The sequence below is a fragment of the Colobus angolensis genome, unplaced genomic scaffold (assembly GCF_000951035.1).
Source record: "Colobus angolensis palliatus isolate OR3802 unplaced genomic scaffold, Cang.pa_1.0 Scaffold117, whole genome shotgun sequence".
In the NCBI taxonomy this organism is placed as follows: Eukaryota; Metazoa; Chordata; class Mammalia; order Primates; family Cercopithecidae; genus Colobus; species Colobus angolensis.
Window position 1 is genome coordinate 8109218 of NW_012112808.1, and position 63005 is coordinate 8172222.

The window sequence follows — 63005 nt, forward strand, 5'->3', positions numbered from 1 at the left end:
TGCCGACCTTGCAGAGCTTGCTGCACGGCCCCATATTTTGGAAACTAGCTTTCTCCCAAGTTGCAGGAACTTTTGTTAATCCAGCACAATGGCAGGGGCTGCTCATGGCATGGAGAGTGACTCCAACAACGAGGAATGTGACTGGGTAAGTGTGGTAGCCTCCTGATCTGCGAATGAGGAACACGGAGGATGCAGGGGCTGGTTCTGCAAAGTGCCTCAGGGTGACTGCTCCCCGATCAGATGAACTAAATCATCAATGCGCCCTTTATCTACTCTTTTCCACCACTCTTGCTTCCTGCCACCCCCTCACAGGTGAGCTGCCTGTCCTGAGCATAGGAACCGCATCTGAGGGGAACCCAAGCTAAGCAAGGAGGTAAGCGCCCGTTGCCTAACTGTCTAGCTCTGTCCTGTTCAGCCAACTGTGGCTGTGCAGGAAGGTGGGCCCAGGAGTGCTAGATTTTTTTTTTTTTTAGGATGAGGTGCAGTGGTCAAGTTTACTGAGGTCTGATTTATTGTTAGCACAATTCATTCTTTAGTGTGCAGTTCTATGAGTTTTCAGCAAATAAATACAATAGTTGTGTAGCTACCACCAAGATCAAGATACAGAGCAGTTCTGGCACTCCCCACAAAATTCCTTCATGCTCATTTCAAGCAATACCCTCCCCAACCCAGCCCCTGGTGGCCACTGACCTACAGTTTAGTAAGTCATGGAAATGGAATCAGTAAGTGGACAGTAAGTCATGGAAATGGAATCAGATAGTGGACAGTCTTTGGAGTTTGGCTTCTTTTCCATTGCATGAGGCATTTGAGATTCACTCATGTTGGTCGTACCAGTCATGTGTTCCTTTTCTTACTGAGTGGTTTTCCAGGACACGGACGGACAAGTGCTTCTCTCCATTTACCTGTTGAAGAACATTTGCATTATTTTGGGATAATTACGAATAAACCTGCTATAGACATTTGGGTGTGTATTTTTGTGGGAAGATAATTTTTCATTTCTCTAGGGTACATACCCAGGGGAGGACATGTGGTAAGTGCATGTTTAACTTTGTAAGAAGTTTCCAGGCTGCTTATGGACGCAGGTTCCAGTTGTTCTGTGCCTTTGTCAGCACTTGGTATTGTCAGCTTTACTGATTAAGTCATTCCAAGTGTTATCTCATTGTGATTTTTTTTTTTTTTTGAGATGGACTCTCACTCTGTCGCCCAGGCTGGAGTGCGGTGGCACGATCTCGGCTCACTGCAGCCTCTGCCTCCCGGGTTCAAGTGATTCTCCTGCCTCAACCTCCTGAGTAGCTGGGATTACAGGCGCGTGCCACCAAGCCCGGATAATTTTTGTATTTTTAGTAGAGACGGGGTTTCATCATGTTGTTCAGGCTGGTCTCGACCTCCTGACCTCATGATCCACCCTCCTCAGCCCCCTAAAGTACTGGGATTACAGGCGTGAGCCACGTTACCTGGCCTATCTCACTGTGATTTTAATTTGCATTTCCCTGATGACTAATGACGTTGAGCATCTTTGTTTAGGCATATTGGCTTCTTGTATATCTTTCTTTGGTAAAGTGCCTAGCTGAGGTTTTTGGACATTAAAAAAAATGGGTGCTTGTTTTGATTTTTGATTTTTTTCAAGAAAGTCCAGAAATTGAGATTTTTACATGAAATCTTCTGATTTTTAAAAATAAAAACCAGACCAGGCTCAATGGCTCACACCTGTAATCCCAGCACTTTGGGAGGCCAAAGCGGGCAGATTGCTTGAGGTCAGGGGTTTGAGCCAAGCCTGGCCAACATGGTGAAACCCAATTTCTACTGGAAATACAAAAATTATCAGGGTGTGGTGGCACATGCCTGTAATCCCAGCTACTCAGGAGGCTGAAGCAGGAGAATCTCTTGAACTCGGGAGGCGGAGGTTGCAGTGAGCCGAGATCGCGCCACTGCACTCCAGCCTAGCGATAGTGCGAGACTCTGTCTCAGAAAAAAATAAATAAATAAAATTAAAATTAAAATTAAAATGAGAACCAATCTAAGAGATTTGGAGAGAGGAGGTGGCTTCTCCAAGATAATGAAGCATTGGGTTTTCAATCCCAATTCTTCTGAATCTAAATCCAATGTGCCTATTGCTACCCAAGGGATGTTCACATAAACAAATCCAGAGCAAAATACTGAACAGAAAATCCCCACTTATGGCCACATTCTGTGAGTTCTGCTTTATGGTCATACTGAGTATCCCAGAGATGCCTGAATCCAAAACTTGCTCGCTGAGGGGCTGAGACAATTTTACTCACATTAGGATTTACCCAGTAACGAGTCAGGTAAAGGTCTCACTCAGAAATAGACTATGGTCAAATCCAGAGAGACGGAAGGTAGAACGGTGGTTGCCAGGGGCTGGGGGAGGGAGAAACGGGGAGTTGTTTCACTCATAGAGTTTCAGTTTTGCAAAATGAAAGGAGCTGTGGAGGTGGATGGTGGTGATGACTGCACAACAATGTGTGTTAACGCCTGCATGGTTAAGAATGGTTCAGATGGTCGCTTTTATGTTATATGTATTTTATCCCAATTAAAAAAATCGAAAATAACAACAAAAAGAAATAGACTACAAAGAAACAAAATGCTGTTTTTCATCATTCTCACACCAGGTAATCCCTGGAGCTGTCTTCTGATTTAAGACCACCACTGTGTCTTCATTTCAGGGACAGATGAACCCCGTCTTGAGACAGCACCTCTGGATTTTATGCCATTCTCATGAGTGACCAAGGTTTCTTTAGAGCTTTTATGCTCATGAGTTACATTTTGCATTTGGAACCGAGGGTACACACAGTGCTGTGCTAGAAAGACATTAAATGTGAGACTGCTATCTTCTGAATGTCAGAGAATCCCACATAAACATGGTTAAAGAAATATACGAACCCTTTAGGAAAGGGGTCTCAACAAAGCACTCTGCTCACCTATTCAGTGGGGAGGTGGGTCCAACGGTGGCGACAATGATTTTCATGGATGTGGTTCAAGGCTGTTGTGAACAGATGCGTCAGATTCACGAGGGATTGCAGCCCCTGGTGGGGCTGGGTTCAAGCATTCTGAGGGCCCCGCCTGAAATCCATGCTCTCATTATCAACGAAACCACGTGCATCCCTGGTCCTTCTTAAGAATCTGCGTTCAAGGTCATTATGGATGCTCTGTGATTGTGAAGGCTCTTTCAGGCCCACCCTTCCCACGTGACGGGATGGTTGCACTGGGTCTCATGTGTTCAAGGTGAGCTGGGTTTGTATAACCAGCAGTGACTGTTATTCACTGGGAAATGTTCAAAGCCTTAGGGCCAAAACCTGTTTCTTTATCTGTAACAAAGGGAAAGTCCCCAAGTCATCTGGGTAGATCATCTTAAGAGAGGACTCTTCTATTTTATAGTTTTCCAAATAGTGAGGGATAAATGGTCGGAGTTGAACAGGTAAACTCTCTGTCCCTCAGCAAAACAACAAACAAACAAGTGACAAAGCCCCCCTTGCCAGCATAGGGGGACTCTTGCAGTGTTTGGGGGTGGGTTTAATCTCCCTGGGTTGGGGTAGACCTTCCTTCCTTTGCACTCCTAGAGGCTTCAGTGTTATAGGATGGCACTTCTTCATATTTAGTCACTTCTATATAGCTTCCTACATTTTTGCTATATTCACAAATCATTTACATTTACTCTGTAATTTTCATTAAATAGACTTTAAACCCATTTAAAAAATTTACTTAGCCATAGCCAGTGGCTTTCAAAGTTGAACATGTATCAGAATCACTTGGAGGTCTTGTTCAATGATATATGGCTGGATCTCCCTCTCAGGGTGCAGTAGGTCTGGGGAGGGGCTGATAATTTGCATTTTATCGATTTCTCAGGTGATTCTGATATTGCTAATTAGAGGGCTACAGTTTGACAACTACTTTTCTAAGCAATAGTATCCCAGGAATCATGGATTTGATATGGCTTTTTAAAAAGTTGTGTGTTGGCTGGGGGCGGTGACTCACACCTGTAATTCCAGCCTTTGGGAGGCCAAGGTGAATGGATCACCTGAGGTCAGGAGTTCAAGACCAGCCTGGCCAACATGGCAAAACCCCATCTCTACTAAAAATACAAAAATTAGCCAGGCATGGTTGTGGGAGCCTGTAATCCCAGCTACTTAGGAGACTGAGGCAGGAGAATCGCTTGAACCTGGGAGGTGGAGGTTGCAGTGAGCCGAGAGTGCACCACTGCACTCCAGCCTGGGCGACAGAGTGAGACCCTGTTTCAAAAAAAAAAAAAAAAAAAAAGTGTGTGTTTGTTAGATTGTGATTAGAAACATTGAGACATTGAGAAGTGGGCAATAATAAAGCCATTTTTCATGAAGCAGTGAGACCCTCTCCCTACAGTGTGTGTCCTTGCGAAGGAGACCTGAGCAACATGGTGGCACTGCCTGCTGGCTGTCACCCGCCCCCTAGTGTGGGTGTGCCTACTGATAGAGCCAAGGTCTGAAATCCTAGCTGGCTTTGTTGAAGGCACAACTTGGGGCAATTCCTCACCCCTCTTTGTCCCCCAGTCTTCCCAACAAGCAGGGAGGTGATGACACTGACTGACATCTAAGGGTTCTGTTGCTCCATCCTGGGGCCTTTTTGAAGATGGTTGCCTGATGGAGGCAGCCTCCCGAAGAGAGGCTGGAAGCCCCCTCTGTGGAGTGGCAGGTGCACTGTGATGTTTCATGTATCAGCACTTTCTGAACTGCACTTGACAAAAATCCACCTCAAACTGGCTTGAGCAAGAAAGGAAACTTATTAGCTCATGCCACTGAAAAACGTATGTCTGGATTCAGGTTTGGCTGGATCCAGGGAGTAAAAGGGTGCCATCTACTTGGTCTGTCAGTCTCCTTTGCTTTCACCTGCTTGCTCCACCCTCAGGCAGGTTCCTCCCAGGCAAAGGCAAAACGGTCAACAGCAGCTCCAGGCCTATGTCTTGCCAACTTAGCACCTCTTCTCAAGGGTTTCAGCAAAATTCCCAGCACTGACTCTCACTGGACTGTATTAAGCACCCATCACTGAACCCATTACTCACTGGAGCAGATACAGATTCTGGGCATTGGCCAGACTTGGGTGTGGTTCCTGCTCCTGAGTGGTGAGGTATCAGCTACACCTAAGAGTTGACGAGGCGTGGCTCTCCAAAGCATGTTGTCAGGAGCTATTACTAGAGAACAAAAGTATGCTGGGAAGGAAGAAACCCACAGTGGTCCTCCCAGCTTCATCTGCATCATTGGGGATCAAAGTGTGTTCCCTGGATTGAATGGGAAGCATCAACATCACACGGGAGCGTTTAGAAATGCAATTCATGGCTGGGTGGGGTGGCTCATGCCTGTAATCCCAAAACTTTGGGAGGCCAAGGTGGGAAGATAGCTTGAGGCCAGAAGTTTGAGACCAGCTTGGGCAGCATAGCAAGACCCCATCTCTACAAACAATTTAAAAATTAGCTGATGTGGTGGCCTGCATCTGTGGTCCCAGCTACTTGGGAGGTGGAGGGAGGAGGATTGCTTGAGCAGTGACCCATGATTGTGCCATTACACTCTAGCCTGGGAGACAGAGTGAGACGTTATCTCTAAGGAAAAAAAAAAAAAAAAAAAGGAACAAGAAATGCAATCCTCAGGCCCAGATGTGCAGTCACTGACGTAAACCAGAAGATCTCAACCCTGATTTCAATTTGAATCACCTGGGGTATTTTACATCATCTAGACTCTACTCCCAACCAGTTTTACCAAGGCAGGGAGGGGAAGGGGATCCAGTCATCGGTGTTTTAAAAAAATGTTTCTCCAAATAATTCTCATGGCAGCCAAGGTTGACAGAACCATTAGCTTAAACAAACTCTTGTTCTTTGCTACTTCTCATTTATGAAATGGCAGTAAACAAGACTGTGGACAGTTTTTCTGTTGAGAATGGTGGTGCATTAGAGGAGCTATTACTAGACTTGGGAGGTGGCAACTTGAGCCGAGGATGTGATGGTTTTTTGTTTTCTAATACACATTAAAATCAATATAGAATTGATAAAAATTTCTTCTGAGTACCAGCTAAAGTTACCTTGTATGCTTAAGTATTCCTGGTGTAGGGGAAGGAACACTGGATTTGAATCCAGAAGACTAGAAGTTGAAAGCCAAGTTCTATGATAGCTTGGAGAAGCCATGCAGTCTCTCTTTATTTGCATGATGGGAAAGATCTCAGGCACCTTTAAACCCCAAACAGAGAGACGGGTGATGGCTTCAGGGGAGACGATGAGCGGGGTGAAGACAGCCATTAAAGATAAGCACGAAACCCAAAAATACAAACAAGCAGTGGATGGTTAGAATAGAATTACAGAATGTCTGTTGCTTTCTTTTCTTTTTTTTTCTGGAGATGGGGTTTCATTCTATTGCCCAGGCTGGAGTACAGTGGCATGATCTCAGCTCACTGCAACCTCAGCCTCCCAGGTTCAAGCGATCCTCCTGCCTTCTGAATAGCAGGGACTACAGGTGCATGCAACCTCAGCCTCCTGGGTTCAAGCAATCCCCCTGCCTCAGCCTCCTGAATAGCTGGGACTACAGGTGCACGCCAACATGCCCAGCTAATTTTTGTATTTTTAGTAAAGATAGGGTTTCACCATGTTGGCCAGGCTGATCTCGAGCTCCTGACATCAAGTGATCTGCCTGCCTCAGCCTCACAAAGTGCTGGGATTATAGGCATGAGCCACTGTGCCTGACCCACCAGAATGTCTATTGCTTTGGATGGGCTCAGTTTTGTGGAGAATTGCGAAAGTCTTTGTGGAGGAAGGATCTCAGGTGGAAAAGAGGAAGAAATGAGACTGGCGAGCTGGCGGGGACTGAGGGTGCAGGATGGAGAGAATATGCAGGAGTTGACTGAATCCAGAATAAAGTTTTGGATTTGGCTTAATTCAGGCAGGAAGTCAGCTCCTGAAGCAGACGTGTGACAGACAAAGTGTGAAATGCAGGAGAGGCTCAGAGCAGAGATGACATAGGGAACCCAAGAAAGGGGCTGGAGAGCCCAGATGGCAGGCAGTGGAGGCCTTTCCTGGGTGTTTACACTGGGAAAAAAAGGAAGGAAAAAAGAGACTCAAGCGACTTTGAGGAGAGAGCGACTGTTTTAGCGTGGAGATGCTGAAGACCAGCATTTCAAGCTCAGGGAGCTGGATGGGTGGGCGGTGGCAGGGTCAATAGAGGGGAACCTGTGGAATGGGATGATCTGGGGGAAACACCTGTGCGAATGACAGGGGATAATGTGTAAGAAGGACAGGGTGCTTGTCCCCCAGGGACTCTGGTTTAATGGAGTCTTTCCAGGGCTGAGTGCCAGAAAACACCCAGGCTCTGCCCCAGGTTTCCAGTCGACTGCACTTCACCATGTGCCCTGTTGGACTCTGACCTCCTGTTCTCACACCGAGGCATTTTAGCCATGGTCAGTGTTTATTTAAGTTACTTCCCCTTGAGTTCACTGGCACAAAACACTGCCCGGTAGGCAAGTATGCCTGTGCCCCACGGGGTCTGGGACAGTGCCCGCGGGTGTGTGTTCAGGGGCATCAGGAGTGCAATGTCCAGGCTCTCTGCTCTGTGCAGAGGCTACTGCAGGGCCAGAGTGCTACGAGGGGGAAGGAGAATGCCTGGTTTACATTGTAATTTTAAAGATATTATTCAAATGCAGTACCATTTTTTCAGATACAAACTCAGTTTTGCCCATTTCATATTAAATTAGTCATCTCATAGTTTGCATTCTGTTTCATCGTTTGGAATTTTAAACACAAAACTCCAAGAGGTCTCATGGAGACAGAACTCAAATAACTCAAAGTTTGCATCTTCGCCTCTCTAGGTATCCTGCTATCATTGTTTTTCAGGAATCCACCGTTCATGGTGAATCTGCGGCATCCCAGGGCTTGTCTTGTGATTGCACCTGAAGAAAAGGCAGCTCAGACAGCCATAGAAACCCACTTTTGAAACAGCCTGAGTCCACATGGGTCAGGCGCCGGCTGTAGAACTGAGAATTCTCTGAATTAACTTCTGGGTAGGATGCAATGTTAATCTGTAATAAAAATATGCTAGTTTGAAACTTACATTTATTTGTATAAAATTATAACTCATCAGTAATCATCATGAATTATTTAGACCTTTGATCAACAAAATACTTTTTTTTTTAGGGAGGAGGATTTTATTCCTGATCTCTTTAAGAATTGCTGGACCATGATAATAAAAAGCAGAAAACTTTTATCAGGATTTTCTACAGACAATGCCCCCAAGTACCTGCCCTTGGTAGATCACTGACTCGCAAGGTGGTTATGAGGATTAAATGAATTAAAACAATTAAAGCATTAGAAGAGGGCTTGATATTAGCTATTACTGGTTTTTCTACAACACATAAATCCCACTGCTAAAAGAGTCCACGGGTATTTGATGAGGGCTGCTGATGAACCTCAAAAATCCTTATATTAAGAAGGTGGAAATAGGCCAGGCACAGTGGCTCATGCCTGTAATCCCAGCACTTTAGGAGGCTGAGGTGGGTGGATCACTTGAAGTCAGGAGTTCAAGTCCAGCCTGACCAACATGGTGAAACTCCTTCTCTACTAAAAATACAAAATTAGCCAGGCGTGGTGGTGCACTCCTGTAATCCCAGCTACTCAGGCATGAGCCACCGTGCCTGGGAAGTTTATTTATTTTTATTGTTTGTATGGTATTGTATTATATGACTATACCTCAATTTATTTATCCATTCTACAGTTCATGAACACTGGAGTTGTTCCAGATTTGGGCTAATAGGAACATTATGTTAGTTGCATTTCCTTGGTTACTAACAGGGTTGGGCATCCTTCATATGTCTGTTGGCTATTTGGATTCCCTTTTCTGAAACGCATATCAGGGTTTTTGGGGGCCCAGTTTTCTATGTTTGTTTATTCCTTACTGATTTATAGACATTCTTTATGTAGTTTGAGCTCTCTGTCAGTTTTATGTGCCCCTACTGTTTTCTTCCACTCTGTGGCTTGCCTTCTCGCTCTCTTAATGCTGTCTTTTGATGAACAAAATTCTTATATTTAATGTACTCAAATTTATCAGTTTTGTTTAACCTTCTAAAAGCCTTTTTCTTTTTCTTGATCATTTCAACTTGCTTTTCACATATACTCCGCCTGGAATTGAATTTTGTATATGGTTTGCGGTAGGGGCCTCATTTCATGTTTTCCTTGTGGATACTCAGTTGTCCCAGCCACATACATTTTTAAAATAGTTTTCTCTCTATCCTCCTTCAATTTTATGTTTGTCATGAATCAAGTGTCCATATATATCTGGGTCTCTTTAAGAACACTCTATCCTATTCCATTAATCTATTATCTGTCCGTGAACAAATACTAGGCTGCTTTAATTAATGTAGTGTTATTTTAAGTCTTGATACTGGGCAGAGCAAATCCACTCTCTTCTTTGTTCTTCAGGAATAGCTTAACTACTTTTGGTCTTTTCATTTCCATATACATTTTAGAATCTGCTTGTTGGGATTTCAGTTGGGACAATAGTAAATCTATACACCAAGTTCATGTAGGATTGGTATTTTTATGACATTGAATCTTTCAGTGCATGAATATGGTGTTGTTTCTCTTTTATTTAGGTCTTCCTTAAGAAAAATTTACAGTTTTCTGCATACAGGTCTTGAAATGTTTTGTTAGATTTATTCCTAGGTACTTGATATTCCTTTCAACACAAATGTAAATGATATGTTTTTCTTTTAAATTAATATTCTAGCTGTTTGTTACTAACAGAGAAATGTAGTTGATTGTTGTATATTGAGTAGCCTTGTAAAACTCATAATTTCTAATATCTTATTCTGTTTTCTATGTAGTCAATCATTATCTTCAAAATAACAATAGTTTTGCTCTTTCCTTTTTAAATTTTTATGCTTTTTAGTATATTTTTCTTGTCTTACTCTATTGGCTGAAACTTCTACTCTAAATGTTGAAGGGAAGTGGTTATTATGGGCATCTTTGTCCCTATCATGATTTCCAGAGGAAAGTATTTAATATTTCATTATTAAGTTTGATGTTTGCTGAAGATTTATTGTAGGTAAACAATATCACATTAATAAGTCCCCTTCTTTTTCCTAGTTTGTTGACAGTGTTTATTTTAAATAATAAATGAGTGTTATGCCTTATAATTGCTTTTTTGCATCTGTGAAACAATCACGTTTTTGCTTTATATTCTCAGTGTGATGAATTACACTGATTGATTTTTTTAACATTAAGCCAGCTTTGTGTCTTTGAGATAAACTAAATTTAGTAATGAAGTATCCTCCTATTTCATATCCCCGGATTCAGACTGCTGTTGTTTTGAATTTTTGCATCTACAGTCATACATAATATTCATCTTTCATCTCCCTTCTACTATGAATTAAGGTTTCAAGTCTATGTTAGTCTCAAAAATGAGTTGAAGAATATACCTTCTTCCATTTTCTGAGAGTCTAAAAGATTGGCATTATTTCTCACTTAAATATTTTGTGAAATGTATACATGTGCAACTTCATTACCTAAAAAGGGCCATCTTCCAAATTACATTAAAATTTACACAATTACATAAAATTTCAATTGTAATAAATTATAATCATGTAAAATTACAATCACATAATTAAAAAATTTAAAATTACAAATAGAGAAAAATCACATAAATTACAATTTTACAAAAACTACATAATACATTACAAACTTACATGACAAAATCTTCCCTAAAACAAGCTTTGGAGTCAGACTGTCTCTGTATGGATTTTGGCGCTGAGGACAGGCTGTGCAATCCCGTGCCAATCTCTACTCCTCCGAGTTCTCAATGTCCTTATCTACCATGTGGATTTGCTAATGGTCCCTCCACCTCTTTCAGATGTCAGGAGGAGTAAATGAAACAGTGATATGTAAATCAATTCGCCCCGAGCTTGGTCTATAAAAGGTGGTTAATATTTGGTAACAACATTCATGATTATATGCTAATAATTTAATTATTCACTCAAGTGTTTATTGAGCATCTATTGTGGGGCCAGGCACACTGGATACTGGGGAAGCAACGGGAGGCAAAATTGGATGTGGCCTTTCATGCACCTGGAGCAAGGATTCGGCGTTTGTTCCCGCAGATCCATGACCCACCCCCACTGAAATGAAATGGAGGCCGATGTTTACCGTGCCACCTCTGTGTACCTCTTTAGAGCTCTGCGTACTGCTTTTGTGCCAGATGGGCAAGAATAAATGAAAGCAGCCATTTCTGCTAGGGAGCAATCAGAGCCTAATATTGAGCTCTTTGGAAACCGACTCATAGCAGTCATAGGCAAAGGCCACTTCCTTTAGGAAATGAATGAAGACAACTTGCTTTTCCTAAGCTAGGTTCCTCGTTTGTATTTCTTGACAAGGGCCAAATGTGTCATACCAAGGACTGTTTTCATTGTCCCTGTTTTTCACAGTTTCCTCCAGGCCCCACCAGCTTCTCTGCTGCAGAGAGTTTACCAGGAAACAGGCGCACAAAAGGAAGAACTTGCTGAGGCCCTGGCAAACTGGAAACTCAATCCAGGTGGCCGAGGTCTAATCTTCCCCTACACCAGGTAATTTCTCTCCCTTGCATCTGAGCTTGTGAAATAAATGTCAGTAGTTCTCAGGTGGCCCATGGCTCCTCCAGTACTTCTGGAAATCTTTGCACCAGGGCCTTTTTTTTTTTTTTTTTTTTTGCTATACATGGCTTTGATTCTCTGCTACACATTTCTCAAATGGCTTTATGAGGCCTCAGGAGTAATACCTGTTTCTTGGCTTTGTGTGAGGACTCAGTGAGACATGTTAGGAATGCTGTGATGTCTGGTTGGCAGCACGGAATAAGGGCTCATTTATTGGACTGCTTGTTGGGTCAGGTGGGGCAGTCTATCTGTAGATATACAGATACATAGATCAATGAACATATAGATGGAGATACAGCTGTGGATAGACACATACGTACACATACATATAGCATATTCACATACATGTATTAATTCAACATTTTTTCTTTTTTGAGACAGAGTCTCAGTCCATCACCCAGGCTGGAGTGCAGTAGTGCGATCTCGGCTCACTGCAACTGCAACCTCTGCCTCCTGGGTTCAAGCAATTCTTGTGCCTCAGCCTCTCTAGTAGCTGGAATTACAGATGTGTACCACCACCAGGCCTGGCTAGTTTTTTTTTTTTTTTTTTTGTATTTTTAGTAGAGACAGTGTTTCGCCATGTTGGCCAGACTGGTTTCTCCTAACTTAAGTGATCTGCCCTCCTTGGCCTCCCAAAGTGCTGGGATTACAGGTGTGAGCCACTGTGTCTGGCCTAATTCAACATTTTAACAAATAATCTAGTGCCTACTATGTGCAATTCACTGTATTCATATTTACATGAGTGGATCAATTATTAGTCCTATTTGTGAAATCCAAAGAAAGAATGTAACATTTGAGTTTATGTAAAAAGTGTTGGAAAAACTGTTTTCCCAAATGAGCTAAGATGGAGCAATGGGATTTTAGGGGTAGGCTTCACAAGTTACCTGCTAATCATTGATCTCAATGTAGGCTAACCCCAGGCAGTGAGAGATGGCCATTCGAGGGCACCACTGCAGAAGACCTGGCATTCTGCCTCCTTGTGGAGTCAGACTTTGGCCCCCTGCAGTGTTTGCCATTGTGGGGGCATCAGATGCTGATGGGCAGAATGAATGTGGAGGAAGTTGGCTTCACTAGGGCAAGGAATGAATGGCCACCACTGCTTTTGTGCCAAAAGACTGAGCCTCCCTGGGAGAGTGGACAAGAACAGGCTGGAGGAGGGGTGCCCTTCATCATCTTGTGAGCATCTGGGCCAAGTTCAGGGCTGGTGCTCTTGTTCAGATAGATTTAGCTGGTGGTGCAGAGATCCGTGAGCTTGCTTTTGCAGGACTTTAATGATATATAAAAGCAGCATGAAGTGCTCCTGACTGTGGATTAATTTGGAGATGACTTTCTCTGTTGAAGAGTGGCAAGACTCTTGCAAGTTCTTAAAAATGCACTTGTTTGGTATGAGAATGAAAAGCAGTGGCTGAAGAACCAGTCTTCAATGGGCAAGGCTTCTCTGGTAAGTTAAACAAATTCAGGCTGGGATTTAGAGGAATTTGTGCTCGTGTAAGGATTAGGGCATGCCAAAGCAAAAACTCCAGTATGCAAAAGTATTACTGGGAGGTGATTTAGAAATACAGATACTTGCATTTATTTGACAGATCTGGAGCAGTTACTCTCTGCTGCAAAGGCTGCCACTCCAGATGCAAGAGGAAAGGGCTCTCATGATTTCTGTTTGATTGTGGCCACCAAGTTTAAATGCGGGAATGTAGGAATTACAAAAGCATGGAGGAAGGGTGGGAATTTTTGAAACTCACGAATAACCTTGTAAATGGAAGAGCCTGTTTTAACCCCGAAAAAGGAATAAAAGACTTAAGTTTACATGAGAAGTGTTAAAAAAAAATTTCCCCTATACCCTTGCCTTCTGGTTAATTCCATTTTAAAATTGTAATTTAAAGCTAAATTAAAAGTAAGCCAATGTTGTGGCGACATGGAGTGGAATACAGGTACCTGGCCCCCACTTCCCAAGATTTGGATTTAGCTGGTCTGGGATAGGTCCCCAATTCTGAATTTCTAACAAGCTCCCAGGTATGCTGATGCTGCTGGTGTGCACATCATACCTGGGGTGGCACTGAGTAAGAGGTTGTTAGTTTTCCCTTTTGAAGGTATTGAGTAGACAATGATGCTCACATTTGGCTGCATTAGAGTCAACTGGGGAGCTTTAAACAAGCCCTAGTATCCTGACTGCATCCCAGACCAACAACAGCAGAAAGTCACCTAAAAGCAAGCTCGCGGATCTCTGCACCACCAGCTACATCCATCTGAACAAGAGCACCAGCCCTGAACTTGGCCCAGATGCTCACAAGATGATGAAGGCTATGGGGTTCAGGCATCTGTATTTTTAATAGCTTCGCACGTAGTTCAATGTGTAGCTGAGGTGAAGAACTGCTGCTCTGGGAGGAAATTATTTCAGGCAACGGCAACCAAAGGTCTTAGTCATCATGAGGTGTCAGAATCACTTTGGAGACCACGAATATTTTGTAACGCTTCCTGTTCTATCTTGAAATGAAATTCACAGACTGTATAATCTACTTACATGCATCATTAAAAAAAGTTCTTTCTGTAATATAAAGGAGGAACAAAAGAAGTTGAAAAAGGTAACTTTTGGTAAACAGACACACACACACCCACACATACACCCCCCCACCCCAAACACACATATTCCATAGGTGAATGCTTGGGTACAAGTTCTCTAGAAGACATAAGAAAGCATCCAGGTGTTTGTCCTGTAAGAATATGATCCCTACAGCCCCAGAGCCAGGCCAAGCCTGGAGCACAGGGCCAGTGACTCAGACACCACTGGCTTGGTGTCATGGTGCCGTGGTTTTCCATACTGGTGAAACACGCTCAGTAAACTTCTGGACACGACAACACACTTTGACTGACTCTGCGTTCCTGCATATTCCGCTCATACTAAGTACCAGGCAATAATGCTCTATGATTACATGTCAGAGATTTAGGGTCTATGGTAGGTAATTACCAACTGGTTGTTCATCGACATGCATTTCGGGCTGAATTTTGAGCATTTCAGAAATTTTAGCTTCCCTCTTCCTTCCCCCAAATGCGAAGATGTCTTCACTATAATTGAGCAATCACAAACGGCCCCCTCGAATGTCTCAGAGCTCCCTGTTGAACACTCATGTGGAATAAGGAGTGAAGGTGAGCCCACTGAAATGCACCCGACGCCAGGTGCATTCCACCTTCCACACCGCAGCAGCGTCCCACAGGCCAGGGCTGGTGGGCGAAACTGTGGTGGGTGAAACTGTGGTGGGTGAAAATGCGGTGGGCTGGATAAAGGACTCCCACCCCAGATGGCCGCAGGGGTCCATTCAGGGGAGTGGAGAGAGAAGGGCTGCGGGCCTCCAGTCAAGCTTTACCCTCACTGAAAGTTCAGGTTCAGGGCCCAGTCCCCGAGCATGAAAAGGGACCTTTATAGAAGAGGTAAAGGAACCTCTTCAAATCCCCTGCACCCGCGCCCCTCCCTCAAAGAGAATCCTGGGAAATATTTAGCGATCTCCAGTGCCCTCTAGTGGCAGATACTTGTCATGCCAGGCATCAAAAGATGGTTAGTTTAATTTTTATTGTTTAAAAACATCACACAAGCCCATGCAGGTTTATACGGTAACAATCTCAAACTTTCCTGCATTTCCTTTTATCATCCCAATCTTATTACACCCGAGAGAACATTTCCATTCCTTTCCTATGCATTTACAAATGATATATATGTATATTATATATTCGTTTCTATATGTTACACAGAGATGTAGACATGTAGAAACATATATGTGCACATACGCTTATGTACTTATACATAATCATAAAATATATTTTGTATGGCATATATGTATATTTTATATTTACAAGTGTAAAAAATTTTAAAACTTTATATAAATATATAAAAATATAACACATTTAATTATATACTTTACACAATATGTTTATATAAAGTTTATGTTTATAATATATTTTTATGTTCTATATAAAGTCTGAAAATATATTGTATAAGGTTTATTTTTATTTTTATTTATTTATTTTGAGACTCTTTCTGTTGCCCAGGCTGGAGTGCAATGGCACAGTTCACTGAAACCCTGAACTCCTGGGCTCAAGGGATCCTCCCACCTCAGCCTCCAAAGCAGCTAGGACTACAGGTGCAAGTTGCCATGCCTGGCTAATTTTTTGTAGAGACAGGGTCTCCCTGCGATGTTCAGGCTAGTCTTGAACTACTGGGTCCAAGCAATCCTCCTGTCTTGGCCTCCTAAAGTGCTGGAATTATAGGTGTAAGCCACACACCCAGCCTGAGGTTTTTAAACAGCAGTGATCTGACTGTTTCACTGCTGAATGGTGTTGTGCAGTGTGGAAATAACCTGATTGGTTTGATTTTTCTCCCCTACAGATGGACATTTAAATGGCTTTCATTTATCTTCCATTACAAGAGTACTTTGTAAATATATGTGAATTTTTCTATAAGAAACACTTCTAGCTTTTCATTTAAGTCAGAGACTCAAATCTGAAATGCAAAAGCTTGTAAAACTGTGAGGTGTTAGAAATCATCCTGCCAAAGGAGTGAAGTGAAGGGAAGTTTCATAAACTTGGAATGGAAGGAAAAGGCTGGACAGGAGTGGGATGGCACGGCTGAGAGGGAGATAGGAGGCTAGGTGTGGGTGAGGGGTGGGAAGTGTGGGATGGTGTGGCTGAGAGGGAAATAGGAAGCTGGGTATGGGTGAGGGGTGGGAAGTGTGGGATGGCGTGGCTGAGAGGGAGATAGGAGGCTGGGTGTGGGTGAGGGGTGGGAAGTGGGAACGTTGTTTTCACCTAAAGCTGTATTCAGGCCCTGGGGTTTTTGTTTTTATATTTATTTAGAAAATAGATAAAACTTTAATCTGGTTCAAAATTCAACAACAGAAAGGTGTTAGATCTCATTTTCCTCATCCTTCTGTCTTCCAGCCACATCATTCTCCTCCACAGAGCCAACCAAAGTAATCGGTGTCTTCTGCATCCTTCCAGAGATAGTTCATGCATAAGCAAAAAAGCAAAACAACAACAACAACAACAACAAAAAAACTTTCTTTCTCTTTCTTGTTTTCCCTTCAAAAACCACCAATAATAGTACCTGATATACATAGCCTGCCCCCTTTTCTCATTAAATAATGGGAGATTATGTCATTACGAAGAATCAGATTTCTTCATTCCCTTTGCTTGGCATTCCGTTATGTGGATGAGCTGTGATTTATTTCCAGTCCCCACCTGAAGGACACCTTGGTTGGTTCCAATCTTTTCTATGACAACAGTGCCACAATAAGTAGCCTTGTACAGCTGTCATTATGTGCATGTGTGGGGACACATGTAGGATATAGTCCTGGTAGTGGAATTCCTGGCTCAGAGGGTTTTTTGAAAAGAACTACAAGTCGCCGTCTGTGGAAGCCTTGCCAGTTTGTACACTTGTGTGATTCGCTTCACCTCTACCAGCACTGGAATCATTGAGTGTTATGTTATTTGCCAACTGGATAAGTGAAAAATGGTACGTCAGGGCGCGTTATGGGACATGTTAAAATACAAGTGCAGCCAAATATCTTTTCAAACACTGATGAGTTTTAGTGCCTTTCTTTAGAGGAATCTTGGGTGCTGGTCTTACTGACTTAGAGCCTCTTCCTCAATCTGCATTGCCTTAGCTGGCCCCAGTGCACTTTAGGGCATTACATGGATTTGGGTTTTTTTTTTCATCCTGCTCTCCTTCCTTTGGGAGTGGCCTCCGAGGCTGGCATCTTCCCATTCCCCTTGCTTCCCTCCTATCTCTGTCTCAGCCACGCCATCCCACTCCTGTCCACAAGCCGGGTGCACAAGCCATTCCAGAGGGACTTTACCTCACTGGAATGAACGTGGCAAGGGGCCTGGGTGTTGTGCTCCTCCCTCCACGGGCTCTGGTGCTCTGGCTCCCAGTTTATGACTCGTGATCCCCTCTTGTTGCATGTGCATGACCTCTCCGTCCGATAGCACAAGCAATTCTCAAACAGCCACTCCAGCTGGATGCCCCCAGGCAAGCCCTGCACTTTCCCAGCTTTACATTCTGGCCTGTGCTGCCCCCTCCATGTGTGATGCCCTCCTTGAGTCTGGCATGGGTGCATGGCTGCCTGCTCCAGCAGGTCAACCCTCGGGCACATGAACTTACCCTACACATGCTCTTGTGGCACCAGCTGTCTTTGTAGGTGGTGGCCACACCAGGAAACATTTCCTAGCCTCTTGTTTCTCTTGAAAATTGTGTCATCAGATCATAGCACATCGTAAACAGTTAAGAAGAAAATTAACATGCAAAATTCACAGAAGAAAGGGAAGAAAGAGAACATGTAATCTGCCCCAAAGCTCTTCTTGACAGTTTTTTGGAGTGATTTCATATTATTTTAAGTTTTATGAAGAAAGTACAATTTTATTAATATTTGTATCTTGCTATTTCATATTCACTGCAATTCAATGTGTAAAAGTTGCCACAGGGACACTAAGTGGTAAAGAGTTAATGGTCTTGCCATCCACTAAGTGCATGGAACCAGAACAGAACAGGGCCCTGATTCCCACTGCCCGAGGCCAAATTTCCATCCACGCCAAGCATGCTTTTCAGCATCTCCACTTTTAGTTGCTATTATCTCTCTGCCCTTGCTTCTTCCAGCACCCCAGGGAGAAAGCTCCATCACATTTTGGAGGGAAATAAAGAAAGAGAACTAAAAACCTATTTGATTTCAGCTTTTGGTTGGTGGTTAATAACCGAGATAGCTCAGGCATTTTTCCAGGTTGGAGTGCAGTGGTGCCATCATAGCTTACTGCAGCCTCGAATGCCTGGGCTCAAGCGATCCTTTGGCCTCAGCCTCCTGAGTTGCCTGATTAATTAAAAAAATATTTTGTAAAGACAGGTGTCTCACTATGTTGCCCAGGCTGGTCTCGAACTCCTAACCTCAGGAGATCCTCCCGCCTTGGTCTCCCAAAGTGTTAGGATTATAGGCCTGAGCCACTACACCTGGCCCAAGCATTTACTTAAAGAGGTGGGATGACCAAAGAGTTCCTGGAGGGAAGCTAGCTTTCACCTGTCTTCCTGTTACCTGGAAGGTGCTGTTTGTGAATTCAGGATTCATCTGTCCACATTGATGGTTTTCTTAGCTTGTGAGGTTACTGAAACGCAATTATTATAGATCGAAAACTTTCCCCAATGGCCCCTTGAGAACAGTTGAATAATGTCGTTTAATCTCTATAACCTTCCTCTGAAGTAGGCATGGTCACTCTCTCTTTTAATGATGAGAAAAACAGGGAAGAGAAGTCCATAGGAGGATGGAAACTTGGCCTCGGGCAGTGGGAATCAGGGCCCTGTTCTGTTCTGGTTCCATGCACTTAGTGGTTGGGAAGACCACTAGTTCTTTACCACTTAGTGTCACCGTGGCAGCTTTTACACATTGAATTGCAGTGAATATGAAATAGCAAGATAAAAATATTAATAAAATTGTACTTTCTGCATAAAGCTTAAAATAATGTGAAGTCACTCAAAAAATGGTCAAGAACAGCTTTGGGTCAGTTTCCTCCCTCCCTCCATCCCTCCCTCCCTCCCTCCCTTCCTTCCTCCCTTCCTTCCCATGGAGAGATTCTTACAGGGAGGCCTATGGGATCCTGCTTAACTGTAGTTTTGGAGGCAAATGCTATGTGGGGGCTTGTAGGAGGCAGCGCTGTGCTTGCTGGAGTTAAGCTCTAACCTGAGTTGGGTTTGCATCCAGCTACTGGTTGACTCAGGGAGGTCTCCAGCTGCTGCTTGGAAACCAACAAAAAGAGAGTAGCGAGTTCCAGAAACACTGGAGTAAGATGGTGACTTGGTGATAAGAAGTCTTTCTGGAGGAAAGGGAAAACACTCCCATTTTATTTTCTGTGAAATCTGGTGGCCAATGAAACCACTTTCCATTGACTTGGGTGGGGAAGGCAGATACTTAGATTCACGTTCCCAAAGGAGAACATTATGCAGTGGAAGATGTCGCTTCACAGTACGTCCCACTCTGTCAGGACTCTGTGCTGCACATATACTCTGATGTGAATTGGTGTTCTTCCTCCCTGGGGTTGTGCAGTGCCCAGCCTGGGCAGCTGTATACTCCAGCCCTGGATAGGTTGATTTGTTTAAGGAAGGCTGTTTGCTAGCAGGTAGATGAAGATAATGCATTTTATATGTAGAATTAGTGTCTTTTAAAAAGAGAAAGCTCAAAAAGCCTGAAGACATAAAAAGCAATCTATTCACTCCTGCACCTCTCCCTCCTGCAGACACTGAGATCTGCCCCGGCAGCTCTGATCTGGTGGCTCCCTGTAGGTGCAAAGACCTGGTTCTTCAGACTCCATCCATGGAAGGAGGGAACACCAGTCGCAGGGAAGTGGGCTCTGCATGGGGTTCCAGACACAGTAAAACAGGGCCTGGCACAGGTAGAATGGGGGAATAGGGGGCCCTAGTCAAAGGGCAGGGCAGCCTCAAAGTTGACCCCAAGGCTGGGACCAGGGGGGTACTTCTGCTCCCTTCTGTACCCAGAGTCGGAAGAAACAGTTCATTCTTCTTAACCCTTTCTTTGAATCATCCCTGCAACTTGGCATCCCTGAAACCACATAGGGAAATCACTCCTGTTGTAAACCCTTTCTTGGTGGTCCCCTGTGGCAGCAGTGACTTAAGGTCTCATCACTCATGGTAGTTGTGTTCTATAAAGCTGCCATGAACACTGAACTAGTAGACGCTGAATCGTTGCTCCTAAGAGAAGCATAGAGTTAGATTCCTGCTAGCCTCTGGTCACATTTTGTCAACTGATCTGTACATAACCTCGTTCTATGTATGTTTCTGTTGACAGATGCCTTGTTTGAGGTATAGTGTGAATCCATTAGCACTAAACTCAGGACCAGCAACGCTGTGACTCAGGCCTGAAGGAAGCTTTTCTAGCACATGAGTTTCCTCCGTAAGGCACCTCACAGCCTCTCGTGCCTGGGAACTCTAGCCAGCACTGCAACACGATGCCTGGGGCCACTATAAATGTGAAATCACCAAAGAAACCCCACAAAAATGTGAAAATCATGGCACTAAATAGATCACAAAAAGAATGCTTATTTGCAGTATGAGAACCGGAACCAGAAGGTAAGATGTCACTGTGTTCTTCCTCAGCACTGGGTGACTCAAATTTCTCTCCACTCTGCCAGTGTCTTTGAGTGACCAGGAAATTGCTGGGAATATTGATTTTGGGATAACAAATAAATTTTATTGAGTAGCTAAATTTGCAAATATGGAATCCACAAATAATAAGGGTTGTCTGCATCTTGAGTTAATTGCCATTTAAAAACAATGTCCTTTTCCAGTTCGTCCATTCACCATGGTCCAGGTCTCAAAAGTGATTCCTCCCAGGAGTCAGGTGGGCAGTGCAAGGGTCGGGTGGTGACTCAGGTGGAACAGAGGTCACTGGTCTTGTCCAAAGGAGGCAGCAGCTCCTCTCCTCCTGCAAGCTTGGCAGGGGTTGGGGCCCCATGATTTTTACTTGGGAGGGTCCCATGGTGGCATCTGTGTGAGTGTGGCCAGGGATGTCTCTGGAAGAGGAGGTTGCAGACTGAGATTTTCTGTTTATTTGGAGGGTGAATTTGGGGCGTTGAAGGGCACTGGGAGGTCTAGGGCTTCCTATGTCTTCCCTTAGTGCTACCTCTGGGACTCCATTTTGTCAGAGTTCCTGGTATTTCATGAGAAAGCTGGAAATCCAGGTTTTTTTTTTTTTTTTAATTAGAAATGTCAGGATTTAAAAATATAAACAGCTAACTAAAAAATCAAAAATCTCTAACCATTGTGCAAGCAAATGAAACAGGCATAATAAACATGAGCTACTATGTTCCTAGGTGCCTGGTCAGCTGTGATACAGGTGAGAGGCTGACGGCAGGTGCAGGTGAGCCCCTTACCCACTGCCTGTCCATTCTGTGTTGTTGCTTGGACCCATTAACATTGTCTGCCACATATTTCTTTTTTTTTTTTTTGAGACGGAGTCTTGCTCTGTCGCCCGGGCTGGAGTGCAGTGGCCGGATCTCAGCTCACTGCAAGCTCCGCCTCCGGGGTTTACGCCATTCTCCTGCCTCAGCCTCCCAAGTAGCTGGGACTACAAGCGCCCGCCACCTCGCCCGGCTAGTTTTTTGTATTTTTTAGTAGAGACGGGGTTTCACCGTGTTAGCCAGGATGGGGTCTCGATCTCCTGACCTCGTGATCCGCCCGTCTCGGCCTCCCAAAGTGCTGGGATTACAGGCTTGAGCCACCGCGCCCGGTCTGTCTGCCACATATTTCTGTTTGGAGAAAGTTCTGCTACTGTGGGTGAGTCTTGTCTATACTGAAGACAGGGTTGAGCTGCAGTCGGTTACAAAGTCTACCTTCAGTGGGATATTGAAAGGGTTCATATGAATTGAATTAACAATATTTTTATATCCGAAGCTACACAATCCTAAAGGAAATGTGACTTCTATAGAGAGAATGAAGATGTTCCTAGCACTTTCAAGTATATCGAGCGTTCCTCCAATACGTGTATTTTTTTCATCTTGTGCATCTTGTGTGTGAAAGCTTTCTGTGAGGTTATGTCCATGAAAACACATGCCTTTTTTTCTTTTCCTAATAAAAGCAGAATAATGAAAGATAAGGATAAGGTTACACCATGGCTACAGTGGTTGTCAACAAGCCTTTTGAGATTGTCTTTTTCTGTTGAAATCGGTTAATGAATTGGAGTTTTCCACTGAGCTCACACAAGGTAGCTTTTGAGATCTGGGAGCAGATAATCAGAGATACTTTTTCCATGCAGCATGTTGAAGGGCATCCTTTGGTCTTGTGGCTCTACCAACTCGGTCTGGTCCAGGACCAATCTTGCTAATTACCACAGGTGGACCTTTGGCCCAAGGAAACAAACAAGGCTTTGGGGCACTTCTCCGTGGCCGCCTTGGGACCGTTCAGAAGTGATGAGCCGCCAATCTGGAAGCCGCTTGGGTGATAATGATTCTCGAATGGGCTTTTATGTGGATGAGCAACATGACCTAAGGCACCAGGGACACCAGAAAGGACACTTTTTATGCAGCTTGAGATGTGAGTAGAGAGCAAAAGAGATTTCAAAAGATGAGCACCGCCGCTCTCTCAACATTATAAAGTGTCTTCTGAGTGACAACAGTGCATCCTTGTGCACGAATTGCACTTAAGCTTCGTATTTTTGGAAAATGACAATCTGTGTTTTCTGGTTACTGTGGACCCAGTGTGGGCCTAGAGGTTTTATGTGTGCAGGACCTCATTCATGTACCCCTTTCAGTGATTGGGAGAGGCAGGAGTGGTTGTTGCCACCATTTTACAGGGGAGGAGACTGAGGTCCCTGAGCTAGGGAAGGATCCAGCTGGGACTCTCGAGCTCAAGTCTGTGGATCCCAAAGCTTGTGCTTGTTGAGGCTCAAGAGACGATAGAACTCGCAGTGGCTTGGATGTGGCAGGAACTCATTTCACTTGTCTTCTCTCAAGACATGGGTGGTGGGAGTCATCAGGCTGACAGAGCATCTGATGGGAAGTTCAAAGAACTTTAGCCTGTTTAGCAGTGTGTTTGGAATCACCTTGTAGGGTTGACCTTAAATCATGGGGATTTTTGCAAATTCATTATCAATGTAAAAAAAAAAAAAAAAAGCCTGTTAGTGATGCCAGGGGAGGGCCATTGTGGATTACCGCTTCATTAATCATGGCTGAGTAGGGAGAGTTGCTGTCATTTTCCTTTTTCTTTTGTTTCTGTGAAGCTCCTCACCTTCCTATCTCAGCCAGATGTCTTCATCAACCCCATCGCCTTCCAGCTCATTGGGAAACTTACCACATCTGTTTTCTTTTTGCTTTTGAATAGTCTTTTTCTGTCAACTGGACCCTTCTTATTTTCTTTTTCACCAATGTTGTGAAAGTTGAAAGAATTGTACAGAGAACATCACACACTTACCACCCAGATGCCATGATTGGCATTTGCTGTATGTGCCGGATCACACATCTGCTCTTCTGGCCATTCTTCTAACCACCTGCCAAGACTTTAAAAAAATGCATTTCAAAGCAAGTTGCAGACATTTTACACTCACTTCCTAAACACTTCAGCCTGCACACCACTGACCAGATTTCAAGATTCATTTTTGTTTCTTTTCTGTTAAGTAAAAATTTACAGTGAAATGCATAATTCTCACATGTAGCATTGGGCAAGTTTCCCCCATTGGCTTTTAATACATCTGCTAATCTCTTCTATTACAAAATCAAGCCAAATCTGCCCACACCTCAGGCCCGTTCAGCTACTGCCCGGAGTTGCTCCTCCTCATTTCCATTCAGACTTTTTGATAGCACTGTCCCCGTTTCTTCCCTCCAGCCTCTCCCTGCACACATCTGGCCCATTCCCTACCCATCCTGGCATCTTCACTGAGGTTACCAATTCCTTCTGTGTCACCAAATCAAGGGATATTTTCTAGTTGTCACTCTCCTTAGCCCTCGGTGGCACCTCAAGCTGCTTTCCTCCGGACACACTCCCTTGCCTGACTTGCAGGGTGTGACGCTCCCTGGGCTTTCCCCACAGCCCTCTGGCCACATTCTCTCACTGAAGTCTCCTTTGCCATTTTCTCGTCTGCATTAAGTATTGGAATTGCTTAGGGCTCAGCAATTCCATACTTTTTTTCTGACTCCATATTTTCACAGACATTGATCTCATCCTCTTCTGTGGTTTCCATTTCCATCCCCTTACCCACAGCCCTCACATCTGCATGCTGCCTGGCATCTCTCCTGCAGCTCTAAGCCTGTATTCCAGCTCAGTGCTCCTTCCTGGAGGGTCCAAGCACCTAACATGTTCATGTCCAAAACCTGACTCAATCTTTCCTCTTCATACTTGTTCTCTGTCTTAGTCCATTTTGTGTTGCTAGAATGGAATACCTGAGGCTGGGTCATTTATAAAGAAAAAAAGGTTTGTTTGGCTCATGATTCTGATGGTTGGAGAGTTCTTGATTGCGTCTCTGCATCTGGTGAGGGCTTCAGGCTGCTTCCACTCACAGTGAAAGGGGAACCCCGACTCGCAGAGATCACTGGTAAGAGAGGAAGCAAAAGAGAGTGGGGAGCTGCCAGGCTGTTTTTAACAAGCAACTCTTGCTGGAACTAATAGAGTGAGAACTCACTCACTCTCATGGGAGGACATTGCTCTATTCATGGGGGATCTACCCCATGACCCCAACACCTCCCACTAGTCCCCACTTCCCAGCACTGACACACTGGAATCGACTTCGACAGGAGATTTGGTGGAAACAAACCATGTTCAAACCACGGCGTCCTCCTCCATGATTCCCCCAGCACAGGGAGTGGCATTACCATTAACCCAGGGGGCATCACTGGCCCCTCCTCCAGTGCCAAATTGTATTGATTTTGCTTCTCACAATTTTGTCTTGATGCCGACTTCTGCTTCTCTCCACCGCCATAGTCAGGGTTCATATCTAGCTGGGTCTCCCACCCTCTTGACGCCCTCCCAACATGCATTCTCCACCCAGCAGCCAGAGTTCTGTTCTCAAAACACTAGCCTGGTTCTGATGCTCCCCTGCCTACACCAGCCAGTGGATTTCCAGGGCCTTCTGTCTTTGCAGGGATTGCAAGGATCTTCTGGGTCAGGCCCCTGCCCACCTCTTCAGGCCCCTCTCTCTACCCCCGACCCCACCACTCTCTGTTCTCCAACTTTACCAGCCCATCATGGCTTGGTTCCTCTCATGGCTGACCTCTGCCCATGCTCTTCCCTCTTCAGGAAGCTCTTGCCCCTCTCCTTGTCTGCCCAGACCTCCCCGTATGCACAACTTGTCCTGCAAATGCCTCCCTCATGTTATGTGTCTTACGACGCCACATGCCTCTCCTTTCAGATACTTAGGATGGCCACACTTTTACATTTCACTGTGAGCATCTTTGATTAATGTCCTCTTCCTCGTGGAAGCTTCATGACAGTATTTTTTTCCTTTGCCTTTGTTGGATCTTCAACACCTAGTGAAATGCCTGACACATGTTAGACACACAACTGTTTGCTGACTGAATGCATGAAATTTCATTCTTTACATATTCCTAATTTTTTAATGGAAGGCAATTAATGTTAGCCAAGGTACCAAAATTGGAGAATTACTGTAATAGCTGTGGTTCAGATTTTTGAAAATATTTTGATAAATCTGGGACATCTAGTTCCTTGGGCGGGAAACAAAGGCTCACTCATGTCACTTCAGTTTTTAAAAAAATTTGGACAGTGGTCATATGCTCTGTGGCTTACAGAGCAGGGGCAGGAGACCTGGAGCCTGGCTATTAAGGGTGAATGCCTCCTGGTTATGCTGTTATTCTTGTTTGCAGAATGGGACAGTCACATGCCCCTAGGGTCTCCAGGACTTGTGAGAATGGGATAATATTTATGTGTCTCTGCAAAACAGTAAAATCACATTAGTCCACTGCGGAAGGGGCAATCATGTTTAGGATCAAGATTCCACCAAATTTTCCTGTTTTGTCTTGCAAAGGGTAGGACACCACTCCTTGGACCATAGTGGGAGGGGCTGCTCTATTGGGTCATCCTGCTTTGGAGACTTGAGAACTGGGCTGAATCAGGGTCACTCTTATTATTATTAATGTTGCAATGATTGCTATTTCACTAGGACTGGCTCTCTGTAAGCTCTGGCCATCCCATCGGGCTTCAGTGGCCTGCAAGAGCTTGGCCATGCTGCTCCAGCTGAAGGGCGCTTTGGTCCCTGGTCCCAGGGTGACGGGCAGCTCAGTGGGAATGTACCTCCATCCGAAAGCACAGGGAGCCGGTAACCCAGGGGATGGGCTCTCCAGAAGCTTCCAACCCAATACTTCTGGGAATTGGCTTTCTCTTTTCCTTGTTGTGGAAACCTCACCAGCTGCTTCATGGGGGAGGTTAATTAATGCAATTAACAACAAATGCTTAATTGCAGATGTTTAGAGAGACACTTTACTATTATTATTGTTATTATTGTTTTGTGTGCAACTCTCCGCACACTTGGATATCTCTTTATTAAAGCAAATAAAACCATAATTAGGTGCAGCCCAATTCAAACAGCAGCAGCTTGGAGCAGGAAACCATAATTCAAGAACAAGAGGCGTTCTCGACAAATATTATGTTGTCTGCCTAGTAACTGGTTGTGTGCCAGGGTGCTGTGAGCCGCTTCAGAAGAGCTCTTACCTGCTTTCTCTAAAGCCTGGACAGACGGGGGAGGCCGGGTTGAAGGAGACAGGCCGTGGGGAGCCAGGGCCATGCTGGTAGCCCCCTCAGAGAACAGGCCGCTGAACAAGCCCACAGGCCACTGGAGCTTGTATTCCAGGAGGCTTTGATCAGAAGCTGGGAATTACACAGGAGCTGGGAGTTAAGGGAAAAGAAAAGGAAGACAGTTTACTGCTCTTAAATTGTGGTTTTGGAGGATTAGAAGAAAAGGAACCAGACATCAGGTCAGCATTTCAAGGCGAAACAATTGAGAAAACACACATTCCAGGCCTTGACCATGGATCAAGGCCTTGACCGTGAAGTCTTTAGCTGTGTTTCCTGATTGCACAGACGGCTTATAGTGTGAAGTTGTGTGCATCGATATGCTAATGATGGCCTCTTTAAGTGAAATTAATGCCCGGATTGTGTGCTTAGAGCAGCCCTTCATTATTCTCTGTGATATGAAGATGTGTTGGAGATTCTTCCCGGCCTCTCAGTGACACTCTTCATACAAAATTTATCTCTTTTATGGGTTTGAAGCTCTTTCAGATACATATCAAAGACCTTTCCATGCCTCTACCCTGCATAATATATTCTGCAACAGCTTATAATAAATCATCCTCCTTCCCTGACTGGTTAGCCGTTAGCAAACATGGCTATTGCTGGCACCGAAAGGATGTGAGATCCTCATATTTAATGCTTTGCCTCTTGTGTTACTACTGTCTGTCCTTCCATCTTCCCTGGGGAGCCCCACAAAATGGCAAGGGGCTAGAGTCACCTCCAGTGCTGTTCTGATTTTAAAGCCACTGTCTGAGTTGATGACATAGGAAATGTAATATGCTGTTCTTTCATGTTGAAATAATCTTTTCCTCTCTTTTGCCTCATTTTCTGATTTCACAAGGAGACATGGCACAGGTGCCCACTGTATTTCCAAGGGACTGAGGTTGACAAGGGTGACCATATTGGTGGTTGCTTGTGAGCTGGGCATAGATGGGCATTGTTGCATCTGGTTGAGGAGAGAAATCAAATAGAACAAAGGGAAAGATTGTCCAAAATGGTGGTCTCTGGGCTAGGAACTGCACCATGGCTGCTGGCTGTTAACACGGGAGGCGGATCCCACTCTAACATGGGTGACTTGGGAGAAAGCCTCCCTCAGAGAGGTTCCCTGTGTGGGCACAGAGGGATCACGCTTTCCGATGCTAATGAGTCAATGGGGCTCTTCTGTTTGGTGTGAGCGGTGGAGTAGGACAAGTATTTTTTTTTTTTTTAAAGAAACAGAATTTGCTTTTGGTAAGGTTATTCCCAAAGGCCAATGTGTGTTAAAGGAAATGCACCCTGTGATGGATATGGCTAGCTGCGCCCCATTTCCTCACCCAAATCTGCTTGCTTTTTCTTCTGTAGAAATTTATAGCTGGAGAGATGGTTGCATAGAACAAATGGGACATTTTCCAGATTCCCTTGCAGCTAGCTGTGGTCATTGAGGTTGACCAAAGATTAAGTAAAATTCCCAAAGTCATACAGCTAGAAAACCAACAGAGGCAATATTTGAACCCATATCTGTTTGATTCCAAAACCAGTGATCTTTATTGTCTCCTTTCATTCTCTTAGAGGATGGAGAATTTCAATCAGGTAGTTTTTAAAATTTCCAGAGAATAAAGAATACACTTGACAAAATGACTTACCTTATATTTATAGTAGTATTATTAACTACAGACAATCTATTGAATAGGTAACATATATTACTATACATCAACAGATAAAAACATATCATTGGGACAACTACTGAATGGTTTTTCATAAATTATAAAAGTAGTTCAATTAGCTTTATTGGGGTATAATTTACACAGAATAGAATCTGTAGACTTTTGGTGGATAGCTTGATTAGTCTGGCAAATGTACACAGTCATGTAACCATCTTCACAATCAAGACATAGGATATTTCCATTACTCCAAAAGCTCTCCAGGCTGCTATGTATTCAACCCGTCCTTGCAACTCCAGCATCTGGTAAACACTGACCCATTTTCTGGGACTATTGTTTTGCCTTTTCTAGAACTTCATGTATATGAATTAACTCTTGCTTTCCGATTTTTATATTGGTGCCATTTTTGTTAGAAGATTGTTTTGGAGTAGAAAGTTTGGGGTTTTCCTTTATAGCACTGCAGAATGAAGTCATGTAGACCAAGTGGCTATTGCTTTACAGACTCAGTCCAGTGCTGTTTTCCCTATTGCAGAGGGAATGGGATTTACATTGTAAGCAGCCCTAAAAAATGGCCATGCACTTCCTGAGAGCCACTGTACCAGTTACCTAAACTAAGCCACTAGAATTTACTGATGACACTTGTGAGTAGGTGAACTCTTGATGCACTTAAAGAGTAATGTTTAATATTTGTGAAGAATATTGGAAATGTCCGAGTCAGAGCAGGTTAATTGGATGCATGCAGTAGTTGGGAGGTGGGCTGAGGATGCTTCCAAGCTCTGAAGGCTCTTCCGAAAGTCCCATGACTTGCTCAAAGTCTGAGGCCCCTGCTAAGTTAGCAAATGTTTTTTCCAAGTGTAGATGTGAAAAAATTCAGCGTTGTCTGTCTACAGTTCTCACCAGAGCCAGACCTGCAAAGTCAGGCACCTCTGCTGTCAGCTGTGTTAGGTGTTATTCTTGGAGTCCTGTGGACCGCACCAGGGTCTTGACTACAAAAGCCAGTCATGGCTGGACTCCCTCAGACGCTTCCCCACATCTGCCTCACGTTGACTTATAACCCTTTAGTAGGTAGGGCTAAGAAGACGACTTCTATTTCAGGGTATTTTAATTTGGATTTCCCCAGAATCAGATCCTGAGACAAAGATTCGAGTGATGATCTGGATAAACATCCTCAGGGGATGGGGCAGTGTGACAGGGAAGGGAAGCCAGTTACACTGGCAACTGGAGCACAGTTCCTCTAGGAAACTCTGGGAGATGGTGGCGAGCTCACAAGGAAGAGGCCAAGAAGCTGAGGTCCTTGTGCTCCCAATCCCTGTCTGTGGCTGGATGAGGGCTGCGTCCGGAAGCATCGGATTGCCAGGACGCCTGGCTCACCCTGCGGGCTTGTGGTCAGCGCATTCCCGAGTACACAGGAAGCAGCCTTTGGTGTGCAAGGGCAGCACTGAGGAGCTTGGGCAGGGCACCTGTAGGGACTGCTACGCAGACCATAGTAGGTTCCCTTCTTCATGCACTGTCTAAACCATGACTACCTCCCTGCACCAGCCATACACATTGTGTTCCTCATCGGTTTGCACTGGGCCGTGGCTCTTTAGTATCTCACCATTATTGCCTTTTCTAGAAGACTTCTAGGATCTGCCTAGATAACTCCTCCTCAGCCATCAGATCTCATCTAAGCACGCTTTTCTCAGAAAGGCTTGCCCTGGCATCCTGATGAGCACAAGTCCCCCTGCCACATGCTGAGGGGTTGTTGGTGGACAGGCCTGCCCAGTGCTCCTCAAGAGGCTTTTCAGCTGAAAAACACATTTTCCAGACTCTCATGGGACTGGGATTTATGGATTTCTTTCTTTCTTCTTTTTGAGACGTCATTGGAAAGTGTCTCTGTAGCACAGGTGGAGTGGAGCCTGCCTTCTGATTTTTCCACTTTGTGCTTTCTGAATTCCTGTGCATTTCTGGCAAGCAGACCTGGAGATGTGGGGTTATTCTGTGGTTCCTTTCCAGCAGTCAAATTTTGTAGTGTCAAGAGATCAATGGAGGGAAGGTCACTCATGATTTTGCCCTTGTGTATCTGTCTGGTGTGCTGTGGTTTAGACCAATAGTTGAGATGATAATGGTTTCCTTATTGATCTTTGGATCACGGAAAAGGTGGTGTGTTCCCAGAGCCTCTCGATTCTCTGTCTCCCTGATGGTCCCATGGTTTGTGGTTGTCCTTGAGGAACAGGCGCATGGTATTGCTGAGAGTAACTGGAAGTCTAACCTACAATCTGCTCCTCCCACTCTTCCAAAGATTTTGTAAACACTCAGCCCACCAATTAAATACTCTTTGCTAAAAAATAAGATATGATGACTTATGTCTCCTAAAATTGAACTTTAGTGGGTATATCTCATTACATAAATACTTCTTTTTGTTTTGTTTTATTTTGAAAATTAATACATAATAATTGTACATATTTATGGGTACAATATGATGTTTTATTACATGCATACCTTGTGTAATGATCAAATCAGGGTAATTAGCATATCTGTCACTTCATGTATTTATAATTTCTTTGTGGTGAGAACAATCAGAAACCTCTCTTCTAGCTATTTTGAAATATACATTATATTATTGTCAACTACAGTTGCCTTACTCTATCTTTTAAATTTTATTTTTATTTTCCACATACTTCTACTTGGAAGCAGTTTTATAATTATTTGTGGGAGTATATAAAATAGGGGTTGTCTATTGAGAAGGTCCCATGACGATGGAGTTACATCAGCTTTAGCTAGTATAATAACTTAGGGCAATGGTTCTCAAACAGCGGTGACTTTGTCCCCCAGGAGACATTTGGGAATATCTGGAGACTTGGGAAATCAAAATTGAGACCGGTGCTTTTGGCATTGAGTGGGTAAAGGACGGGGACACTGCTCGGCATCCTAGAGTGCACAGCACAGCACCGACAGTAACGAGTCCTCCAGTCCAAACTGTCAATGGTGCTGAGGTTAGGAAACTCGGATTTATGGATTTCTTTCTTTCTTTTTTTGAGACAGGATTTCACTCCCGTAGCTCAGTCTGGAATGCAGTGGCACAATCTTGGCTCACTGTGTTCGGGGGATCCTCCAACTCAGCCTCCCAAGCAGCTGAGACTACAGGTGCACACCATCACACCCAGCTAATTTTTTGTAATTTCAATAGAGAGGAGCTTTAGCCCTGTTGCCCAGGCTGGTCTTGAACTCCTGTGCTCAAGTGATCTGCCTGCCTTGGACTCTCAAAGTGCTAGGTTTGGGTCAGGCGAGGTGGTTCATGCCTGTAATCCCAGCACTTTGGGAAGCCGAGGCAGGTGGATCACCTGAGGTCAGGGGTTCAAAACCAGCCTGGCTAACTTGGTGAAACCCTGTTTCTACTAAAAATACAAAAAATTAGCCAGGTGTGGTGGCAGGTGCCTGTAAGCCAGCTTCTGGGGAGGCTGAGGGAGGAGAATCACTTGAACCTGGGAGGCGGAGGTTGCAGTGGGCCGAGATCACACCATTGCATTCCATCACTCTTGGGAAACAAGAGTGAAACTCCATCTCAAAGAAAAAAGAAAGTGCTAGGATTACAGGCATGAGCCACCATACCTGGCTGGTTTTCTGAAACTATATCCGATAGTGTACAGGATCTTTGGGAAAGCAGAGAGCTTGGTGAAATGCACAAGCACAACCCAGACTGCTCCAGGAATCTTTCTGATGCTGCCATCCCATGCCTTTAAGGACTAGATGCCAGAAGCCCTCCTGGGCAGGGGCATGATTATTGATCCTTACTGTGCAGAGAAGGACATGGAGGTACGCTTGTCTTGACACAAGCTTGGGTCTGTTCTAGTCCATGCTTTCCTGGACTCCCACACTCTTCCTTTTGTAGGACGTCTGTTTGGAAAAAAATCACTAATAACCTGACTGAATAACTTGTAAGTCCTAGCAAGTAATAGAATGGCATTTGTCTCTTTTATCCAAATTGGTAATGTTTTGAAAGATTTTATGACTTTAAGGTAGTCATTTTGTCTAGACATATTTCTGTGTGGGGAGGTGTTATATATTTATGCACATATTGGCTATTTAATTTTTAGATAATTCAAGAATATATTATCATCATAGAAAACATCAGACAATAAAGAATTACAAAGAGAAAAAAGTGAAAATGCCATTTAAACCCCTCTCCCTCTTCACTTTCAACCCCACCGCCCTTCCCAAAGGTACCTGCAGTTACATTCTGGTGTATATTCTAGATATTTGGTGTGCATATATTTTCTATGTGTTTACATGTGCTAACATGCATGTAGAAAAGGCATGGTCTTGTTTTCAGGATTTGTCTACTCCTTGTGATCATATGCATTATTTTGCAACTTCCTTTCTCCATCCCCCTCCCACACTTTCTTTTTCTTTTAGCTTGATGTGTCTTGAAGAACTTTATACCCAGGAATGTCTGGCTTCACCTCATCCTATTGGCTGCTGCGTAGTGTGGCTTGGTACAGATATGCTGTATTCAGGCAGCTACAGAGTGGTGATCACAAGCTCTCAACCTGCTGTCAGCCTGCTGGGGTTGAAATTGTGGCTTCACCCTTTGTAAATACGTGACCTTGGATCCTTTACTTAGCTTCCCTGTTGCCTGTTTTTCTCATTTGTGGCCTGGTTCTTCATCTGTTAAAAAAAATTGTGAGCCTGTTGAAGTCATCCACTTCCGACAGATTAATACGATGTGCTTATACTGTAGACACCATCTACCCATTTTCCCTGGGTCTTGATATGAGAATGGATGCAATTTGAATTTCACTGAAAGCTTATTTCTTCTTTTCTAAAATTTTCTTTTCCCTAGCAAAAGAATTTTAAGAAGATGTAGTTGAAACCCAGGTTTTGAAAATTCCGAGCTTAAAAAATTATATTTTATATAGTTTCCTAGAAAATTTTCCTTTATGACCTGCTGGCTACAGGCAGGATATCAGTTGATTCCAATGATTTTTTATTTCACCTTGGCATGTCTTTTATCAGAAATCATATGGAAACTTTTTAATTTATGGGCTTTTATTGCAATCCTCAATTCACCCTGAGTAGTCTATTATGAAGTGTTCTAGAGGTTCTTATTGTCCCTTATCAGAGAATTGTATCTCGGCGCAATTCATCTGTAGTCATTCTTCACAGAGAAAATCTTTCATATTACCTTTCTTTCATCATATAACGACAACTCTTGAATACATCATTATTCCACAATGAGCTTATAAATTATTATCATTAGGCAATTTTTCATATAATCTGATTTTATAAACTGCTTCTTTTTATTATCGTTGGAGGAGAACCAGTAAATGCATCTATCTGTTTTGATCCACCATGATAACAGTAATAGAAAAACTAAGTAAGGACATCTTACTGAGTCGCAAACATACTGGATTTGTAATGACTTCAGACCAGGATATTCATGTGCAAATAGCCCAGCAGCATGGCCCTCTCTTATGAGTCACAGTGCCACCCATAGTGGCATCTTAATTGGTAATGCTGAGTTACTCAGATGTCTTAAACTGGATTTTTTTTTCCCCACAGAAATGAGTTTTTATTTTTATTTTTTTCTTTTTTGTTTTGAGACAGGGTCTTGTTCTGTCACCCAGTCTGGAGTGCAGTGATATGATCATGGCTTACTTGAACTTCTGGGTTCAAGCTATCTTCCCATCTCAGCCTCCAGAATAGCTGGGACTATAAGCACGCATCATCACACTTGGCTATTTTTTTGATTTTTTATAGGGACGAGGTCTCACCATGTTGCCCAGGCAAGTCTTGATCTCCTGGGCTCAAGCAGTCCTCCCACCTCTGCCTCCCAAAGTGCTGGGATTACAGGATTACAGGCGTAAGCCACTGTGCCTGACTTCCAGATTTGCATCTTAAAGGGCTGTTCCATTGAAGTAAGTTTTAAAAATGTAAAATAAAATATTTTTAAATGAAGAAAAAGCCAAAGTAGATTACTTAGGAATATGTGATTTGCTATGTGTCATGGTAACCCAAGACCCCTCACCTTCAACCTATCTGCCTCCCCAAAACCTACGTACCTGTTCTTAGAGAATGAACATTTTTTTCATATAGAAGTGGGAAGGTACATTTTTCATATATGGCTTTTAGATCAGCATTGTCCAACAGAGCTTACTGTTCTGATGATATGCATATTTATCTTCGGTTCTGTTCAGTATGGTAGTGGTGGCTGCATGTAACATTGAGCTTGTGGAATGTGGCTGGTGCTACTGAGGAACTGAATTTTAAATTTTATTTGACTTTAACACTTAAATAGTTTCATGTGGCTAGTGGCTATTGTCTTGGATAGTGCGGTTTTAGGTTGTCCTTAGTTGTAGTATGTATATTCTGTGTTACTGCTTGTTTCCAATAGTATGGATAATTGAGAATCGACTAGCTTTTTTCCCCCCAATTCAATTAATCCTTTAGGTGATAGGACATGTAGCATTCATGAGGAAGACTTTTTTTTTTTTTTTTTTTTGAGACGGAGTCTCGCTCTGTCGCCCAGGCTGAAGTACAGTGGCGCAAACTCAGCTCACTGCAAGCTCCACCTCCAGGGTTCACGCCATTCTCCTGTCTCAGCCTCCCGAGTAGCTGGGACTACAGGCACCTGCCACCATGCTAGGCTAATTGTTTTGTATTTTTAGTAGAGACGGAGTTTCACTATGTTAGCTAGGATGGTCTCCATCTCCAGACCTTGTGATCCGCCCGCCTTGGCCTCCCAAAGTGCTGGGATTACAAGGCGTGAGCCACCTCGCCTGGCCAGGAAGACAAGTTTTTTTTTGAGACAGGATCTCGCTTTGTCATCCAGGCTGGAGTGCAGTGACGTGATCTCAGCTCATTGCAACCTCTGCCTCCCAGGTTTGAGCAACCCTCTCACCTCAGCCTCCTGAGTAGCTGGGACCCCAGGCAGGCGACACTGTACCTGGCTAATTTTTTTGTAATTTTTGTAGAGATAGAGTCTGATTATGTTGCCCAGGGTGGTCTTGAACTCCTGAGCTCAAGCGATCCACTCGCCTTGGCTTCCCAATGTGCTGGGATTGCAAGTGTGAGCCACCACGCCCGGCCAGGAAGACAACAATATCACCAATAGCCAGCCTTCTCAGAGTTCTGGTTGTGTTCTCACACATTGCCTGGGTTAACTAATCAAATCTTCCCACCAGTTATGAGGGAGGTAGTCCTTTTATCTTCATTTTGCAGTTAGGGAATGAAAGAAGCACAGAGAGGTTAAGTGACTTGCTCAAGGCCACACAGCTAGTGACTGTCCAGCTGTCCTCTTTCATATCCCATCTATGTGTGGGTTGGGCTTTCTATTTTGCTGCATTTACAAATGCGTCTACCCCTGTACTGCTTCCACATAGTTTTATTAATATTTACTAATATTTTATATTAAGTTCTGATAACTGCAGGCAAGTCTCCCTCTGTGTTATTTTTCAAATTAGTCTTTATCCATTCCAGAGCCTTTGCTTGTTTATATTAGGGTCTCCCAACTTTGGTACCATTGGTACTTGGGTCTAGATTATTCTTTGTGGTAGGGTCTGTCCTGTGTGCTCTAGATGATGAACAGCATCTCTGGTCTCTATACCTAGACTTCAGACATTGCCAAATGTCAGCTGGGGCCAAAAATCACCATTGGTTATAAACTATAATTCTGTATAAATTGTAGAGTCAGTGTATCAAATTTCAGAAACAGTTTGGTCTGACTGTTGATTGAAACCCTGTCAAATTTATAAATTAGTTTTGGGAAGAATCACTATCATCATAATATTGAGTCCTCTCAAACGTGGACCCATTTCACCTCAACATCTTCTCAATCTCATTTCATATCTTTTAATAGCATTTTATAATTTTCCTCATGAAAGTTGTGTGCATCTTTTGTTAAATTTATTCCTGGGCGTCTTGTAGTGTTTTGCTATGATAAAGAGAATTTTTTCTTTTCTGATTCCAAGAATAGGTCATTATTGGTATAAAAGAACATTAGTAATTTTTAATGTGTCTTGCATATGAAAATCTTCTTGAACTCTTTTATTAATTCTAATAGTCTGCACATCTTCTAGAATTTTTTTATGTAGATAATTATATTGTCTGCAAAATAATCACAATGTTGACCCATTGTTTAACATTCTTACACCTTTAACTTCTTTTCCTCATCTCATTGCATTGACTAAGACCTCCAAGAAAATGCTGAATTCTCGCAAGGACAGAGGGACACTTTCATTTTACAAGCAAAGAAACAAAGACTTGGGCCTGTCCAAGGTCATTCAGTGAATTAGAACAGAGTCAAGGCTGGATTCTAAGGTTTACAAACTCTTTTTCCCTTATTCCTTCTTGCTGCTTTTGTTTTGGTTAATTTAGTTAACATAAAAACAATTTGCTGTCAGACCCTTTTCATTTTAAACCTGTTAAAGCCCTAAAAGAAAGTTACTTACAGTCTTTTATTACCTGCAGAGTATAATGCATCAGTGCACTGATATTGACACAAAACCTCTGTTATTTTCTCATTATAAAAGCATGTAAACTCTGTAGTATCTACTAGTCTGCAAGTATGTTTCCACTTGGGAAGTGCCTGCAGTAGAGTCTTCCTGCTAGTGAGCGATATTAAGAGGATCTGAGTTCTATAATAACAATAGCTATGTTTGATGGATCACTTAAAATGAAGCAGGTACTATGATAGGTACTTTACAAGTATGCCCTCACTATGTCTTTATAACAATACTCTAAAGTGTCTATTATTATCTCTGTTTTACAGATGAGGACACCGAGCCTCAGGGTATTAGGTAATTTGCCCAAGGCCTCTTGTTTCTAAGTTTGCTGAGCCTGGACTCAGACCTGGGTTGGACACCAAAGTAAATGGCCTACTTGCTATAGATTTTGGTCACCGTTAGGTGTACACACACAAAATTAATATTGGATGAATTCAAATTCAGTTTGACGGGTCTAGGAATTAATTGTTTTCACTGCTTTAGCTTAAGCAAATGAAGTTATCTCCTAGCATTACTTCCACATAAGTACGTACAAAGTAGTAATATATTTGATTTAGTAAATGCCTCCAATATGCTGGGCACATCATGCATATTATCTCTTATATGCATAACAAATCTGAAAGGAAAGCCTTGTTAGTACCACTTTAGGGATCAAGAGACTGGGGTTCATAGAGATTTAGTAACAGCTAGTAAGGAGCACAGCCAGTTTGCACACTGCTTCTTGCACCACATCAGGCCGACCAGTTGGCTTGTGAGCCCAAAGCTGTGTTTTGGTCACACTAGATTCTCAGTTGAAAAAATATAGTCCAGCAGCTGCATTTTAAAGAATCATTTCCATCATTATTCAGTATGTGGAACCCAAGAGGGCTTCTATAAACATGAGTACATGTTCCCAGACAAAGGAGATAATATCGATGACAAACAGCCATTATCTAGAACATCTGTTAGACTGTTTCTCCTGGTTTTAAATAATGCATGGCATGCTCTAATTCAGGTGTACTCTGAAAACCCAGCAGCTTCTCCCGTGATTTCTGTGATCTCTGGGTATGATGAATGAGAATATCTGTTGATCATGGAGTACACCACTTAATCAAGCACTTTGGCTGCAGATCAAATTTTCTATATTTTTAACTATAATTATAGCTATAACCAACATTACTTATCTTGCTTTATAATTTACATAGTGATTCCACATTCAGTGTCTCATAAGCATTTAATCCCCAAAATGGCTCTGTTATATTGTCCTCACAATAGTGTTTTTGAGATTGCCCACATGTATCGACAAAGAGAGACATCCAAGAGATATTGTTCTTTGAGAATAATGGATTTTTGCAATATGGTTTAATGTGATACCATTTTAGTTTAATAGTGTTCAGAAAAGAAGATGAAGGAACATGTATTATGCAGTTAGTTGATATCGCTGGGGGTAAGAGTTTCGCAAAAGCTTCTTCATTCTATTTTACATATGCCTGAATTCCTTTTATTAGTTTTTACATTTAAATTTTACAAATGCAAATGGTTTCTTTAAATATATGTTTTACACAAATACAAAGTCATACAGGTATATTGTTTAAAAAATCGTACAGTCCCATAAGGCTGGTAATAAGAGAGATATTCTACCTTGTCACCTCCCTCACCCTCACCAGTATTAGAAGGCAACAACTCTGAATTCTTATAGAGCGCTGTTTTAGGGATTAGGAGACTGGGATTCATAGAGATTTAGTAACAGCTAATGAAGAGCAGAGCCAGGTTTGATATTTATTACTCCATCTCAAATTGAGTGGTTTTACTGTTATTTGTTATTGTTTGGTTTTAGATATTATATATTGAATTCCTGCTGTGGATGAGGATTCAGACCCCTTCCGTACCTTCCTTCCATCCCTCATCATTCCACTGTGGTCATTTCATTAGTCAATGTGAGATATGCGCAGTATTATGACTCTAGGTCAATACCACTTGCAGCCAAGCCACACCATGTGCTGTGTAGACTTACATTTCCATTCATGTACAACCTCTCCTTCAAAGTTGGCAACAGTCTCTTTTTAAAAAACTTTTGCTTGTTATTAAAAGAAAATCACTCATTCATTTTCAAGCTTTCTGCTGGAATCTTGTTTCTTCTCAAGACGATGCAGGGCAGGGAAGGTTCAAAATTGGGACTTAGCATGGGAGGGTTATTGGCTTCACCCAGGAAAGAATTCAAGGTCAGTGGTGAGAGAAAGCAACTTTTAAAAAGCAGTGCTTGGCTCATAGGCAGTGTACCCAGCATCAGCAGTGTACACTGGCAACTGTATTTATACACACTTTGAATCACATGCTAATTAACAGGTGGGTTATTGAGAAGTTTCTGGAAAAGAGGCGGGAAGTTTCAGGAACCATTTAAGTTAACTTGCAGGCTGTTGCCATGACCTGTTGCCATGGCGTTTACAGGCTGTCATGGCACTAGTGGAAGTGTCTTCATGGTAATGAGCAGTGAGGCCAACTGGAGGTTGCTTTCATTGCTGCCTGTTGGTTTTGGGTGGCTTCTTCCCTGCATCCTGTTCTGGCTAGATCCTGCTTCCGTCAGTGGGGTTGTGACTCGAAAATAAGTCCTGCCAGTCTCCTACCTCAAGGATATTCAAGTATTTTGGGAGCAGCTTTATCATCTTGATGACACCCCTCCTGGGTGTCCCCATCCTCTTGTCCCAAGATTGCAGGCCTCTCTCCGGACCTGCTTCCCCCGGCCACCCTGGAAGCTCCCTGAACTGTCAGCATCTAGTTCTTTCTGCTTTTCTTTTGGGATGGACCTCACCTCAAAAGAATGTTTTCTGGATACCACATCTTTCTTTCTTGATTTACTGCCTCCACCCCTGCCATTTCCTTGCCTCTTTTCAATTTCTGCTCCTTTAAATCATTTTAGAAGGGTTTGAGGAAGGAACAGTGATCAATACTTGTATTTGATCTTCCAGGTTTAACCTGAAGCTCCCTATATTTTATGACCAGAAAAAAAAAAATAAAGTTTTTTTTTCTATTAGGGTAGAGAAACCTATATTTTCAAATTTCACTACTTGAATTACTCTGTGCCTTGTCTTCATTATGTGGGTGCACCATTCACCAGGAACTGGTAAAATCCACATGGGGAAACACCTCTCAAGTTGCTTTCTGCAAAAGGGCGCCTAAAAGAGACCCAAAAGTTTGGCCTGAAAAGTTGGAAAATGTCTTTGTTTTATCCTTGTGCTTGTTGACAGCTTGCTGAATACAGAATTTCAGGTTGGAAACACTTTTTTTCTAGCTTTGGTGGTGTTGTTGAGAAGTCCAAAAACATTTTGATTATTAATCGTTTGTGTACACAATTTTATTTTCTTTATGGAAATGTTTAGAGTCTTCTCTTTGTTTCCAATACTCTAAAATTACCAAATAATAAGCCTTGGTATAAATCTATTTTCACCTATTTTGAAGAATATTTGATAGGGGATTGCAACCTGGAGACTCATGTCTTTCAGTTCTGGTAAACCTTATTGAGTTATTTATTTACTCGAAAAAAGAATATTCTCCTCTCTATGTTTTCACTCTTGAACTTTCATTGGTAGTTATTGACCCTCCTGGACTGATCTTCTAATTTTAAAGGTATTTTAAAATTTAAATTCTATATCTCTTATTTTTTTTTTAAAGAGCTTTTGTTAACTGTACTTCCCAAACTTCTGCTGAGTTTTTTTTCTACTATCACATTTTTAATTATTCTTTTAAGAGACAGAGGCTTGCTATGCTACCCAGGTGGAGTGCTACCCAGGTGGAGTGCAGAGGCTATTCACAGGTTTGATCACACAGTGCACCGCGGCCTTGGACTCTCTCCCGGCCTCAGTCTCCGCAGTAGCTGGGACTACAGGCATGCACCACCATGCCCAGCATATCTTTCAGTTCTTAAGAGCTCGTTTTTTGTTCTCTGACTGTTCCCTTTCTACAGAATATTGTTTTAGATCCATTGATATAGTAGCTTCTTTTGATTTCTCTGAAAATATTAATGACACTTTTTTTGGTATAATTTTTGTCTTTCTACGTGGGCTCTGTTTCTTTTAATTTACTTTTTTTCTGTTTTCTCTTATGGGGGATCTACTTCTTGCTAGAGCTTTTCTTATAAGTCTGGGGATCCTTAGCTGTCTACTCAAATTTAAAAGTGGAGCACTGAAAAGCAGATTGGAAATTTTGTGCATATAGTTGAGGCTCATCACTTATGAGTTCCACTGTGTGGTAATCTTTTCAGGTCATCGTAGGAGAACTCTTGATGTCAGGATCTAGGTCCTTTCTCCTGTATTGGTCAAATTTCCCAGAGAATAATCTTCCCACTTTCTTTTGGGCAGTATATTTATTGACCAGTGAGTCTGGGGGTAAATAGGTTTGAGGGTTCCAATACTCAGTGTGGAAATTCCATAGAATGAACTATTTGTAGTATGGACACCTGTCCTCCCATGTGCCTGATATCCCCCAGTCCAGAAACGTTCTACTTTATCTCCAGGAGAGTCAAGCTCAGTCTTCTAACACAGTGAGGGAGACGCAGCTCTCTGGAAGTATGTCTTCCTCCATAGGTTTGCATCCAATTCCCCTATGTTCAATTCAGGCCCAGCTGGGCTCCCATTCTCTGGAGTAGGTGCCTCCAGAATTGTAGACTTCATGGGTTCTTAGGTTTTGCTTCTGGCCACTCCCATGACCAGGTTAGAGTTATCTTTCTCAGGTGTGCGTAAGTAAGTCTATTATTTGTTGCAACTCCTTCATCTGCTCTCTACGACCTCCCCAAATTTTGTCACTGCTCTCGGCATTTTGATGCTGCTCTTAGGCAGCATCAGTTCACCAGGCACAGATCTGAACAATCCTGGAAATGAACTCCTAGACTCCATTTGAGCTTCCCCAGTTGACACCACATGAAGCAAAGATGATGTTCCCCACTGGTCCAGGTTGACATGCCAGATTCATAAACTAAAGAAATGATGTTTTTAAAAAGCCACCACATTTTTGAGTGGTTTATTTATGCCACAGTAGATATGTGGGAACAGACGTGCGGCACAGCATCTGCCGTTTAGTCGTACTTGGTGAAAGCTCACAGCGATTATTATTACTAAGATTATTCTCATTGTTTAAACTGCATACCAGTTTCACCCTCCTCTGCTTTGGCATCACCTATTACCTAGCTATGTCCTAGACTATGGCACAGCACATGCCTACTTAGAAATGTGTCTCCCTTTCTAATTTGCAATAGACATACATGGCAGCTGTTGTTGCCACACCTGTATCCCACTGCCCTTACCACTTTGAGGGCACACTGACCTGATTTCCAGCTGGCTGCACCTGCATTTATTGATCTGAACTTGACTTCCCACCTGTGCAGCGATCACCCGCAGGGATGGTAGACTTGATCACAGGCCCTTTCAAGGCTGCTTCCTTTCCCTATCCTGCCTCCCTATTCCTCTACCGATGTTTTCTTCACCTTCCAAATAAACCACCTGTGGTTGAATCCTTAATTTAGAATCTGCTTCTGGGTTAGCCCAAACAAAGATTTAGTTTTAAATTTATAGTTAATTTTAAGCAAAATATATGGATTTCTATTTCTTGTTCCATCAAGTACAGACACTATATCCTAATACTTTTTAAATTTTATTTTACTTTAAGTTCTGGGATACATGTGTAGAACATGCAGGTTTGTTACATAGGTGTACATGTGGCATGGTGGTTTGCTGCACCTATAAACCCATCATCTAAGTTTTAAGCCCTGTATGGATTAGATGTTTGTCCTAATGCTCTCCCTTCCCTTGCCCCCCATCCCCTGACAGGCCCCAGTGTGTGTTGTTCCCCTCCCTGTGTCCATGTGTTCTCATTGTTCAACTCCTACTTATGAGTAAGAACATGTGATATTTGCTTTTTTTGTTCTTGTGTTATTTTGCTGAGGATGATGGTTTCCAGCTTTATCCATGTCCTTGCAAAGGACATGATCTCATTCTTTTTATGGCTGCATAGTATTCCGTGGTGTATATGTGCCACATTTTCTTTATCCAGTCTATCATTGATGGACATTTGGGTTGGTTCCATGTCTTTGCTATTGTGAATATTGCTGCAATAAACATATGTGTGCATGTGTCTTTAGTAAAATGGTTTATATTTCTTTGGGTATATACCCAGTAGTGTGATTGCTGGGTCAAATGGTATTTCTGGCTCTAGATCCTTGAGGAATCGCCACACTGTCTTCTACAATGGTTGAACTATTCAGAACTTGTTATCGGTCTATTCAGGGATTTGACTTCTACCTGGTTTAGTCTTGGGAGGGTGTATGTGTCCAGGAATTTATCCATTTCTTTTAGATGTTCTAGTTTATTTGCGTAGAGGTGTTTATAGCATTCTCTGATGGTAGTTTGTATTTCTGATTCTTTTCAGTCTAAGATCAGATATTTCACCTCCTTTCTCTTCCACCACTTCTTTATTTTTCTATATGTATTTCTAGTTCTGTCTTCACTTTTACAGTGTTTACTTTGCTAACATTTACATTCTGTAATAACATTTGAATAATCTTGTTTTTTTTTTTCCCTGTAAGTTGGTTCTAAAAGTTGAAAACCAATAAACTAAGTGTACATTATTATGCCTTTATATCTACCTTGAATTGCAGGGCCAAGTGGATTTGCCTTTTCTTCTTCATGAGTTCCATGCCAAGAATCCTACATCACTCAAAGGAGGATGTTTCTAGCACCAAGGGCAAATAGAGTCCCCTTTTTACCCATCATTGATTTCTCACAATCATGTCACAGTGTAGTCTGTTTCACAGCGGAAGCTTGATTCTCTTGTGCAATTTTGTTTCCCTAGTACTCCTCCTCTTATCCCAGGTTTTGCTTTCTGCAGTCAGTTATCCACAGTCAACTGTTTTTATATTTTGAGAAAGAAAGAGAACACACTACACACTTACCTAATTTTTATTACAATATATAGTTATACTTTTTCTATTTTATTATTAGCTTTTGTTGTCAATCTTTTACTGTCCCTAATTTATATATTGAGCTTTATTATAGGTATATATAGAAGAAACAGTATACATTGGGTTTAGTACCATCTGTGGATTCAGGTATCTACTGGGGTTCTTGGAACACATTCCCTGAGAATAAGGAAAAACGACTATATATATATTTTTTCTTGTAGAGATGTCACCACGCCACAGCTATTTTTAAACTTCTTACTGATTCTATCAGTTGGTTTCATCCCAGTCTTTAATGAATATATTCTTTGTGGAGCCTATGTATTTTCAACTCTGATTTGGATTTTTGCTTTATAGACCTACTTTACAACTTTCACTCTTGCATTTCTTTTAGCTGCACTTTAGGGCTCATTCTACTGTTTTTTGTATGCGACTCTTTCAGTCTATTAATTTTTATTCTTCTTTTGTTGTGGCACAGCCTTAAGTAATTTCTGTGAAAAAGATATTAGGAGATTTATTTTCTGAGTCCTTGAATTATTAAAAATGTGTTTATTTTATCTTAGATTTAATAATAGTTTGGTTGGGTATAAAATTCTTGCATACATTAATTTGAGTATAAAATTATTGTAAATTAATTTTCTGATAGAAACCTGAGTACTTTTCTGCATTGGCTAATAACACCCAGTATTGTTGATCTTAGTATGAGCCTCAATCCTTTGTATATGCCTTAAGTTTTCTGTCTTTAAGCATTTTATATTTTCGTTATGTCCTTGGGATTCTGATATTTCATAACTATGTACACAGTTCTGAATCCTTTTTCACTCATTTTGCTGGCATGCTGTGGGCCATTTAAAGATGTAGATTCAGATTAAATTCTCTGGCAGCCTTTCTTCTCTTATTGCATGTCTTTGATAATCCCCTCTCCACTACCCCTGTGCCCCTGCATTTCATCTGAAACTGCTAATGCTCAGATCATTTTCCTGAGTTGATTCTCTGTGCATTGTACCTTCTCTATTTTGATTTTGACCATTGTATATTTGCTCTGGATTCTAGGAAATTACCTTGACATTATTTCTCAACATTTACATCTGATTTTCAAAACCAAAAAACCTATTTTTAATTTCCCAGAGCTCTTTCTTATTTTTTGTTTAAGTTTTAGAACATTTCATTCTTGTTTTGTAGATGTGATATAATCTCAAAATCCTTCTGAGGTCATTAATTAGAGTGTTTTTTTTTTCTTAATTTCTTCTTTGGTTGCCTGAATTGTGTTTGTTTCCTTTGGTGTTGTTTAGTTCTCTTTGCTTGGTGTTTCTGCTTCATGTAGTAGTTAGTATTCTCCATATTCCTGGTGATCTGTTTCGGTGTTCATTTTTAAGAAGGAAGACATGGATCCATTTTTCTAGGTAGCTGGTGTGCACTTTTGCTGCTATTAGTTGCGTGGTTTGGGTGAAGCACCTGCATGAGGGCAGGGCTAACTGACTAGATAGGCTTCACATTAGAGAGAAGAGGCAGGGAAGGAGGTTTTGGGCCCGGGGACCCCCAAATGCCAGAATGAGGAGTGCATGGCCATGGGTGCTGGTACACACTCTAGGAGTCCTGGCTCCTAACTCCTAGAAAGCGTGTTCAATTTAGAAGAGAAAGCTTTGTTGTCGCCGTGGTCTTTCTCTTCCCCAGGAGCTAGAGGAACAAGCTGGGTGGGCAGCCTGCCCTCTTTGTGCTCAGACTTGGAGGAAAAGTAGGGCAGGGTGTAAGAAATGAATAGTGCAGTAGGTTGGGAGTAGGTTTTTAATTCCTCTCCTATTTTGCAGTCCCTTTTCCTCAATTGCTCAGTCCTAGTCTGCTGGCTGTGGAGCCTGTGTCCTGCTGGCAGGATGGCCCTTTCCCTGCGGTCCTCTCCTATGCCTTCTGAGCCACCGTTTCCCTCACACAGGCTTGTTCATCAATACGCTCCGGCCACTCACACCCTAGCGTTATTTTTTAGAAACCTCTCATCCTTTGCTTTTTGGTTTCCCTACTGCTATCCTTTGCTCTTAAGAGATTTTTATTCTTTGATTCCTCCATGTTCAAGGTGTCTTAGGAGAAGAGGAAGACAAATAGTATGTCCTGTCTCTATCTACAATTTGCCCCTTTTTGAGATTTCTACTTTGGGTTAATTTTCCTGGTATTAGAACAAGTCCTGCAATTTTGACCAAGCCCAGGTATGGGAAATAATTTGGTGTTCCTTTCAGCTGATGTTTCAATATTTGTTCATTTGAGGAGAGGTGTCCAGGAGGGGTGCTGGGCAGCAATGGCTGGTGGTGGCTTGGCGGGTCCCTGGCTGTCCCAGGTGACTGTGCCCAGTCCCTAACTCACAGGCCCCAGTCCATCAAACAAAAGCCAGTTCTTAGCCAGCACCAGCCACTCTAGGTAGAAGTTCATTAACCACAGGTAGTTACCTAAGCTTGACCCCTGGGAACTCTGATTCCCTACCCCTGGAAGCTTATTTTAAAATATCTCCTTTGCCCACACTAGATGAGACATGCTCTGCTGAATGCAGTTTTCTTCATGTGACTCTATTTCCAGTGGCGTTTGGGCATCTCTCACCGAGAGCTCTCTCATCCACGGGCACCTCTGTGCAGGTGGCTTTCCAGGAGAGCCCAGCTGGGAGCACAATTCGGGAGAGTTTCAGAGCCTTCTTTCTGTGCCCAGCAGAGCCACTCTAAGATCCACTGGCGCTGGGACTGCACCCACTCTTGGCTGCCTTTCCAGGCCATTCAGCAGCCCATTGTTTGCCACAGCCACACTCGAGTCGCTCGGGCTGTGCCCATTTCCAGCAACTCTGAGCGGGGTCACCAATTAAAGGAGGAAACAAAACGTTTCCTGAGCCGGCGGCCTCCGGCTGGCTCTGCTTCCTGTTGCTATGTGAGTGCGGGGCTCCCGCGTTGCCCACGGCTCCCACCGTTCTCCATGTGTGTCCCTCTCCACGTCTTCTTTATTCCTCATTAGCTTTGGTTTCCTCTCTCCCCCTCCCTCTTTTACATGTCTGTTATTTCCAACCCTTTAGCCACACAAAATGAGGGGTGCCCTTTTCCTGTTGCCTCGGGAGTCACTCCTCCCTCGGCCGTCACCTGCGGATGCCGGGCCATGGCACTCGGCCACTTCTCGGCCACAATGGGAGCTCTCAGAGCCGGGCGGCGCAGCCTGGGCCGGGTGCCAACATGCCACAGCGAGGCAGCTCGGCCTGCAGAGGGGCGTGAGCCTGGCAATCAGACCCTCGCAGAGCCGCCACCGACTTGCTGTGGGGTCTGGGGCAAGTCACTTGACCTCTGCTTAGCTCCTCGTCCCAGAGAGGAAGTGAGGATGGCTTCCCTGGGATGCTGGAGGAATTGCCAATGAAGGCAGGATGCCTCCTGGCCCAGGCCTGCAGACCCACTGCCAGCCTCTTGGATGAGTGGTTTTGTGCATGCTCTCAGACAGAAACACACACACACAAATACACATGCACATATGTAGACACACATGCAAGCATACCTATATTCATGCATTCATATATGTACTCACAGACATAAACATAAATACATAAGCACACAGATATACATACATTTATACACAAGCACACATGAACAACCAATGCAGACACACACAAATGTGCACACTCAGGCACATAAATATCCCCACACCCATACAAGCACATATACAGACATACACACTTTTTATACCCTTAGCACACATAATTGCAGACTTATTCTTATACAAAATATGCACGTATACATACACACATTTACACACAGACATACACACTCACAGACAAATGCATGTTCACCATAATCAAGGTTACATATAAGAGTGTGTATATGAGTGGGTTTCCCAATGAAACAAATATAAACCAAATAAAATTTCAACTTCTCTTTATGGAAACGAAACAAACAGCGTGAAATCTCTGGGATTTCGCCTGTTCTTTCCTTGTCATACATGTCAAAAGTCCATGGCCCGTGTGTGCTAGTCACTGTGCCAGGCACAGTGAGGCATATGACAAACAGCTGATGTGGCCTCAGGCCTTGACGGACTTATGGGCTCTTCGGGGAACACAAGCCAATGACTCAGGGCACTGATGTACTAACACACTCGGGTAGGGAGCTTATAGGAGGGTCCAGCTGTGGCACAAAAGATGGAATGTTGCATGTGGCCAGAGGAGGAGGATCAAGGAGGGCTGCATGGAGGCAGAGGCTCTTGATCTGGATGACTCCACCAGATCAGGGTGGAACACTTTAGCTGGGCTTGGTATCAAAGCCACAGACAATGACTCTGACTCCAGACATGCAAGTGGAATGTGTGAGAAAGAGCAAAGGGTCCCATCAATTCATTCTTCTTTGAAGAGATGGCTTCAAGTGCCTGCCATGACCACAGGGGTTGGGGGAGTCTCAGCTACATCTGGGCCACTGCAGGCATCAAAGCTGGAGAAACAGAGCTGACCGCCACTCGAGCACCTTCACACCTAGGCTTGCTCGACACTCTCAGTGAACTGCTTGGACATTTTTCTTCTGTAGCTGTGTATCTGTGGTGATAGACTGTATTTTTTAAAGGCAGTTGCATCAGTATTTTTGTTCCACATGCTCTTCCAGAACCTTGCCTCATTTCAACCAAGAGGTGGAGTCTGTTTCCCTCCCCTTGCACCAGGGTAGGACTTTGTTGACTACCTTGCTGAATAGAATGTGTGACCTTGGGGCTATGCCATGGAAGGTGGTGATAGTGTTTCCTCATGGCTGTCTCTTTGGCTCAAGTGCCTTGGGAGCCTGGCACACATGGGAAGTCCAACTGTCCTGAAGGTGCAGTGCTGGAGAGATCATGTGGAGAGACCACGCAAGGACAGAGAGAGATGCTGGGGTCAGGGATGAGCCCCTGCTGGTCCAGCCCCAGCTGTTTGCATCTCCCCAGGGCTGGCACCAGCCATGAGCGAGGGGCTTTCTGATGACTCCATTCCAGCCTTTGGGCTGCCCAGCTGATGCCTGGTAGAGCAAAGATGCACTCTTCCTACAGAGCCCTATGCAAATGGCATCTTCAGGAACCAAACAAACTTGCTGTTGGCTTAAGCCACCAAGTTTTGTGGAGGTTTGGTACCCAGCAACAGACAACTGGAGCATCAGTTCAAGGAAATGTTTGATCATGTTTGCCCTTAAGGGCTGAGACAAACCTTGGGAAATCTTAGTTACTCTTGGAGGTCTTACTCAAAAGGCAAAGTCTTCATATGTGGACTTTTAAAAAATTACACTCCTCTTGGAACACTGGAGAGGAGAAATCCAAAGGATCCAAAGTGCCTCTTTACAGGCAGGTGGCTTTATCTAAACACACGATCATACAAACCACCTGCTGTCCTGCCTTTTCATGAACTTGGCTTCTTTTCTACCAGGTGTAGGGAACACAGCCATTCAGCATAAACAACAATTTCCTTGGGCTTAGAAAGTCTAACAAAATGAAAGTGACAATCCTGGCATATTTGGGATTAGTCTTTGAATCCATATGGTTCATTCTATAAGGCATACTAACCTCCCACACTAGCAAAGGGGACAGCCCCTTACAGCCAGGGATCTCTAGAATGGAGAGTCGCCTGTTCCATCTGCTTCATGATACATGAAGTTACTTGAATGTACCTGCTAGTCAAGTCATAGAAAGTTAAGAGACAGAGAGAGGACATCTTGACTTAAAAATACATGTTTAAAAGCATTTCCAATCCACCATAGGTGAGCATTTTCATAAAATACAATAACAGGCTGAGTGTGGTGGCTTACTCCTGTAATGCCAGTGCTTTGGTGGCCAAGGAGGGGGGATCACTTGAGACCAGGAGTTTGAGACTGCAGTGAGCTATGATGGCAACCCTGCACTTCAGCTTGGGCTACAGAGTGACTCTGTCTCTAAAACAATAAAAATAAAAATACAATGCAATAACAATGAATTACTAAGAAAATGAAATAAAAATATACACTAAAATTCAAGCCTAAAGTTATTATTAGATTTAACAGACCTAAAGTTACTCTGCTTAATTAGGTATCAAAGTCTCCAAGTGGTTGCCCTCCAAATCTCCACCGATCTCACTGCAGATCAGCATAAATCCTCAGTGCACCAGCTCAGGTGCCCAGGACTACCCACTGACTAGCACAGGTCTAGAGAGCAAACAGAAGCTATTTTCAGGAAGGCAGGGTTGGAATGGGAAAGGTGCGAAGGAAAAAAGCCATCAAATCTGTGGGACCCAGGTGTAAGAAGTAAGAGAAGTGGGCTGTCTTCAGCAGGGGAAGCGCCAAGACAGAGAATGTTAGGGTTCCATACAGACTGACTTGGTTCACTCTTTGTTTTTTAGCCTGAGGTTGATCTTAAGATCAGATAAGAGTCTCCACTGGAGAGAGGGTGGACAGGGCACTTGGATTTGTAACTTCTGGCATTCTGGCAGAGACTGGTATTAGGGCTCCCTTAATTAAAAGCAGATTCTATTTCCAGTCCTCTAAAGAGCCTGGCCAAGCACACAGTCCTCACCCCATGGTATTCTTCTTGGACGTTTGAACCTTGGAGTTGCAGGAATTCTGAGGATGCTTCAGCGTGTGTGTGTGTGTGTGTGTGGTGTATGCCAGTCCAGTATCTAGCAATCAACTTCCATGGTGGCATGACACTTGTAGCATGGCTGACGGATATGTCCTTTCCTTCTTGGACAGTGTCTGTTCTAACATGCCATCTGGGATCCCTTGGAATCTTCATGTACAGAACCGGTTGCTGCCTCATTGAGTTGGTGGGCACAGAATAGCTCCTGGTTGGCAGCATGGGTTGTGCAGAAGGACGGACCCTGCAGGTAAATCACAGCAGATCTCGGCCATGTTTGCAAGTATGTTACTTAAAAATTTCCAATTCTAATGCATTTAAGAGTTTTCAGGATCCATGTCGTTTTCACCCGTCTTGCATTCATTCTGCTGTGTTTTCTTGGGTGGAAGGGAAAAGCATAGCCTTACAATTCACAGGCATCACCCATGTCGTTTCTCACCATTATTGCATCCCATGGCCCTCAAATCTTGCTCATGTTTTGTTACCACTTATAGCAATTTGGCGTTATGACAGAGTTTCAAATCCCAGCATTTTTGGGGGGAGCATTCATAAAAATCTCATATGACATTTATGCCAGTTTAATACAATATGATGATACCCAGCAATTTCACTTTCATCATTTAGACCAAAGGAATATTTGTACACATGCACGAGGCAGTATGTGAAAGGACATACGTTATGGCAATTTCTGGAAAAATACAAATTTAGAAATGCCCTAAATAGCCATCAAAAACGGGGATGGACAGATAAACTCAGATTCATTCACACAATGGGATACTCTCCGGCGGTAAAAAGCACAAGACGTATCTGTAAGTGGGAACATGGAAGGGTCTCAAGATGCACGGTTGACCGAGGAAAGCGATTTCCAGATAATACACGCAGCACAATAGCATTGCTGAAGGAAACAGAACCTCATAAACTATAAAGCGTGACCACAGGTTTTCTAAGGGTACATACCTCATAGAAAATAATTTGTGGTGCACCATCCAAAACGATGACAGTGTCTCCTGTAGTAGGAGAGGAGGAAACCGAGAGCGGTGGTGCTCAAAGGGGATTTTTAGCCTTACTTGTAATTCTTGGAGTTTTTTTTTTTTTTTTTTAATGAGGAAACATTACTCATGTCTTATTTATGTAGTAATAAAATCGTGTCAGAAATCCGGGTACACTGATGAGCATGGCTATCACCCCTGGCAATGTCTATCTGAGTAAAGGCCAAATAAAGATAAGAGAAAGAGACAAGAGCACTCACAGAGTAGTGCTCAAGGCCGGGGCCCATGACTCCAACTGCCAGAGCTTCCAGCTACAGCTCCACCCCACAACCCACTGGGCTGCGGCAACCCTCAGAGGTTTCCTGGGCTTGCTGCCAGCTGTGGGGTTAGGAAGTTAAGAGAATGAACCCTGAAACCAAGCCACCTGGCTTCCCATTTTTCTGATCCTTCCAAGCGATGCGATCCCTGGGGAAGTCATGCATCCCTCAGTGCTTCAGCTCCCTTGAGTGTCAAGTAGGTATAAGAATAGGGGGGTAGCGGCCGGGCGCGGTGGCTCAAGCCTGTAATCCCAGCACTTTGGGAGGCCGAGACGGGCGGATCACGAGGTCAGGAGATCGAGACCATCCTGGCTAACATGGTGAAACCCCGTCTCTACTAAAAATACAAAAAACTAGCCGGGCGAAGTGGCGGGCGCCTGTAGTCCCAGCTACTCGGGAGCCTGAGGCAGGAGAATGGCGTGAACCCGGGAGGCGGAGCTTGCAGTGAGCTGAGATCCGGCCACTGCACTCCAGCCTGGGCAGCAGAGCGAAACTCCGTCTCAAAAAAAAAAAAAAAAAAAAAAAAAAAAAAAAAAGTATAGGGGGGTATTGTCGGAGTTAAATTAAATCATATGACCAAACCTTTAGAATGGTACCTAGGACAGAGATGTCTCCATGTAAATATTATCTGCTACTATTAATCTTCAAAAGGTTTTCTTTTTTTCTTCCCTAGAAGTTTCTTTAGGGACTCAGATGTTTAATTTTCACTAAGATCAAGCCAGCTCCAAAGCCTCCTCCTTTATTTCAGATCCTTGATAAGTAGCATTATGGGAAGATTTAAAAGAAAGTCAGGTCCAACATTTCCTTGTATGAATGGAGAAACAGAGGCCCAGAAATGCAAGTCTCATTGCTGGTCCTCCCAGGAAGTCAGCAGAAGAGCTAGCTCAGACCTCCTCCCTCCTGACCCCTCTGGCCAGCTCTGTGACCATTGGTACCACGCACTCTTCTGACAGGAAAGAGCAGGAGTTGAGCTGGGTGCCCTGGCTCATGCTTGGAATCCCAGCACTTCGGGAGGCTGAGGCAGGAGGATTGCTTGAGCCCAGGAGTTCAAGACCAGCCTGGATAACATGGTGAAAGCCCATCTCTACAAAAAATATAAAAAATTAGCTGGGCATGGAGGTGTGTGCCTGTAATCCCAAGCTACCTGAGAGGCTGAGGTGGGAAGATCACCTGGGACTATAGTGAGATGTGATCACGCAACTGCACTCCAGTCTGGGTGATGGAGTGAGACGTTGTCTAAAAATAAAAATAGTAATAATAAAAAAGGAAGCTGGAATTGGCTTGTGGAACAACAGAATTGGAATTTTTCTCAAAAGACTGACTTATCCCACTTTGGAAAATGGGCAAAATACTCCTGCAGCTCTGGCGACATTCTATGGAGTCCTCAGTTATGACCGTGACAATGGTACAGACAGGCTCGACCCTGCTGGTGCCACACAGCAGGGACTGTGGGAGCCTGACAATGAGCTTTCATGGCCCCAGGACAGGACAGAGAGGAGGCACCTCCGCAGGAGGCTCGGAGATTGAGATGTGCTCATTGCAGGCAGGCAGCTGCCCTTGCCATGGATGAGAGCAGCCCCTCTCTTCTTCAATATTGACGAGCAAAGAAACAAAAATCCATCTTAATACTTTTTCAGTGGAAAATGAAGCAGTTTATTTAATATTATTTGGATAACAAGCGTCCACATGAACAGGATTCGAATGTCAGTTGTCTTCGGGGAAAAAAGATTTATTGGTTGGTAAATATTGAGAAAGAAAAGCTGATAAAGAACAGTTTCAGCTGCGGCTTCTGCCCGGAGCAGGAGAACAGGCCTGTGTTGTATTTTGGGGCCCTGGGAAGGCAAAAAATTGTGAATGTCTTTCTTTGTTGGTGGGTGTAAAAGTGGAGCCCGCTACAAATAATTTCTTATTTCTTGTCGCATAGATTTTAAATTATGTAGCTTCCCTACCTTGTTAAGTATTAAAGCGGTCTTGTTTAAGGAAGAGACACTTAAATAATGAAGCTTATGTATCTTGTTTTCAGACATCAATATCTGGCTTTGAGTGGCACAAAGAAATAAAGGAATGTGGATTCAGACCTCACTGGGGTGCTTGGCAATTCTAATTCTACCCCAGACTGCAAATGGACACAAAACTGTTGCGACTTTTGTTGAAGAGGAGAAGGATGGGTGAGCATGTGACGTTGGGAAATTGTATTTTCTTCTTCGAGTTCTTCTGTTTCCGAATATTTAATCCTACTGTTCTCTTCTTTAGTGACGGTCTCTTTAGTAAATAATCTCTGCTGAAATTGCTTTGGGCAGCACAGAAGCTGGATTCAGAAGCACACAGGTCTGGGGATGCAGGCTTCCGCCACCCTGATGCGAGGAAAGACTGCCATCTCGTGGTCAGCTCTATCTTGGCACCTTGGTGAGGGTCCAGGCTGCAGAAAACCGGGCTTGGGGAGGAAATGATGCTGCAAACTGGATTTCTGCGGGACAGTGTGGATGTCTTTAGAAAACACCCAGAAAAGAGCTGAGTGCCACCCAAGGTAGGCTTCAGTGAATCCTCTGCAGGTGTGTTGTCATCCCCTGAGCCAAACACACGCTTCACACACACGCTGTAGGCTGCGTGAAAATGAGGTAGAAATGTGGGGAAAACATAATCCCGTGGAGAGAACAAAGAGCTGAACATGTAAATGCCTCCGGCACGCCTGGCAGAGAGAACACTCAGGCTGAGAAAAGGGGACAATAACTTGTACCAAAGATCAAAGATAAGGAAGTAGTCTCTGGGGAATCAATCAGCAGGGTATCTGGTCAACCCCTCAGACAAAGTCAGGTCTGAGCAGGCAAGATCTGTGGATCTGATTTATTAATATTTTCACAATTAGAAAGAATCTGATTGTAAAACTGTTACATGTGTTGTGAGAAAAAAAGAAAAAACAAACAATATAGAAATGTACAAAGAAGAAAATGAAAGATTGGAAGCGTCCTCACCTTAGGGACATTATTAACGATTAGGTGGCCAATCTTCCAGACATCTTGCTACAAATATATCCAAATGGAAATTAAAAATGCACTTTCACATAAGTGCAATCAGACCTTGTGCTCTTCTATCCCATAACCTGCTTTTTCATTCAACACTATGACAGAAACATCTTTCCAGGTCAATAAACAAAGGTTGGCCTCATAGTTTTTTATCAATTACATAAAGCTAATGGTATGTAATATTGATTTGATACCTGCTACCTGCCAGGCACATGCATGGCCTTGCATAATCTCATAACAACTCTACCGAACAGAAGTTTGTATTATGCCCATTAAGCAGATGAAGAGGCTGTGGCACAAGAAAATCGATCAGCATTGCCAGGGTATCTGACCTTAGAGCCCAGGATCTTGACCAGTAGGCTAGAAATGAAGCATAATTTACTTACCAGTTTTCCGTTGGTGGATATTAAGCTATTTCCTACTTTTCTGGTATAAAAAATAAGATTGCAGTGAAATTTTAGGGCATATATATCTTTGTACCTTAGTGAGTTCTCTCTAAGTTAACTTGAAAGTGGTGGGGTGTGGGGTTTGTGGGTCAAAGTGTATGCTCAATTTATGCTTTACTGTGTGCCCGACTTCCCTCCAGGCAGCATGTGCTGGCTCACACTCCCACCAGCTGTACAGGAGAATTTCCAGTGCTCCACGACCTTGCCAATACTAGGCTTCCTCATCAGTTTTTTCTCTCCTTTATTTTTCTTCAGAAAAAAAAAATTAGCCTTTGAAAAAATTGTAGGAACAAGTGCAATGTGCGCTTGTAAGTGCTTCACCCAATGTAGATCCACCCGGTGTTAACATTTTGCCACATCTGCTCTCTATTAGTTTTTATCAAACTGGAGTTATCTATAGACATCATAACACTTGATGCCTAAATACTTCAGCGTGTATCTCTTAAGAACAAAAACACACCCTCACGTAAGCATAAAATACTTGGTACACTTGGGAATTGCTAAAATACAATTTTCTAATACAAAATTAATATCAAGTCATTGAATAAAGACACTTCTTGACTTAAAATGAGATTACATCCCAATAAACCCATCATAAGTTGAAAAAATGTAAGTAAAAATGCATTTAATACACTAAATCTGCTGAATATTATAACAACTTTGCCTACATTAAATGTGCTCAGAACACTTACATTAGCCTATGGTTGGACAAAATTATCCAACACAGAGCCTATTTTATAATAAAGTGTTAGATATCTCATGTAATGTATGGAATACCATACTGAAAGTGAAAAGCAGAATGGTATGGGTTCTCACAGTACGGTTTCCACTGAATGCCTATCACTTTTGCCCCATTGTAAAATTGAGGAATTGTAAGCTGAACAATTGTAAGTTGTGGACTGTCTGTACTTAACAGATTTTGTCTTGATCCAGAATGGAATCAAGGGTCACGTACTGTTTCCCTGTCACGTCTCTTGAATCCAGAACAGATCTCCAGCCTTTTTGTGGTCTCTCATGACATTGGCATTTTGAAGAGTTTTATGGAGTGTACTTAGGCCTGGATTTATCTGATTGTACCTCAGGATTAGATTTAGCATAAATATTGTTGGCAGGCATATTATACAGATGCTGTTGCCTCCTTCTCAGGGCATGATATCAGGAGGAACAAAAAGATGCCAATTTGTCCACAATTTGTGACATTAACTTTGATCACTCAGTTAAGTGAGTGCTTGCTATATTTCTCCGTTGGACATGTACCCCGATCTTCTGTGATTATTAAGTGACCTACTGGGTGATACTTTGAGACAGAATGTCTTGCTTCCCAACAATCTCTTACCCAGTGATTTTAGAATCTATTGATCATCCTTGCCTGGATCAATTGCTGCTTTCCTGACTATAAAGTGCTTTTTCATTTCCCATTCTTTCTACTTTTAAAAAAAGTTATCACTTTTCTATAAAGGAAAGCTTCTTATTCTACCCCTCAACTTTTTTAGTATCAGATTGTACTCATGGCTTCTTTCTCAATCCAGTGTATTTCTGTCGCTATCCATTTTGACAGCCAGATCATCAAAAATTTGGCAAGTGGCAGCCCTTTCAAGCTGCACCTGTATCCTCTGAGCCCCTCTCTGCTCTCTGGCACGAGATGCTCCAGGCTCACCTTGCACTTTCTTTGCCTCAGGTCTGACATCAGCCATTTCTCCAAGAGCCCTCTCATCTTTGTTTATATATTTATTCATATTTAATATCTCATTGTTATTAGTTTTAAAATTTATATAAAATAAAGTTGACTTTTTTGTGTAGTTGTAGGAATTTTAATATAGGTATAGGTTTGTGAAGTCACCACTCTAATTGAGATACAGAACAACTCCAAATCATCAAGTTACACACTTCAAATATATATAATTTTTAATTGTCAGCTATATCTCCGTAAAACTGGGGAGAAAAGATACAGTTTCATGCCCAGAAACTACTTTGTGCTTTCTGTTTGTGGTCAAACACGTCCTTTATCCCTGACAGCTGCTGATCTTATCTCTGTCTTTATAGTTTTACCTCTTCTAGAACGTTACAAAAATGAGATCGCATAATATGCAGCCTTTTGAGTCTGGCTTCTACTTTCCTTTAGCATAATGCCTTTGAGACTCAGCTGTTGCATGCATCAATAGTTCATTCCTTTTTATTGCTGAGTGGTAGGTATTCCATCGTGCGGATGATCCACAGTTTGTTTATGCATTTACCCACTAAGACAAATGGGTTGTGTCCAGTTTTTGTTGATTATGAATAGAGCTGCATAAACATTTATGTATAGAGTTTTCTTGTGTGAGCATAAGTTTTCATTTCTCTTGGGTAGGTGCCTAGGAGTGGGATTACTGAGTTGCACACTAAGTGTATGTTTCACCTTTTAAAAGCTGTCAAGCCTTTTCCAGAGCAGCCAAGCCAGTCTGCGTTTCACCAGCAATTCCTGAGAGTTTCAGTTGCTCTGCATCCTTGCCAGTGCTTGATATTGCCAGGTTGCTTTTTTTAAAACTCATTTTAAAATATGTTCAGTGCCTCCCTTTTTTAATCTTTGTAAATGTTATAGGTGAATTTAAAAAGTCAATCTCAATATACATTGACTGTTAATAATACTATTAATTACTATTACTGTTAATAATACTAATAAGTAACTATCAATCTCATAGATGAAAAAGATGATTTATGATCTTTAAAAATTTGCATTTTTATTATTAGGAAAGTCAGAAGGGCTCAATTTTATTTTATTTTATTTTTTTTAATTTTTATTATACTTTAAATTCTAGGGTACATGTGCATAACGTGCAGGTTTGTTACATATGTATACTTGTGCCATGTTGGTGTGCTGCACCCATCAACTCGTCAGCACCCATCAATTCATCATTTATATCATGTATAACTCCCCAATGCAATCCCTCCCCCCCCCATGATAGCCCCCAGTGTGTGATGTTCCCCTTCCCGAGTCCAAGTGATCTCATTGTTCAGTTCCCACCTTTGAGTGAGAACATGCGGTGTTTGGTTTTCTCTTCTTGTGATAGTTTGCTGAGAATGATGGTTTCCAGCTGCATCTATGTCCCTACAAAGGACGCAAACTCATCCTTTTTTATGGCTGCATAGTATTCCATGGTGTATATGTGTCACATTTTCTTAATCCAGTCTGTCACAGATGGACATTTGGGTTGATTCCAAGTCTTTGCTATTGTGAATAGTGCTGCAATAAACATACGTGTGCATGTGTCTTTGTAGTAGAATAATTTATAATCCTTTGGGTATATACCCAGTAGTGGGATGGCTGGGTCATATGGTACATCTAGTTCTAGATCCTTGAGGAATCGCCATACTGTTTTCCATGTCGGTTGAACTAGTTTACAATCCCACCAACAGTGTGAAAGTGTTCCTATTTCTCCACATCCTCTCCAACACCTGTTGTTTCCTGATTTTTTAATGATTGGAAGGGCTCAATTTTAAAGAGAGAGAGAAGCTGATAGAGAAGTGTGTTCTCGCCTGAAGGTGTCTTTCATCTTGGGCTGCCTCTATCTATTTCTGGGATCACTGGTGGCCCTTGTACTCTTATCCTCAGCTCTTCCTGGGGGCATTTTCATTTCATTGAGGCCATGGATGGGAAAGAATGTCCAGCCCATTCTCTCTCCCTCTTCTGATTAAAAGGAGGGGAGGCAGAAGTGGAAAGGGCAAAACCAATTATAGGTTGTAGCCTACACTATCCAAAGCAATGTATACATTCAATGAAATCTCTGTCAAAATACCTATGACATTCTTTAGAGAAGCAGAAAAAAATAATCCTAAAATGTATGTGGAACCACAAAAGACCAAAATAGCTAAAGTTGTCCCAAGCAAAAGAACAATCCTGGAGGAATCACATTACCTGACTTCAAATTATACTACAGGGCTATAGTAAACAAAACAGCATCATACCGGTATAAAAACAGACACATAGACAAATGGAACAGAATAGAGAATCCAGAAATAAATCCAGACATCATCAGTGAACTCATTTTCGACAAAGGTACCAAGAACATACACTGGGGAAAGAACAGTCTCTTCAATAAATGGTGCTTGGAAAACTGGCTATCCATGTGCAGAAGAATGAGACTAGACCCCTGTCACTTTCTACCCACAAAAATCAAACCAAAATGGATTAAAGACAAATGTAAGACCTCAAACTATGAAACTACCAAAAACAAACAAACAGACAAACAAAAAAAACACTGGGGAAGTTCCCCAGGATATTGGTCTGGGCAAAAATTTCTTGAGTAATACTCTAAAAGTACAGGCAACTAAAGCAAAAAAGGAAAAATGGGATTATATGAAGTTAAAAAGCTTCTGGCCAAGCGTGGTGGCTCAAAGCTTTTAATTCCAGCACTTTGGGAGGCCAAGACGGGTGGATCGTCTGAGGTCAGGAGTTCGAGACCAGCCTGGTCAACATGGTGAAACACCATCTCTACTAAAAATACAAAAATAAGCCGGGTGTAGTGGTACATGCCTATAATCCCAGCTACTCAGGAGGCTGAGACAGGAGAATCACTTGAACTTGGAGAGACGGAGGTTGCAGTGAACCGCGATTGCTCTACTGCACTCCAGCCTGGGCAACAGAGTGAGATTCTGTCAAAAAAAAAAAAAAAAAAAAGTTTCTGCACAGCAAAGGAAACAGTCAACAAAGTGAAGAGACAACCCACAGAATGGGAAAAATATTTGCAGATTATCCATCTGACAAGGGATTAATAACCAGAATATATAAGGAGTTCAAACAACTCAAAAGGAAAAAATCTAGTAATTCAATTAAAAATGGGCAAAGGACCTGAATAGATGTTTCTTAAAAGAAAAATATACAAATGGCAAACAGGTATATGAAAAGGTGCTCAACATCATTGATCATCAGAGAAATACAAATCAAAACTACAATGAGATATCATCTCACCCTAGTTAAAATGGCTTATATCCAAATGACAGGCAGTAACGAATGCTGGCAGGGATGTGGAGAAAAGGGAACTCTTGTACACTGTTTGTTGGAAAGTAAATTAGTACAGCCACTAGGGAGAACAGTTTGGAGGTTCCTCAAAAAACTGAAAATAGAACTACCGTATGATCCAGCAATCCCACTGCTAGGTATATACCTGAAAGAAAGGAAATCAGTGTATTGAAGAGATACCTGCACTCCCATGTTTATTGCAGCACTATTCACAATAGCCAAGATTTGGAAACAACCCAAGTGTCCATAAACAGATGAATGGATAAAGAAAATGTGGTACATATACACAACAGAGTACTATGCAGCCGTAAAAATATGAGATTCTGTCATTTGCAACATCATGGATTGAACTGGAGGTGGTTACATTAAGTGAAACAAACCAGGCACAGAAAGACAAACTTCACATGTTCTCACTTATTTGTAGGAGCTAAAAATTAAATCAGTTGAACTCATGGAGACAGAGAGTAGAAGGATGGTTGCCAGAGGCTGGGAAGAGTAGTGGTGGTGGGGGTAGGGTGGCGGGGAGGGGAAGTGGGCATGGTTAATGGGTACTAAAATATAATTGAATGAATGATATTCTGTCAACTGGATAATTAATAGAATGAATAAGAGCTCATATTTGGTAGCACAATGGGGTAACTTGTCAATAATAATTTGATTACACATTTAAAAATAACTAAAAGAGTATAACTGGAATGTTTATAACATGAAGAAAAGATAAATGCTTGAGGTGATGGGTACCCCATTTACCCCGATGTGATTATTACACATTGTATACCTATATAAAAATATCTCCTGTTCCCCATAAATACATATACCTACTATGTATGTACCTATAAAAAATTATAGAGTGTGGTCACCAGAGCATGGGGTCATGTTCCTACATAGTGCTTAAAACTTCCACTAGGAATTATCAGGGTCAATTCAGCTTGTTCCAGCTCAAGAAAAACAAGAGCATCAGCTAGGCTCTAGGTACCATGCTGTAGTCCCGAGACATAAACAAGACCCTAGCCTTGTTTTCAAGAAGCTCATTCTGGTGGAGACAGGGTGGGAAGGAGACACAGACAAAACCAGCCATGGGGATTAATATGTCTTAACAAGATGACCTGTAAGTCTGACCCAGAAAGAGAAGGAGATAGCTTTCAGAGGCCGGAACTGAGCTCTGAGTAACTGTGGCTGCCTGAAACTGCCTCTTCCTTTCCAGCACTGGCTTTCCCAACCTGAAAAACTGATTTAGTCTCACATGTGGATCCTGAGGACATTTAAGGAAGACATTTTACAGCCGTCCAGGGAACTCTGATGAGATCTGAAATGTTCTGTTCGTTCTGCAGCTATAAAATAACCTGCCTAGCACAGAAACATATACTGACCATGCCTGAAATAATGAATCTGGCTTTTGAAAGTGCTCAAATAGAGATCTGTTTACTGAGCAAAGCCGTCATCCCGGCTGACTTACAGAAAATTGATAGCACCATTGTCCAAGATTCATGCTGTCTCCTGGCACATCAGAGACAGCCCCGGGGGACTTGATATCTGAAGTCATTTTCTTGGAGTTAAGGGACACTTCCCATGGGAACCACAAAGTGCACTGGTCCAAACATTTGGTCAATGCAGCATAACTACAAAGCCTGATTCATCTAGGAAAGCCACCTTCTCATCCTTTGGCAATGTGTCAGCATTTATGTAGTGGGGACTCTTTCCTTCCAGATTTGTACCTAATATAGAGCTTTAGTGGTGGTTCATAGTGAGTGCTTGAATCAGTCAGGAGATAAAAACCACACCTTTTAACAGGCATAATTTTATATAAAAATTGTTAACTGGGTTCTTTCGCAGAAAGGCAAAAAGAGAACTCTAAGAAATCATGGTGGTGGCAACTGCAGGAAATAGCTACTTCCCCTAGGGGTGAGGGAATAGAAGGAAGAACAGAAAATTATTAAAATGTAGAAGCTCAGAGGAGGGGCCCCATGGAGCTGGGACTCAGATATCTGAGTGGTGCCACATTGAAACTGGGTTGTGTATAACATTGAAACTGGGTTGTGTATAACATTGAAAATGGGTTGTGTATACTGTAAAAACTGCAAACTGGATGGAGTCGCTGCTACAGGAAAGAACTTCCAGGGCCTAGGTTATCACTGAGGAAGCGATGCAGACAATAAAAGGAAGTATTCAGGAACAGGAGCTAATCAGAAACAGGAAGTGCTCAGGAACAGGAAGTATTCAGGAGCAGGAAGTACTCAGGAACAGGAAGAAGAGGGCCACTTTCCCTTCCCCAGCCTCAGGGTCTCCCTTTACTACCCCCTCTTGGTGGATCCCAACAGGTAGCAGCTGGCTGGGCAGAATGGTAGATGCAGAGTTCTAGCCCTGGCATTACAAAGCTGGGTAGAAAAGGATAAGTTTGGAGCTTAGAGATAATAGCTCAATAACTGGCAAATTGTTCAATAGATATTTTTGAGTGACTGAATAAATTTACACGCAATAAAATTTCAAGCTTTGACTTTCATTCAAAAATTTATTGACATTCCTAGGATTGCTTTCTCACTGGGGAATTCTCATTTGTGTCAGATTCTCTCTCTCTCTCTTTCTTTCCTTCCTTCGTTCCTTCTTTGCTTTCTTCCTTCTTTTTTCTTCCTTCCTTTTCCCCTCCTTTCTTTCCTTTTTCCTTCCTTCCTTCCTTCCTTCCTTCCTTCCTTCCTTCCTTCCTTCCT

At 42.8% G+C, this 63005-nt stretch overlaps 1 long non-coding RNA gene across 1 annotated transcript; it reads left to right on the forward strand.

Annotated features, from left to right (window-relative positions):
- Positions 1-12811: 12811 nt before the first annotated feature.
- LOC105527062 lies at positions 12812-54196 on the forward strand. Its single transcript, XR_001004188.1, has 4 exons — positions 12812-13084; positions 50646-50779; positions 53859-54003; positions 54136-54196. It is a non-coding gene; the product is annotated as an uncharacterized LOC105527062 (long non-coding RNA).
- Positions 54197-63005: the final 8809 nt, after the last annotated feature.